The following is a 65,668-nucleotide window of genomic DNA, read 5'->3' as shown; positions in this document are numbered from 1 at the left end:
TTATTGGACATGTTGGAGGTTGAGTTTCAATTGCCTAAGAATGTCATCACATTTTTGAAGATGTTCAACCATTTCCTCCACTTTAGTTTTGCTCAAAAGGTACTTTTGCAAGGTAGGAGGCGACCTGACATAAACCACCTCAAAAGGAGTTATACCACCAGCATTGTGAAAACTAGTGTTGTAAGAATATTCAGCCTAACTAATCCACTCATAACATGACCTTGGTTGTTCTGAAGAAAAACACTAGAGGTAGGCTTCAATGCTCTAATTCAAGACTTCTATTTGCCCATCCATTTGTGGGTGATAGGCAGAGCTAAACCTCAATTTAGTGCCTTGTAACTTAAAATTCTCATTCCATAAATTACTAAAGAAGAGTGGATCACAGTCACTAACCATGGTCTAAGGACCTTGTGATGCCGAATAATTTTCTTTACAGAAACTTCTACCACTTTTTTACCAGTAAATGGTCTTAAGGGCAGAAAATGGGCGTACTTTGAGATTTTATCAATAACGATAAGGATACAGTCCATACCTTAAGATTGCAGCAACCTAAAAATTAAGTCTAAATCAATATCTTCTCATATCATGCTTAAAATTGAAAGGGGTTGAAATAAACTAGCTGGGCTTTGTGCTTCAAACTTGTGTTGTTAGTAAATTAAGCATTCCGCAATAAACTTTTGAATCATTCCCATCATTCTTATTCAGTAAAAATTTATCTTAATTCAATAATAGGTGCGATAAGCACATGAGTGTCCACTAGAAGGTGTGGAATGAAACTCCAAAATGGTCTTGTGAATCCATTTAGAAGATGAGGGCAACACTAAGTGACCCTTGAAGTAAAGTCGATCATGAACTAGAGAATAGTGGACAGGATGCTTGGATTTCTGCAAATTTGAAATTATACCTTAAATGAAGGTGTCTACTTGAATTTCCTTATATATCTCATCCCAATATGCCTATTGAGGCTGGGATAGAGTTTGGAGTAAGAGGTTTTCATCCCGCCTCGCCTATTTAAAGCATCATTAGCCTTGTTTACTATACCTGATTTGTACTTGATCATAAAATCATACCCCATAAGCTTGGATATCCAGTATTATTGAACTAGAGTTGAAACTTATTAATGTAATAAGTGGCAGAGGCCTCATTGACCTATCCACATCATAGAATTTTCGACCAATCAAATCAGGCACTCAATGCCTAATGGCAAGAACTAGAGCCATCATCTCACTATCATAAGCTCAATGGTGAGAAGAACTTCTTGAAGTGGCTTACTATAGAAAGCAGTTAGCCTTCAATGTTGCATAAGGATAACCCTTACACAAGTTCAAGAAGCATCCGACTAAACGAAAAATTGTTTATTAAATTTTCGAATTGCTAGCATCAGAGAGGAAATGACAGCTTATTTAAGAGCTTCAAAAGATGCTTAGGTAGAAGTGTTCCAAGTAAATTATAAATGAGCTTCTTTGCAAAAAAGGGCTGTTAAAGGTTAAGCAATTTGTCCATAGTTGCGAATGAATTTTCAGTAATACCTTGTGAGATCCAAGACCCTCTCACTGATTTTACTAATTTTAGTGGTGGCCAACAAAGAATACTAAATTATTAGATGGATCCATGGCAACCTCGATATTGGAAATCACGTGCCTTAGTACTTAATAGATTACCGCCCGAAAGAACACTTCTTTTTGCTAAGATAAAGCTCATGTTGGCGGAGCAATTGCAGGATGATAAAAAGATGTTAGATGTGTGATTCCCAATCTTTATTGTAAATCTTCGTTGAAGAACATTAATGCAAAGTGCCTCAAGTACGATAAAAATAACATTCATAATCACTTGGAAGGTTGCTAGAGCATTAGTAAGTCCAAAAAGCATAACTAGAAATTCATAATGGCTAGAGTTGGTGCAAATAGTTGGTCTTATGGATATCCGAAACGGCCACCCGAATCTTATAAAAACTCGACTTCAGGTCTAATTTAGTGAAGAAATATGCTCCATATAATTCATCTAAAAGCTGTTGGATTACTAATATAAGATACTTATTAGGAATTGTAGCCTTGTTGAGTTTATGATAAATGACACAAAAATGCCAACTGCTGAATTTGTTATGAACTAATAACATTAGACGAGAAAAGGGCTAATGTTGGGACAAATTATATATGCCTGCAGATAGCATTTCAACAACCAACCTTTCAATTTTGTCTTTCTGCACATGACCATATCGGTAAGGCTTAAGATAAATTAGCACTTGATCGGGCTTGAGGTTTCACACCCCAAAGGCCGCCAGGCACCTCGTAGAACCCACAACTGAACTAATCTAATTCAACACATTACTTATATTGGTTAATTACTTAGGTGGGCTATAGTCAACTTATTTACTTTCATTTAATTCTCAGGATTGTGAATATAATCGTTCACACACTTTGTATAATCACATATCACACTCTCATAATACTGTTTACATTATAACTTACATACCTACAATACTAATATCATTCACAAAGGTACAAAGGAGCAAGTGGAGTTCATATAACTTATCAGCAACTCATAATATCTAACAACTATTTACATTATTCATAGGCTTTTTGTTGGAAGAAGGAAATCAAGAAGCTGACAGACTTAGATCACCTCTACCTGAAACCACAGACGCTTAGGTGAGTTGTCAATTCAGTGAGATTATAGTGTCAAATAGGTAGCATATACATTGGAAAGTATCTCAAGGTTCAATAATCATAATAACAGAATGTGGTTGTACCATTTTAGCTCGTCAACAAGATAAGTCCATATAAAAGTGTTCATAGTAATTGGATCAATATCACAAAGGCAATATTAATAATATGATAGATAATCAAGTAGATAGCACTGAAGAAAACATATCCAGTGCTATCACACATCACACACTTTAGAGTAGTAACTTCTCCCTTTCATTACAAATCTCTATGTGCACATAGCCTGATGGTATAGCCCCCATCAAGTTGAGATTCTATCATATTAGATAAACAAAGGGCTTCGAACAATCAAATAGGCTTAGAGGCCAAATAGGTTTCACAATTCTCAATCTCAATATCACAATTAACAAATGATTTCAAATATCAATAATGATATGCATTTGATCAAAAGTTTCAATGTAATAAGGAAGTGTTAGACATTATACCTCACCTTGAATACAAGAATTTGATTTCTCTCGGTCACTTATAATTTCGAAACGGTTTCGTGGTAATCCTCGACCTATATTCACATTTACACACATATAGCACACTTAGTTTTGTTTTTAGCTCACTATGGACTACAAGGTTCTTTAATATTCTTGTTCATTAAATTTGCATTTGAAATTTTAGGGTCAGAAAGTACACATATTTAAGTTAATTTTCATCCATTTTATACTTATGTTCATGGCTAAATCATTGATATTTAAGTTTGCTGAACTTTGTGCAAGTTAAGGAAATCCAGAATTTTCAGCATGTGAGCTACTTGTATTCTTTTGATTATATCTTTATTTATAAATGCCATTTTTCTCTGAAATTTTTATACAATATTCCCAACATCTCATGACACTTTCATATTAAATTTTATGAATTTTAGAGTTTATTTACCTATGCAAATAATTTAATTACAAAACCAGAATTTTCAGCTTTCTCATACTGAGTAGTCTACTTGCTTTTGTTAATATTTCCATTTCTCCTCTTCATTTTGACTTGCCTCTTTAACAAAACCTTTATAACACCATAGAAACCCAAGGTTTCTCCAATAGAAATCTCTGCTAAATAACAAAATTTCAGAAGATGCTTTTCTCAAATGTTGCCCCCCACTTATCTGGTGCCAAGGCTACCACAATCGTTTCGGACAGGTTTTTCCTTTTCAGTGGCTAGAATTCTCTGCATAGCTCCAATATAGTAATTCCCATATTGAAGTGTGTCCTCTCCTTATGCCTTCTAGAATATACCTCTGAGGCTTTGGATTGAGCCTATCATTTTTTAACTTAAACATAGCGACTAAAGCCTCTTTTTCCTTAAACATGGTGACTATGTATAGCCATTTTTCTCAAACATGATGACTAGAGCCATATTTTCTCAAACATGGTGACTAAAGCTTCTTTTTCAATCAAACTTCACGACTAAAGCTAAAAATATTAATTTTCCTTCATAATGGCAACTGAAACTACATTTTCTCAAAATTGACGACTAAAGCAACATTTTTTTAAACATGGCGACTAAAACCACTTTTCCTCAAAATTGGCAACTAAGGTTGAAATGACACTATTCCTTTCAAAATAATAGCTAAAGCAAAAATTGGACAAAAAAAAAAACACTTTTTTCAATAAATAATCAATCAATTCTCTCCTATTTCGTAGTGAGAAGAACTACCTTGTACTAATTCTTATTTATTGGGATAAGCAAGCAGATTCGATTTTAAAACTCGAGCTACAAACCAAATCTGCCAACCCCTTTTCCTCTCCTTGTTTCATTCTTTGTTTTGATTTGCTTGTTTTATGTGATTGGATGGGAGATATGTGATTATGGTAGAATCCCCATAAAGGACTAGAGCTAATAGTCCTTCTTTTGATGTTTGATTGCTTGTTATTTGCTTTTTTTTTTTTTCATGCTTTCTTCACTTGCATCCTTTACTTACTTTCTTTGCTTTTGATTGGGAAAAACATAGCCATCTAGAAATTCCCAAAAGGGCTAAAGATGACACTTCCTTTGTTAATTCATTGGTTGCTTTATTTAACGCTCTCTATTCTTGTTTTCCTTGCTTTTGATTGGAAGATGTGTGGCCATTCTAAAATCCTCGATACGGGACGAGAAATGACACTCCCTTTTATTGATTTATTCTTTTATTACTTGCTTTCCTTTTATGCTTTCCTTAATACTTTCCTTTACTTGATTTATACAATTGTCATACCGTTCTTCATCTTAAATTTGTTTTCATTTGACAAAGCATTAAATTTTAAACCAATTATTTGATCATTTTAAATTGAATACCCAGTTCCCAAGTCCTCTTTGGTTTCAATGTTTAGTACATTTTATCTACTTTGGACTAATGTCCAGCGTCAAAATTAGAATTTTCCTTAGATTTCCCTTTAAACAAAAAATGTATGTTACTCCTTTCAAAAAGAAGCAATCAGATTAAATAGACTTTCACACCGTCAACTCAACTCAAAATTAGTGTTCTGATCCCAAATTTAACGGACTAGACTTAGCACTTGGGTTGAAGCCTCACAATATAACAATCTATTTTTTTTAAAAAAATAAAGGTAAAGTACTTTTTTTTTTTTAAATTAGGGGTATGGTTATAATTTTTCCTTTCCAGAAGTTTGATCTTTTATGTAGTGCTAATTTAACCTTCCTGTTAGAAATTGTTTGTCGATATTTTAGAGGTTCATAATCCTTGAGGGGGAAAATATTTTGGTTTACCTTCTCTTATTGGTATTAAGAAGAAACATATTTTTGGCTTTTTAAAAGACAAATTATGGCACCATATTAATTGTGGAGAAATAAATTTCTTTCTCATGCTGGGAAGAAGTTTTTACTTAAATTATTGCTAAGACTTTGCCTTCATACTGCATGAGTATTTTTTTATTGTCTTTATTTGTTTGCACTGCTTTACATGAGATCATAAATAAATTTTTATGGGGTTTGAAGAGAGGAGGGATAGAAGTATTTATTGGTTGTCTCGGGATCATATGTGTTTTAATAAAAGATACAAAGGTACGAGTTTTCAGAATTGACACAACTTTAATGTAGCTATACTAGGAAAACAAGGTTGAAGGTTAATCGCTACTAATTATTCTCTTTTAATAGAATTATCAAAGCTAAATATTTTCCAATAGGGAGGCTACTGTGACATCTCAACCCGGCAAAGCGATCCTAGGATGGCAGGCTAGCTAGGGTAGTGGAATGCGGGACACAGGAATGAATCGAATCATATATCGAAAAGGGGGAAACTAATCATTAGAGGCGCCTTTTGGTGGAATGGCTGGAGAGTTGGACGAACTCTAGGGTTAAGCGTGCTCGCTTAACAGAAATCCTAGGATGGGTGACCTCTTGGGAAGTTTCCCATTTCACCTGCGGGACAAAACCGTGAGGGCGGGTGTATGTGTTGGCCAGATTAGGCCGGGGCACAACCCCGTGGCCAAAGCGGACAATTCATCTGGTGATTAGAGTCGGGGCGTGACAGATGATTAGAGTCGGGGCGTGACAGTTGGTATCAGAGCCGGACCCCCTCCAGTAGATGTATAGTTCGAGGACGAACCATGCGGAAGCTGGTGGGCCTGTGACATCCTAACCCGGCAAAGCGATCCTAGGATGGCAAGCTAGTTAGGGTAGTGGAATACGGGACACAGGAATGAATCGAATCATATATCGAAAAGGGGGAAACTAATCATTAGAGGCGCCTTTTGGTGGAATGGCTGGAGAGTTGGAAGAACTCCAGGGTTAAGCATGCTCGCTTAACAGAAATTCTAGGATGGGTGACCTCCTAGGAAGTTTCCCATTTCACTTGCGGGACAAAACCGTGAGGCCGGGTGTATGTGTTGGCCGGATTAGGCCAGGGCACAACCCCGTGGCCAAAGCGGACAATTCCTCTAGTGATTAGAGTCGGGACGTGACAGCTACTCTAGGAAGTAACCCAAGTTTTACATGGAGTGTGTTGTTTTATAGGAGTTGTTAGAAGTTGGTATTGGTGCTAAGATAGCAATGGTGAGAATATTGTTGTTTGTCGTGATCTATGGATTCCCAAATATGGTTCATTTTTGAGTGAATGATGGGTTTGAGTTAGGGATTTAATGGGAGTAGATGGCAACGAATGGGATGTTAGTGAACTCATAGAACATTTTGCTATGGGATATATTAGAGTAATCCTTAACACTCCTCTTAGTTTACATCAAAGAGAGGGTAAATCAATATGGCACTATAATAAAAAGGGTGTATATACTATTAAAAGTGTTTATTATCTGTCTTTAAAGATATCTAATAGACTAAGGAAAAGGGAGGAAGGAGACTATTACATAGCTTATGGTATTTGGATATTCCCCTTAAGGATAAGGAATTTTTATGAAGAGCTTTAAGAAGAAATTTATTAACAGAATCTAATTTTGTTAATAGAGGTATGGAGATAGATATTGCTTATATCTTTTGTGCGGATGTGGAAGATGTGGACCATTTCCTTGTTAGATGTGATAAGGTGATGTAGGTTTGGAGGGATTTAGAGTTTTTTTTTTTAACTAATGCTACATTTAAAGATTACTTTTTGCAGGTTAAGGTTAGTCTATCTCAGGAGCATGTTGAGAAATTTATTGTGTATGATTGGAAGATTTGGTCATCTTGGAATCTATTTATATGGCAAGGCATTTCGCATTCTTATTTGGAAGTGCAACATCTGTACTGCATGGTCTTTATGAATGGAGGTCTTTGTCCTCGTTACCTTATCGTACAATGCAACGCCATGCATTCCCACCCATGTTTCATCCTTTTGTCCAAGCAAGTTGGCATGGATTTGTTGATGGAGCATTATTTTCACAATTAGATTTTGTTGAATTTGTTGATGTAATAGAAGATTTGGAGGGTAGTTTTCTCATTGCCATTTCAAGTCATTACATAGGCTCCAGTGACATTGCTTTAAATAAAAACATGGCTCTTTGTTCTTGCTTACAATGGATAGAAACACATTTATTTGACCTAGGTTGTGTGTTTATCGAACTCTTAAATTCTTGTTTATGTTTTGAGCTCAAGTGTTGTGATAACTTAAAGTTTGGTTGTGTTCTTATAGATTATAAAACCATTTTAAATTTTAAGGTTAATATCTTTATTAGAAAGATTAAGAGACAATTTAATACGATAATTCATTCATTAGCAAGGGTTTCGTATAGATGTGATCACTCTCTAGATTTTAAATGTAGTATCAAACTTTATTTCTCCTTCGTATGGCTTTGTATGGTATGGAATGCAGCATTTTCATTTTTTCTAAAGAAAAAAGAAAGAAAAGAAAAGAAAATCAATTAAATAGTTTTTATTAGTTAAAACATTAAAATTAAATAGTTTTGTATCATTTGTAAATATTTAAAAATATTTTTAGTCTATTTGAGAAATAATTGAGGTAAATTGATCCATCCAGTGAAGCTTGAGTGTTAAATCGATGAAAAACGTCTTTTAATGAAAGTAAATATCTCAGATAAGTTGAGGGGAAAGTAACTCTATGGACACGTACAATCCCAAAATCGTACTCCATCCAAACAGTCCCAAAATCAAAGTGCCAAAAACCTATCACGGCTCAGTTGCATCGCTTCCAACGAGCCAACTGTAATAACAATGCAGAGACTATGCACGAAGTTCCGCTCTTTGGCCGGGCGGTCGATCAAAACAGTGCCCGCCCTCTCCTTTTCTAGTCGCCTCATTCATTCTTGTCCACAACTTCAGCGACCTCTTCTTTTCGCATCTGCTTCGCATAAGTGGAACCTTAGCATTCCACTATTTAACGTATCTTCACAGAGTTCGTTTCAGTCCCCTTCGCAGGCTTTTCAATCGCCACAACGTTCTTCTGCAATCCTTCCGTCAGTAAGTTTCTGGGTTTCTTCTGTTTTTTCTTTTAAACGGTAGATTGCATTCTTGTTTGTTCATTGTCTGTATGGTGTATGTGGAAATGTCACAAAGAAATTTATTTCAAATTTCATTTTTTTTTGGGTTAAATCTTGTGTTCATCACATTGAAACTGATTCTTGATCAAGTTAAATTGACATTATATATTACCATTTGGCATACCCTAGTTGACATTATCAAACTTCTATTCTTTACATGTTAATTTTTCCTTCTTTCTTATTCTGCTTATGCTTCAAAGTAAAGAACTGAAAATTTATTTGAATTTTAATGTAAAGCTATCTGTAAAACTAGGAATTAGACCTGGGGAATTTTTAAAGGCTTTCTCAAGGGCACCTGTTTGTTTATTAGGTTGCTATGAATGAGAGAGATATCTTGAAATTTTGAGCTCAATAAAAATCCAATAGCAAGATTTCTTTACCCTTCTATGCATCTGATTTTCATTTAACATTGAATTGAGGCGAAATAAATAAATTCGTCCCTTCACTTCACAAAAATCCTTGTGGCACCCTCTATTTTTACTTTGATACATTGAACACTTCAACTTATAAAATTACACCTATTAAATACTTCAACTAGTAAAATTTGACCGATTAAACACTTAGAAAAATGTGAAAATTATTGTTCCAAAAGTTATATTAACCACATACCAAATCAATATTTTGCATAAAAAAGCTAAAAACTTTAAAAATTGTTGTTGCTAGTATGGAGAAGTGTGCAATATTATCAAAATGCTTAACTTTAGGGGCATATGATTGATCAATGCAAAAGTTTGGGTGTTACAAGGTTTTTTATGAAAAGTACATAAATGAATTTAATATATTTGACCTTGAATTTGAAGTACCTTCCTTTCTGGCATATATCAATTTTTTTTTTGTTCATAAGATGATTGAATTACTTGATGTGAACTTAGTTGGTGCATGTCCGTCATGTTTCGTCAAGGGAGCGACGGAAGAGGAGGAAGCCAATGACACCAGTAACCTCCAAAGTCAAGAAAATCAAAATGAAGTCTTATTCGTAGGTTTCATTAGTATAGTTGTTCTCTTTTTTTCTCTGTAATTTTTTTTTTATATTTGCTGGATTATTTGTTTCTAAATTGCACTGTCAGGTCCTACAAGTCCAGATTTCGGACATTGAGCGACGGGAGCATTCGTCGTTGGAGAGAGGGCAAGAATCATAATGCGCACTTGAAGGTATGCCTTTTCTTTATTCAATGGATAGTGTGAAATAAGTTGAGCTTTTGCTACATATATCACATGAATAAATAAAAGGGAATTTCCCGGTTTCTTTGTTTTTGAAGTGTGAGCTAATTCTTCTTTGCATGCCATAAAGTTGCTGTGATGTTTCAGATAGGATGGAAACAGCTGCTCAACTACCCTTCCTATATTAATCAAAATTTACATTGACATGACATGATGTCTTCCATTATGTTGATAACGAGAGTAAGGTTTCATTTGGTAAAAATTAGATGCTAACAAATTTAAGAACTGACTAATTAATATGAATAAATCAAGTAGCTGAATGGTAATTGAATTTGTAAGTGCTGAAATTCAAAACAAGGGTAAAAAAAGTTAAATTAATTGATTATATTTGCAGTAACGATGATAATTGTGGTAGTAATTGCTAGAAATAGAGGTATAGACATTAACTTAGGTGGTAGCTATAGCATGTGATGGTAGTGATTGGTTGATAGTCGTGGTAATATGTACTAAATAATACCCATGGTATTCATGATGGTGGTGTTGGGCTGGTGTGGTTTGAGCAATTGTAGCGGTAACAAATGCTTGTTGTTGTGGTAGGTGCAATCTGGTGTTAATATTAGTGGTAATGGGTAGTGGTGGTAATGTTGACAATTATGGTCAAGAGTGATGGTTGTGGTGGTAGTGTAGTGGTAATGAACAAAAAACATGGAGGTAGATGTAGGGATGATCAAATGATCCAATTTGGTGGATGTCCGATCCACACTGTATGGAGCGTATAAAATCTGATCCATTTAGTGGTGGATCGAATGTGGATTTTGAAATAAATCCAATGCGGATATGAATATAGCATAATCCAATCCGAATCCGATCTGTGAAAAATAATTTTGCCTTTTTCTTATATTTCTAAATTATTGACTGTAATTTTAAATATGCAATTGCCTTTATTGTTCTCTTCCTTCTCTATTTTCCATTAATATTTTAAATCATTATTATACTCTTTCACCCTTTTTGTACTTTTTTAATTGCTACATCAAACAAAAGAATATAGTTGAATATTATAGCCAATAGCCTAGATCTTTTTCAGCTTAACAATTATTAGAGTCTTTTCTAGTTGTCATAGCGTATAATATTTCCAATTATTGTTAAGAATATTTGTGTTTTCAAACATAATAAATAATATGAAGTTTTAGTAAATTATTACTTTTTTTTCAAACATAATAAAAAAATGGATAATATCCAATTTGATCCGACATCCGATCCGATTCAAATTCGAGCGGAGCGGATATGGATATAGATATGTGCAAATCTTCGCGGATCCGAGATGAATTTTACATAATTTAATCCAAATCGAATCCATGATCGTCCCTAGGCTGATTTGCTGATGATAATGGAAATTGTGGTGGCAACCAAGTGGTGATAGATGTGAAAGAACTCTCAAATGCTATTGTATTTTTTCTGTGTTTCATATACAGCAGAAGCAGAGAATTTATACAAGAATTTCAACTGAAATTCCTACGTACTAGGTTGCACCTTAAATTGAAAGATTACAAAATCAAAGACTAAGTTCAAATACAAAGAATATTTGAAATATAATTCTGTTAATATATCACCTAATCCTTTTGGCCAGTAAATATCCTGTTACTTTGCTAATACCCCCCCAGGAGCTGATGGTGCAGAGGAACGAAGCCGAAGCTTGTCACGATGTTGCTCAAACAAAGAACGTGATAATGGTTTTGTAAAGAGATCTACAATTTGATCAGCAGAGCTAATAAATCGAATTGTTACCGCTTTTCTTGCAACTTGCTCCCTGACAAAATGGTAATCAAGCTCGATATGCTTGGTGCGAGCATGGAACACGGGATTTGCACTGAGATAAATTGCACCAACATTGTCACACCATGAAACAGCTGGTGATGTGAGAGGTAAACCAAGTTCAGTTAATAAACTATTGAGCCATAAAATTTCAGCCACGGTATTCGCAATAGCTTTATACTCACTTTCTGTAGAAGACCGAGCAATTGTTGGTTGTTTCTTGGCCATCCACGAAATTAGATTTCGACCCATGAAAATTGCAAAATCACCTGTGGATCGTCGATCATCGGGATCACCACCCCAATCACTATCAGAATAACATTGCAATTGTAAATTAGAGTCCTTAGTAAGAAACAAACCATCCGAAGAGGTATACTGCAAGTATCGAAGAAGTCGTTTCATGGCTTTCCAGTGATCCTCTGTAGGACAATGCATAAATTGACAAAGTTTGTTCATAGAGAATGTAATATCGGGTCATGTCAATGTCAAATATTGGAGACTACCAGCAATCTGTCTGTACAATTTGGGATTATCAAAAGCAAGACCATTCGACTTTGCCAATGGAGGACTAGTGGCCATAGGAGTGAAGCAAGGCTTACAAGTATCCATGTTAGCAATCTTTAAAACGTCAAGAATATACTTGTGCTGAAACAACAATATTCCAGTGGCTAAAGTCTTAACTTCAATGCCAAGAAAATAATGAAGGGGGCCTAAATCACGAACAGGAAATACCTTCTGTATATGACCAAGAAACCATTGTAATTGAGAGTCATGAGATGCAATAACCAATATGTCATCAACGTACACCAGTATGTAAATTGTTTGAGAACCATTACAAAGAACAAATAATGATGTATCTGCCTTTGAAGATTGAAAACCAAGTTCAAGAAGAAAAGTAGCCAATCGATGAAACCATGCCCTTGGAGCTTGCTTTAAACCATATAAGGATCTCTGCAATCTACAAACATAATCTGGGTGAGTACTATCCACAGATCCTTGTGGTTGAGACATATATATTTCATGCTCCAAAAAACCATGAAGAAATGCATTTGAAACATCAAGTTGTCTAGTAGGCCAATTACGTATTACAGACAACGATAAAACAGTACGAATGGTAGTCATCTTGACTACTGGACTGAATGTTTCTGTAAAATCAATGCCATCTTGTTGTGTGAATCCCTTAGCTACTAAACGGGCTTTATATCGATCTATTGTGTTCAGAATGTCTTTTGATACGAAAAATTCACTTGTTGCCAATAATATTTGTACCTGCAGGTTTGGGAACTAAAGTCCATGTATTGTTTTCAAGGAGTGCATTGAACTCTTTGGTCATAGCATCACGCCATTGAGAAAAAGGTTGGACTTGAATAAAGGTATTAGGTTCAGTTTGAAGAAAATCAATTTTTCGAACAACAGAATTAGCTTGTCTCTTATGCATAGTGGAAGGACGAAGGGTCATGGGATGAGTTCGAGGACAAGGTTGTGAAGAAGTATTTTGATTGGATTGACCGGCGGTGGAAGCATAATTTGATGAATCAACGTGAAGAGGGATTGGTGGAATGTTAGTAAAAGAGGAAGGATTCAAAACATAAGTAACAATATCAAGATTTTGTGGTGGAGAAGATATGATAGGTGGCATTGGTTGATTAGTATTAGTGGGACTATGTAAAGTAGAGTTGGACACGTTTGGATTAGATAGAATTGAACTAGGAGTGAGTGGTAGAAGATTGGAATTTAAATTTGCTGGAAAAGCATTAGTAATATTACCATTATTTTCAAAAGAAAACGTACCTGGTGCTACTTGAAGACCACCGGAAACAGTGTGTGTTCCAAGTAAAGTAAGTAATGGTGTGGAACCATTTTCCTTTGGTGAATTGTACACGAGAAATATGATGGAACAAAAAATGCTTATCATGAAATTTGGCATGACGAGCTAAATAAAATTTACCCGAATTAGGATCAAGACAATGATAAGCAGCATGATTAGGACTCTGACCAAGATAAACACATGATTAAGTACGAAAATTAAATTTATTTTTGTTATATGGCCGAAGTAGAGGAAAAATGGTACAGCCAAAAGTTTTTAATTCTAAGTAGTTTGGATGTTTTTGAAATAATATGGAATATGGGGATGTTTGATTGGTGACAGGAGAAGGCATAAGATTAATTAATTGAACACTTGTCTCAAAAGCATAGTGCCAATATTTAAAAGGAATTGAGGCATGAGATAAAAGAGTGAGTCCAATGTCAACTACATGTCGAATTTTTCTTTCTGCTGTGTCATTTTGTTTGTGTGTATAAGGACATGCAATACGATGTTGTATGCCATAAGTTTGGAAATATTTGTGAAGCTTTTGAAACTCACCACCCCAATCTGAATGAAAGGACTTAATTTTGGAATTGAATTGACGCTCAACAATTTTCTCAAAATTAAGAAATAATTAAAAGACATCACTTTTATTTTTCATGAAAAATATCCAACAAAAACGAGTGAAATCATCAACAAGAAGAAACATGTAACGATGTCATAAACAAGATAGCATTGGAGCTGGACCCCAAACATTAGCATACATAAGATCAAAAGGAGATTTGCTTTTATGTGGAACTGGAGCTAATGGAGTTTTACATAGTTTGCCTAACAAACATGAAGAACATGGTGACATTGAAGAAGATGAAACTGGAAGTTGAAAATTATTGACAATCTTAGAAACAGTCCTAGTGTGGGGGTGACCTAGACGTGAATGCCATTCATCCATGGTTAACCGATCCACAACACAGGCTTGCTTTATTGGACTCGAAAATTTGCACACACCATTTTCACTGGGTCCCTGAAGTAGAACCTTCTTGGTAACCTGATCCTTAACAACAAAAAAAAGAAGGCCAGAATTCAAAAAAATAGGAATTGTTATTTGTGAATTTTTGGACAGATAATAAATTTTTAATAACAGATGAAACACGAAGAATATTTTTGAGCTTTAAAGAATCTAAAGGAGATGGAATAGATGCTATACCAGTATGTGTTATTGGCAAACCTTTACCATTACCCACATGAAGTTGATCAGTTCTTTTATATTCATCCGCAGTACTTGGAGCAGAAAGATCGGGAGTGACATGATAATTTGCTGCAGTGTCAGGGAACCATGAAACAGGCGGATTATTAGGCATAAAGGGATTCATATTAGCTGGTGGTTGCCCATAAGAGTGATAATTAGCTTGTGGATAGATATTAGGATGAGACTGGGAATTATTGGAGTTATATTTGTGACGACAACGGTCAGCAGTATGATTTGTAAGACCACAAATTTGGCATGATACTCTGGGTCTAACTCCATTGGATTGACGCCGGTAATTGTAAAAGATGTAAAAGATAGGTGGGCGATTTGGAGTAGGAAGAATAGATGCAATATTATTTGGTTTCATGACAATGTTGGCTTTAGGTGGCTCTTGTGAACTCTTGATTAAAATTTCATGTGCAACCAATTGCCCATACAATTCATAGAAAGAAACAGGTTTAGGTTTGAGATTCATGGAGCTAATGATTGAATGATACTCGGAACCAATATTGCAATAAATAATCGCATTCAATTCTGCAGAAGAAATGGGGCAACCAGCTGCTTGTAACTCATCAGCCAAAGTTTTTGCTTTATGGAGATAATCAGATACGGATAGATCATTCTTTTTCAATTCTTGCAATTCAATGTGTATTTGAAGTTGCTGATTTTGAGAAACGGAACCAAAGGCATGAGATAATGCCTTCCATACATCAAAAGATGAAGTTAAACTAGAAATATATGAAAAAATTTCTTCAGTTAAAGATAAGAGAATCCAAGATAGAAGCATTTGATCCTTTTCGAGCCAGAAATCATATTCAGGATTGGGAACAGAAATAGTGGACCCAACATTGGTGATAGTTTTTAGTGGTGCTAGTTTAGAACCATCAGTGTAGCCATGAAGTTTCTGGTAATTAAGCAAAGGAGTGAATTGCATTTTCCATGCAAGATAGTTTTTGGTGTTTAATTTGATAGAGAATGAATGTGAAGAGGTATGAGAAGAGGACATAGAATTGAAAGGGATGTTAATGGTAGATGTAGTGTTAGAGGAAGACATAATTGATAACTAATGAATGGTTTAAGCTCTGGTACCATGAAAGAACTCTCAAATGCTATTGTATTTTTTCTGTGTTTCATATACAGCAGAAGCAGAGAATTTATACAAGAATTACAACTGAAATTCCTAGGTACTAGGCTGCACCTTAAACTGAAAGATTACAAAATCAAAGATTAAGTTCAAATACAAAGAATATTTGGAATATAATTCTGTTAGTATATGGCCTAATCCTTTTGGCCAGTAAATATCCTGTTACTTGACTAATAAGATGTCCTTAATGACCCTAAATAAAATTGCAACAAGATAAAAGAGTATACCTTCCAATCAAGTTGGATAAAATTCAAAGAAATCCCTCTAGAAGCTCTGGAAGCATAATGCTTACCTGTTGTCAATTTTGATTATTGTTATTGATTTAAAATAATTATTAACATAGATTTCAAGTTTTGGTCTTCAACAAAAATAAAATAGTTCAACATGAATTCTAGGAGTCGCTCCAAATTTAGCTTAATGCAACAAAAGATTTTATGGTTTTGAATCTTGTGAACAAAGCATGGTTAGGTGAGTCAATAACTGGGAGCTGTTGAACCTTTTTTTTTCTTAAAGGAGAGCATTATTACTCAAACCTACAACTTTTACTGAAATTCCCCATCCTCAAAACCATCTAAGCTAGGTCCAGTTGGCAGGCAGATAAATCTTAGTGTGGCCATGCAGTTTGAAGAGGAATTTAGAGTACATTCTCTCTTTTTAGTTGGTTGGAATAATATGTTGTCTTAAGGGCTACCACTATTTGCTTTTAACTAAATAATAAAAAAACTGATGGAATTCTTAAGAGCATGTTTGTTCAATTCAATTTGGTTAATGTTTGATAATTGAATTATTTGGTTATTAATCAGAATAACAAGGGCTGATTTTTATTTTTTTAATTGATGACGGACAAAAAAACTGGTGAATTACAATCCAAACTATTTATTAGTGTGCCTTGCTTGAGTAAGGCCAAGGGAGAAATTATATTCAAGTGTACTTTCAAATGTTTTACCACCATTCACTCTTCTATGAATAGTAGGGATTCTTATTATTTACACCTCCTGTTCATAGATTAAAAACCATTTTGAGAAGTTGAAAACCATTACATTTGCAAGTACCTCATGAGCTGGTTTGTATATTGAACTTATAATTGAATAAGGTGATTAATTTGTTGTTTTATTAGCAAGCTTTAGGAAGAAGACAACCTTAATTTTGTTTCCATGCAAATCTTGTTGTATCACCAAATGGCCTTTTGGCAAGATGATGGTTCTACAAAAACTTATAAGATCGTTAATAAGTAATAAATATTGAGTAGAATATTGTTCTCTTGAGGATTGGTTTTGAGTATTGAACTATTGTGATTCCCCTACTGTTTTGATTCTCACACACACACACACACACACACACACACACACATATAATTTTAGAAGGCTAATTAGGGTTGCATTCTTATTGGAGCTTTTGTTGGGTTTTTCCCATTTATATGGAAAAAAACCAAGAATTTTGTAAAGGTGGATTGTTATCCCAATCACCAGCCAAAAAAAATAAAAAAAGAAGAAAAAACAGCTTCATTCAAAAATAATTTTGAATGTCAATAACTTAATATTGCATTTCAAATATTGCTATTGCCTAATTTATTTGCTGATAACTTTATATATGAAATATGACTGGGAAATTACTGTTTCTTTTGTATTAATGATTAGTTTAGATGTTTGATGTATAGATATGCTGTATTCTAGCTAAGCTATTGACTCGTGTCATTTTGTTGATTATTTTCAATAAATTCATGATAACTTCAGCTAACTTTTGCAATTGTGACTGCAATACGACTTAAAAGTTATTATGTGATAGCACTTTTGGGCAAAGTTGCGGAAATGACATTGTTCATTTGATGAGCAACGCGAGAAAGGATGCATCATCCAATTCTTTTTCTGAAAGACCTATGATGTTTATAAAGATGATTTGATATCTTTTTTCTATATATGTTAATTTTCAGTCGATTAATAAAGGATTTTGATGTTCACTGCAGTCAAAGAAATCAAGGCGCAGACTTAGAAAACCTTCTACTGTGCCTGTAGCTTATGCCAAAGTTATGAAGAAACTTAATTTCTGTGGTTAAATCTGTGACATGCATTCTGCCAGTCATCTTAAGGAGATAGGGAATACGTTTTCAGAGCAGAGTTTTGTGGCTAACAAAATTTTGCTGCAGATGTTCAGAGCAGTATTTTTGAACATTTTTGCCTTTCAATCTCGGTCAATCTTACCTCCAGACGGCGGCTTATGTTAGTCTTTTAGCACATCTGTTTGCTTATGGAATAACAAGAAATTGTACTTTGTAATAATTTTACAATTCAGTTATCAAATTACCATAGTTTTGGATTTTACCCTTGGTTTTGAGATTAATATTAATTAAATTTTAAAATTTTGAAATTTTAGAATTTATACATGATTAATGAAATTACTTAATTCATTAGTATTTTTGATTTACAAAATTATTGTGAAGTCACCATATGAGTATTGGGACTGGGAGTCCAATAACTTTATTGGCCATTTAAAGGAGTAATAAATTTTGCCTCCCTAAATTTGGGAGCAATGTTTGAAAATAAATTTTTTATATACCCTTTGAATTTGCACCATAGTCAATCTTTTACAAAATAAAAGTAAAAGATTTGTTTTAAATCAAATATAATTAAAAAATAATTAAGTATTAAATTTAAATTAAATATACTAAAAATGGTTAAAAAAATAATAAATATTTTTCAGACTAAATATTCAATATAATGAAATATTTTTCTAATTCTATAATTTTATTAAAAAAGTATTTCATTTAATTATTTTTTAAATCAAAGACGAAACTGCAATTTTTTTATAATTATTTTTACCTTTTTAAATAATTTGTTGTTTCATAATTTTAAACTTATCAAAAGAATTTTATTAGTTAAAAATATAAAAAATATATTTTTTTTATAAAAAATTGGGCTTTTTGTTGTTCTACTGCAAATTTAGAGGGTAAATTATACAAAAAGTTAATTCTTTGAGTAAATTTTATACAAAATGTTTGAATATTTAAAAAGTTGGAATCTTAAAAGTTAATTCTTACCTATTGCAGCATTTACATCATCGAAACTTATCTCGGTCACTTTCATTAGGACTAGTCAATCAATTTGAATCAAAATCTCTTCACCCATTTTCAGCGAAAAGGTAAAGATTTTGTGACAGTGACATTCTTTCTAAAGAAATTCTTGTTACGTTGCCATGGATGATTGATAAGGAGGAATTTTCTATGATTATCAAACCAAGTTTGCTTCCCTCCTCTCGGAAGTGTGATAGCATCAGTACTTTCCATGCAATAAGGACATGCAAGTCTTCCTATCATACTTCAATCAGAAATCATTGCATGTACTGGGAAATCACTTACTGTCCATAATAAAGCTACTCGCATAATAAAATTTTGTTTCATTGATACATCGTAAGTCCCAACTCCCATGTCCCACAACTGCTTCAATTCAGCAATAAGAGGTTGTAGAAAAACATCAATCTTGAACTTTGGATTGATAGGACTCAAACTGAAGGGGAGACAATACCTCCTATTGAAGATGCAGAGTTATTTCTGCAGGCTGTAGGAGGTTGTAAAGCCGCAGGTGTATGGGATTGGCAACGAGGCTAGCTAGTTCTATATGCAGACTGGATTTAACTCACAGAGTGCTAAATCCACTACAGGGACATTTTCAGTGATTCTTGAGACATTAGCCAAGCGACATGCAGCGCTAGAGCGACTCATCTTGCAACAATCACAAATGATTGACAAGATGAATCAGATGCTAGGCAATCAACACCAACCAAGGCTACCACATCTTCTGCGCAAGTACAAACCCTTCTAACCGGCAATCATATCATATTTCTCCCTCACATGTTGCAAGTCATGTTTCCGAAGCTGGGCATGCTGTCGAAGGCGTTCGAACCGTATGGAATGGAATGACTCTCATTTAGATTCCGTTCCATAAAATTTTGATATTTGAAATTACATTCCATTCCAAGTACTTTTTGGAATTTAAAGTTTTATTCCATACCATTCTATTAAAAGTTGGTAGTTCTAAATTTCTTAACCATAAATACAAATCTAACATATTATGACATTTTTTAAAATGTAAATTTGTTAATTTAATAAGGAATAATCACCATATTTTTATATAAGCATACTAAAAGATGTAATTAAATTTTTAAAAATAATAAATTAATATCACATATAACTAAACATTTTAATCTTACAGATTTACAGATAGAAAATATACTTTACCTTTAATATTTAATAATTCAGTTCATATAATTAACAGTTTAATAATTAATAATAATATTATAAAATCAACAAAAGATAATATCATTCATATTAGGTATATCAATATATGTAGTCACCATCTCCATTAAAAAGCGTTAAATCCACAAAAAAATATATATCATGAGTTTAAGCATACTAAAATATTTCAAACTATATAATCTAATAAAAAGTAAGATATGATAACTAAAATCATAATTTTTAAACCAAGAAAGTATATATGAGGATTTAAGCATATAGTATGTATTAATTACAAATTAGGGTTAGCACTATTAAATTTCAAATTAAATAGAAGTTTTCTTAAAAATATAAAAAATTAAAGATATTTTATTCTAATCTTTAATTTAATATTTTATTTTAAAATATAAAATTACAAACTAAAGAATAATAAAATAAAAATTCGATGTATGGATTGGAATATAAAATTTTATTTTTTATTTCTACTTCATGCTCCATATACCAATATTTTAAAAGTTATATTCTATTTTAAATTCTGTATTCCAAAATTCCATTCCAAATTAACTTTTGGTTTGGAATTTCGATTTGGGTTAGAATATTCCGATCTAAGTAACACTCCTAGGCTTGAGGACCACTGAGACAGACTGATGATGTTTAGACACATTAGTTGGTCTTCACTTTCTTTTCTTTTTCTTTGTTTTGTGTTAGGATTTCCATTATATGGTTCATTAAGTTTTTATGTTTTGTGCATTTTAATTTGAAAAATGGTATAAATTGCTTGCTAGTGTGATATATATGCATTGTTGATTGTGGAGCATTTAATTGTCATGAATTTGCAAATATAGATTTCTTATTTAATACTGCTTTTTAACATAATTTTTGAAATAAATCAGATTTTACAAATTATTTTTTTAAATTAATAATATTTTACCAACGGATTACCATCCATTTATTGACAAAATTTTATTTTTTTAAAAAATAATATTTAAATTTCCCGATGGATTGCCGACCGGTTCTAAATTGTATCGACAACAAAATATAGAATTTATGAAAATGAAATAAATAATTACTACGATTCCCCAATAGATTACTGACAATCTAACAACGGTTCTACAACAAGATACCGACGGAATACCAACTACATCAACCACCATTTTTCAATCAAATTTACTAATGAAATTTACTATTTTACTGATGGATTTGTAATATCCCTTTCCGGTCCACCCGTTAACCCGAATGAACCGAATCGAGATGCTATAATCTGGTTGAACCTTGTCCTATCAGGCTGATATCCTTATGTATGTTGCATCATATATCATGCTGTTACTTACTACATTAGTAAAATATAGATATGTACTTACGATTTACAAGACATTATACTAGTTTTCAAAATGAAATGAGCCCAGCTGTGTGCTCTGTACATGCCATGATAAGAATAGACAGAACCAAAATATCAAAATGAGTAGCTACCCTGAAGACTTTGTCTTCCAAAGATGAACTACAGCAATTGTAAGCTGACTCTCTATGGTCCAGTCCCAAAACCTACGAGTTAAACAAATAACTCGCTGAGCAATGAAAACTCAGTGGATATCTCAACGTATAAAGAAACATGTAAGCACACATATATGTATAAATAAACATGTAAGCACTGTAACGTCCCATTTTTCTATTGAATCGAGTCGTTGCTTAGAGTCGAGTCGGGCTGATCCAAAACCCAGTTCGAGCCATTAGAGTCTAGAGTGGGCTAGAATGAAATAAGGAGAAGAAGTGGACTTACTTGAAGGAAACAAAAAGATCAAAGTATAAGGATTAGGACTTGCTTGCACTAAAATATAAAGTTGAGGTAGGAAGTTGTACCATTTTGACACTTGAGGTACCATTTGGTAATTTTCACATAAAAATCCATGATATTCTAGAGACTACCTGTGAGTTCCATTTCATTTTCATTTCTTCATCCTTATCTTCATCTTCTTCCTCTACTTTCCTCTTCCACTTTCCTTTCTCCATCACTTTTAATGGTAGTGAAGATGTTAATGGGATTCAAACATTAATTCAACTTCTATTCTATCCAAGTAAGTAAACCTTCTTGAATTTCATACTTGAATCAATTGGTGATATTTTTAGATGATTCATAAGAATTCTCATGTATAGGAGAGGTGAGCTCAAAGGTAGAAGAAAAACGAAGCTAAGAAGAAGATTCCAAGCTTGTTAAGTGAAGGTGTGATATCTCTTTTCATTTACCATTTTCTTTGCATGAGAAATTGTGTGGTGTGTTGCTAATGAGACAATATTGCTTCATGTTGAGTGGGAGGACTGGTACTGGTGAGAAAACAGGGGAGGTATTGAATAAGTGAAGTAAATAGTGAGTTTATGCTGAAACAGGGGAGTTACTGGTACTGGAAATTTTACCAGTAACTTCATCTTGATTTTGACCCCATTTAATGATGGAATTAGGAAGTGTCATAGAAGAGTTCTTTGTTCCTCTATGTGTTAGCTTTACATGGGTTTTTGAATCATTCAAATCGGAGTTGTATATTGAGAGATATGATCAAAAGAGTACAGACAGTGCAGGCTGGAAAACGCGACGCGCGCGCGCGCGAATTGCATGAAGAGCTCGCGACTTGTGCCTGAAGCTCACTGACTCTCATTTTGCACTGTACGCGCTCGCGACTTTCATTTGCGTGCTCGCGACTTTCACCTGAAACTCTCTGCCTCTCATTTGGCACTTCTCGCGCTCGCGACTTTCAAGTGCGCGCTCGAGACTTGGCCCTTGGCCTGTAAGCACTCGCGACCTTCATCGCGCGCTCGCAAATTTGGCCTGGGAACTCACTGTCTCTCATTTTGCACTCTACGCGCTCGCGACTTTCAAGTGCGCGCTCGCGACTTGTGCCCGATAACTCACTGTCTCTCATTTGGTGCTTTACGCGCTCGTGACCTTGCAAGGCGCGCTCGCGACTTGTGTTTTCATGCACTTTTGGACTTCTTTTTCTATGCAATTGGATTCCTTTGCTCACTTTGTATGCCTCCAATCATTTTACAACAAAAATACAACATTAAATCATGTATCAAAACAACATGCAAGCATGCAAATGATGTGAAATGAGGTAAACACAACTTGTAATTGTATTCTATGCAATTGTGAAATGATGTGAAATGGTGTATGAAGTTATGAATTCCATGCAATTGTATTCCTTTCTCAACTTGTATGTCTTCAACCATTTTAAAACAAAAAGACAACATGAACACATGTATAAACACAAAATGCAAGCATGCAAATGGTGTGAAAATAACATGACACAAGCATGCAAATTATGACACAGTTACTTTGCTTTTGTTTTATCTATTGTCATTCCATTAATATGCTCCATTGAGGTTAGGTAGAAACCACGTAGATAAGGCTATGTCACGACATAGAATAGCAGATCTGCGCCCCATACAGTTTGGTACTCCGGCTACAGGCCGTTGAGTGGATATGATTATACAGGCCATAGCAGCCAAGCATACAGTTTCATCCAGTTTCATACAGTTTTTCTTATCACTTCGGTTTCACTATAACCTTATGGAGCTATACAGTTATATTGACTACAAATTGCATAATCATACAGTATACTAAACAGCAAGAAAGATCATTAAGGGAAAATGAAAGTATCATGATATGTGTGCTTACATTCCATATGTGAGTAAATGTTTATTTCTACATATGTATGTGCTTATATGTTTCTTCATTCATTGTGATATTCACTGAGTTTAATCAAAGTTGCAGAGTTCATACAGCATAAAGAACATCAGGTAAGATTATGAAAGTATCATGTTATATATGCTTACAAGTTTATTTATTTAATTCTTAAGGAGCCATACAGTCATGAGATGTTATTAATCATAACTTATATGATGTGACTAAAAGTGCATAAGTCATACAGCATAATGAATAGCAAGTAAGACAATGAACATATACTGTTATGTAATCTTACATGTTTATTGATTTCATTCATACAGCACAATGAACAGCAGGTAAGATCATGATAGTATCATAAGGTGTGATTTAAGGTTCATGTAAAGGAGTTATGAGATAATTAGAACTAAATTATTGATGTTTATGAATTAGAAGTTTATTCGTTGCTATAAAGAGACATTTATGTTGAAATTTACTGATTCTATGAGTATCAATGCTTTATGAAATTTGTATTTTAAGTTAGTTGCCATCGCACTTTGTTTAGTATGTGAATTATGAGCACCACTGAGTTTTATAATCAGCGCGTCGATTTTTATCACGCGTAGGTTGAAGATCGTGGTTGGTACTTGAAGACTTGAGGAGTACGTTCAAAGCAGAAGTGACTAACTTGGTCATAGTAGATTGAGAGTTGTAATATTAAGAATTATGGCATGTATTAAGATTTATGGCATGTATAATTATTACATTTGTTAGAGCTTATGTGATTGGAAATATAATTGAAGCATGTAATTATTGTGGTGTAAGTATTTGGAGGAAATGATTGAAATATTTTACTATAGTTGGTATGATTAGGTCATGAAGACTTGATATAGATCATGAATGCAATTAATTGCTGGATTTTCAATGCTATTGAGGATTTATACAGTTATGACTATATATATAAAGTGTTGTTGTGTTATGATGATTAGTTGGAGATATTGAAAGTTTGAAGTTTAATTGGGAGTGTTTTATATTCATATTTAGCATACAGGATGATATCAGCATGACAGGATATAAGTTCAACCAGATTGTAGCGTCTCGGCTCGGTTCATTCGGGTTAACGGGTGGACCGAGAAGGGATGTTACAAGCACACATATCATGAGACTTCCATAATCGTACTTACTGTTCATTATACTGTATGACTTATGCAATTTGTAGTCAATAAAATTGTATGGCTCCATAAGGTTATAGTGAAACCAAAGTGATAAGAGGAACTGTATGAAACTTGATGAATACTGTATGACTGGGCTGCTATGGCCCATATATAATCATATCCACTCAATGGCCTGTAGTCGGAGTACCAAACTGTATGGGGCGCAGATCTGCTATCCTATGTCGCGACATAGCCTTATCTACGTGGTTTCTACCTAACCTCAATGGAGCATATTATCTGTATGACAATAATACAAAACAAAAGCATATTAACTGCTTCATAAATTCATAAACCATATTGTTTACCTGTATGCTGATAGCCGCGCAAAGCGGGCAACTTGTGTCATGTTAGTTTCACATCATTTGCATGATTACATTTTGTTTTTATACATTTTCTTGTGTTGTCTTTTTGTTTTAAAATGATTTTAGGAATACAATTTGAGCAAAGGAATACAATTTCATAGAAAAAGAGGTCCAAGAGGCATCAAAACACAAGTCGCGAGCGCGACGTTAAAATTCGCGAGCGCGAGAAGCACACAAGAGAGTCAGAGAGTTTACAGGCACAAATTGCGAGCATGACATGAAATTTGCGAGCGCGAGAAGCACACAAGAGAGTTAGAGAGTTTACAGGCACAAATCGCGAGCGCGACATGAAATTCACGAGCCCGAGTCGTGTTTTCAGCCTGCACAGGTTGTACTATTTTGGTCATATCTCTCAATTTATAACTCCGATTTAGGTGATTCAAAAACCCATGGATAGCTAACACATAGAGGAACAAATAACGCTTCTATACCACTTCCTAATTCCATCATTAATAGGTTCAAAATCAAGGTGAAGTTTCTGGTCAATTTCCAACAAACCTCTTTCAGCATGAAATCAATATCTACTTCATTTATTCATTTCATCCCATGCTTTCTCACCATTTACAGTCCTCTTACTCAATATTCAACAACATCTCTTCTCATTATCAACACACTACATAAGTTCTCATGCAAGAAAATTTAGTAAACTAAAAGAGATATCAAACATTCACTTCAAAAGCTTAAAATCTTCTTCTTAGCTTCCTTTTTCTTCTACCTTTGAGCTCACCTCTCCTATACATAAGAATTCTTATGAATAATCTAAAATATCACTAAATGACTAAATTATAAATTCAAGAACTTCTACTTACTTGGAGAGAATAGAGGTTGAATTTAATGCTTGAGTACCATTAAAATTGATGGAGATAAAGATGAAGAAGATGGAGAAAAGAAGTGAGTAAAAGAGATGAAGGAGATGAAGATAATGATGAAAATGGGAAAGTGAAATGGAAGTCTCGGGAAAGCTCCACTATGGCAATGATTTTATGTGAAAAATTACCAAATAGTACCTATATTTGCAATTGATTACAATTTAATACCTAAACTTTATATTTTAGTTCAAGTAAGTCCTAATCTTATACTTTGATCTTTTTTTTTCATTCAAGTAAGTCCACTTCTTTTCATTATGATTGTCAATCCCATACTACCTCACTCTGGACTCTAATGGCTCGAACCGGGCTTTGGTTCAGCCCGACTCAACTCGACTCTATGCAATGACTCGATTCAGTAGGATGTCACAGTTCTCCCCTCCTAAATAAAAAACTTCGTCCGGAAGTTTACCTATTGTGAACAATTGCGGATACTGTTGGCGCATGGTTTCTTCAGATTCCCAAGTTGCTTCTTCTGTCTTATGATTCCTCTAAAGAACTTTTACCAATGCTATTTTCTTGTTCAGCAATTCTTTAATTGCTCTGGCTAGGATCTGAACTGGTTCTTCTTCATAAGTGAGATCTGGCTAAATTTCAATCTCTTCTGCTGATAACACGTGTGATGGGTCTGATTTGTGTTTCCTTAACATTGATACATGAAAGACATTATGAATTCGATCTAAGGTTAAAGGTGACGCTAGGCGATAGGCTAATGGTCCTACACGTTCAACAATCTCATATGGACCGATGAACCTAGGACTAAGCTTACCCTTTCGTCCAAACCTTAGGATCTTTTTCCATGGTGAAACTTTTAAAAATACTTTATCCCCGACTGTATACTCAATGTCCTTTCTCTTTAAATCAGCATAGGACTTTTGTCGATCACTTGCTTCTTTCAGCCATTTTCTGATGATTTCCACTTTCTCTTCTGTTTCTCTAACCAAATCTGGACCCAAAATCTTCTTCTCACTAAGTTCAGTCCAACACAGAAGTGTCCTGCATTGTCTACCATACAACACTTCATATGGTGTCATCTTAATGCTCGATTGATAGCTATTGTTGTAGGCACATTCCATGAGATGTATATATTTGTCCCAACTGCCTTCAAACTCTATAACACATGATCTCATCATGTCTTCCAGGATTTGAATTACTCTCTCTGATTGGCCATCTGTCTGAGGATGAAATGCAATTTTGTTCTTAATGCTTCCTGCAGTTTACCCTAGAACTTCGATGTAAACCTTGGATCACGATTAGATATAATGGATGATGGAACTCCATATAGTCGAACTATTTCTCTAACATAAATTTCTGCTAACTTGTCCAGAGAATAGTCCATCCTAACTGGTAGAAAGTGCACGGACTTAGTTAATCTGTCTACAATTACCCATACTGCATCATGCTTCCGCTGCGTCTGAGGTAATCTAGTAACAAAATCCATCGTGATCTGATCCCATTTCCATGTTGGCACTGTTATTGGATGAAGCAACCCAGCTGGCAATTGATGTTCTGCTTTTACTTGTTGACATGTCAGATATTTTATTACAAACTTCCCAATGTCTTTCTTCATTCCTGGCCACCAATAGCCTTTCTTTAAATCCTGAGACATCTTCGTACTGCCTGGATGCATAGTATATGGACTGTTATGAGCTTCATGTAGAATGTTCTGTCTATGGTACAACAACTCTGTCTTCATAAAACAATACTCCACTGTTATCCAATCTGAATTTCCCACCATGGTCTTCTTGTACTTGTTTAACCCATAGTGCTATTTGCGTATCTTTCTTCTGTGCTTCTGCAACTTCCTGAACCCAAGATGGCTATACTTGCATCTGTGCTAGAATAACTCGCTGCTGTTGCAACTCTATGCTGATTCTCATTGATCTCAATGATTTCCGGCTAAGGGCATCAGCTACCACATTAGCTTTGCCCGGATGGTAATTAATGACATATCGTAATTAGCCAGAATCTGCATCCACTTCTGTTGTCTTGAATTCAAGTCTTTTTGTGTCGGTAAATACTTTAAACTCTGATGATCTGTGTAAATGTAACACTTTTCACTATACAGATAATGCCGCCATACTTTGAACGCTAGAACAATGGCTGCCAGTTCTAGATCATGGGTTGGATAATTCAATTCATGTGGCTTCAACTGTCTAGAAACATAAGCTACCACTTTCCTATCTTGCATGAGTACACAGCCTAACCCAGTATGAGAGGCATCATTGTAAATCTCAATGTCTTGACCTGACACTGGCTAGGTCAACACTGGTGCTTCAATTAACTTTTTCTTCAAAGTTGCAAAACTCTGCTGACACCTATCATCCCATTGGAATACAACCGCTTTCTTCAATAATCTTGTTAAAGGTGATGCAATGATGGAGAATCCCTTTACGAACCTTCTGTAATAGCCGGCTAAACCCAGAAAACTTCGAACTTCTGTGACATTCCTGGGTGGTCTCCAATCAACAATAGCTTCAATCTTCTTAGGATCCACTCTGATACCCTCCGATGACACCACATGTCCTAAGAAAGAAACTTCTTCTAGCCAAAACTCACACTTACTGAGCTTGGCATACAGCTGTTTATCCCTCAGTGTCTGAAGTACAATCCACAAATGTTTATCATGTTCAACCATGTCTCTAGAGTAGACCAAAATGTCATCTATAAACACCACCACGAATTGATCCAGATATGAATGAAACACGCAGTTCATGAGATCCATGAAAACCGCCGGTGCATTGATGAGACCGAATGGCATTACTAAGAATTCATAGTGACCATATCGGGTCCTAAAGGCAATCTTGATGATATCTTCTTCCTTTATCCGCAGCTGATGGTATCCCGACCTGAGCTCGATCTTAGAAAACATGCCTGCACCCTTTAACTGATCAAACAAATCATCGACTCGAGGCAATGGATACTTATTCTTGATTGTCAGTTTGTTCAGCTGTCTGTAGTCAATGCACAGTCTGAGTGATCCATCTTTCTTCTTTACGAATAACACCGGTGCTCCCTAAGGTGATACACTGGGTCTGATAAAGCCTTTGTCCAATAACTCCTGCAGCTGAATCTTTAACTCTTTTAGCTCTGTTGGTGCCATTCTGTAAGGTGCAATTGATACTGGTGCTGCTCCAGGATAGACATCTATGGTAAACTCCACTTTCCTCCTTGGTAGTAACCCTGGTAACTCGTCTGGAAATACGTTTGGATAAGCTCACACTGTTGGTATGTCTTGCACTTTTGACCTTTCTTTCTCTACTTGTAATGCACATACCAAGTATGCTTCACAACCCTTCTGAATTAATCTCTTTGCTGCCATGGCTGATATCACATTACCCAGAAAATCTTGCCACTTCCCGACTACTGTAATCTCTTCCCTTGCTGTTGTATATAGTGTCGCCCTTTTTTTTGCACAATCAACTATAGCCTGATGTTTGGATAGCCAATCCATACCCAGAATAACATCAAATTCTCTAAATGGCAACTCTATAAGATCTCTTGGAAACTCCTTTCCATGAATAACAACTGGACATCCTTTGACCACTGTATGGGTTTTTACTACATCTCCTAATGGATTAATAACCAACATACCCTGACTCACATGTGCAACTGTTAACCCTTTAACCCAAGGTTTAGGTACGCTGATGTATGAATGTGATGATCTAGGATCAATTAAAGCATAAACTGAATGATCAAATAAAGAAACCTCACCAACTATTACATCTGGAGCTTCCTCATCTTCCCTGGCTCGCATAGCATAGACCCTGGTTGGACCTCTAGTATCGGGTCTGTCCACAGTCGCTGATTGCTGTCTCTACCCTCCGGAGCTCTCACCACTACCTCTACCTACTATGAACTGTGTAGGAACTTTTGCCCTCTTAGGACAGTCCTTCTTCTGATGGTCTGATGCTCTGCATATCCAACATCTACCAGTCACCATCCAACAATCTCCACCATGCCGTCTGCCATAATGCTCGTAAGGTGGAAAAGTATAACCGGTTGACTCTACACCTACCGGTGCCTCTACTAACTCCTCTGCCTGAACCTCGACTACCACCGGCAGAACTAGCCACGACGGATACCGCTGGTGCGTTAGCACCCCTAGCTGTGCCTTGGCTAAAGGGAGGCCTAGAACTAGCTGAAATAATAGCACCTCTGAATCTCTTGCTCTCCAATTGATATGTACTGGGTTCACTCAGAGTCTGGTCTCTCTTCTGCTATGACCGCTGACGTCTAGTACGCTGACTGGCCTGAATTCGCTCTATCTCCTAAACTGCCTCTACCAAACCTGAAAACTCTTTGAATCTGGAAGCTACCACTCCCATCTGAATTTCATCGTTCAGGCCTTCCTAGAACTTTTTACACTTCTCTGCCTCTGTAGCCACTATTCGGTCACCATACCTGCTAAGTCTGGTGAATTCTCTTTCATATTCTGCAATTGACATTCTGTTCTGCCTAAGGTATAAGAATTCCTTACTTCTAGCATCAAGGTAAGCCTCTGTGATGAACTTTTTCTTGAATTAATCCAAGAAGAATTGCCAGGTACGCTGCTCTGTTGATACTCTCTGCTGAACAGTATGCCACCATGTGTATGCCTCATCTATCAGTAATGACGTAGCACAAATCAACTTGTCTTCTGGTGTACACTGTAACTGCTCCAAGACTCTCAAAGTACCATCTAACCAATACTCAGCTATTTTTGGACTATCATCCTTGCTAGCTCTGAATTCTTTCGCACCGTATTTTCTAATCTTTTCTAGTGGGGGTTTTCTTTCTCTGTCTACTACCAATGGTGCCTGAGGTACCACCCCTGCAATCTGTCTAAAAGTATCAGCAAGTTGTTTTAACAACACCTCTTAACCTGGTGCTACTAGAGCCTCACCCTCCACTGCTCTGGAGGCGTGTGACTCGCTCTCACCTTCCTGTGACATCCTCCTAAAAGAAGAACAATTGCTTGGTTCATCAGGGTAGTCATGGCATGTACACTGACATATGCATTCAAGCCCGGGGAACTAAGCTAGTGCTTTGATACCAAAATTTGTAATATTCCTTTCTGGTCCACCCATTAACCTGAATGAATCGAATCGAGACGCTACAATCTGGTTGAACCTATGTCCTATCAGGCTGATATCCTTATGTATGATGCATCATATATCATGCTGTTACTTACTACATTAGTAAAATATAGATATGTACTTATGATTTATAAGACATTATACTAGTTTCCGAAATGAAATGGGCCCAACTGTGTGCCCTGTAGATGCCATGATAAGAATAGACAGAACCAAAATATCAAAATGAGTAGCTACCCTGAAGACTTGGTCTTCCAAAGATGAACTGCAGCAGTTGTAAGCTGACTCTCTATGGTCCAGTCCCAAAACCTACGAGTTAAACAAATAACTCGCTGAGCAATGAAAACTCAGTAGATATCTCAATGTATAAAGAAACATGTAAGCACACACATATGTATAAATAAACATGTAAGCACACATAACATGAGACTTCCATAATCATACTTGCTGTTCATTATGCTGTATGACTTATGCAATTTGTAGTCAATAAAACTGTATGGCTCCATAAGGTTATAGTGAAACCAAAGTGATAAGAGGAACTGTATGAAACTGGATGAATACTGTATGACTGGGCTGCTATGGCCCATATATAATCATATCCACTCAACGGCCTGTAGCCGGAGTACCAAACTATATGGGGCTCAGATCTACTATCCTATGTCGCAACATAGCCTTATCTACGTGGTTTCTACCTAACCTCAATGGAGCATATTATCGGTATGACAATAATATAAAACAAAAGCATATTAACTGCTTCATAAATTCATAAACCATATTGTTTACCTGTATGCTGATAGCCGCACAAAGCGGGCAACTTGTGTCATGTTAGTTTCACATCATTTGCATGATTGCATTTTGTTTTTATACATTTGCTCGTGTTGTCTTTTTGTTTTAAAATGATTGTAGGAATACAATTTGAGCAAAGGAATACAATTTCATAGAAAAAGAGGTCCAAGAGGCATCAAAACACAAGTCGCGAGCGCGACATTAAAATTCGCGAGCGCGAGAAGCACACAAGAGAGTCAGAGAGTTTACAGGCACAAATTGCGAGCATGACATGAAATTTGCGAGCGCGAGAAGCACACAAGAGAGTCAGAGAGTTTACAGGCACAAATCGCGAGCGCGACATGAAATTCACGAGCCCGAGTCGTGTTTTCAGCCTGCACAGGTTGTACTATTTTGGTCATATCTCTCAATTTATAACTCCGATTTAGGTGATTCAAAAACCCATGGATAGCTAACACATAGAGGAACAAATAACTCTTCTATACCACTTCCTAATTCCATCATTAATAGGTTCAAAATCAAGGTGAAGTTTCTGGTCAATTTCCAACAAACCTCTTTCAGCATGAAATCAATATCTACTTCATTTATTCATTTCATCCCATGCTTTCTCACCATTTACAGTCCTCTTACTCAATATTCAACAACATCTCTTCTCATTATCAACACACTACATAAGTTCTCATGCAAGAAAATTTAGTAAACTAAAAGAGATATTAAACCTTCACTTCAAAAGCTTAAAATCTTCTTCTTAGCTTCCTTTTTCTTCTACCTTTGAGCTCACCTCTCCTATACATAAAAATTCTTATGAATAATCTAAAATATCACTAAATGACTAAATTATGAAATTCAAGAACTTCTACTTACTTGGAGAGAATAGAGGTTGAATTTAATGCTTAAGTACCATTAAAATTGATGGAGATAAAGATGAAGAAGATGGAGAAAAGAAGTGAGTAAAAGAGATGAAGGAGATGAAGATAATGATGAAAATGGGAAAGTGAAATGGAAGTCTCGGGAAAGCTCCACTATGGCAATGATTTTATGTGAAAAATTATCAAATAGTACCTATATTTGCAATAGATTACAATTTAATACCTAAACTTTTTATTTTAGTGCAAGTAAGTCCTAATCTTATACTTTGATCTTTTTGTTTTATTCAAGTAAGTCCACTTCTTTTCATTATGATTGTCAATCCCATAATACCCCACTCTAGACTCTAATGGCTCGAACCGAGCTTTGGTTCAGCCCGACTCAACTCGACTCTATGCAACGACTCGATTCAGTAGGATGTCACAGGATTTGTCGTTACTAATTTATTGACAAAATAGGCTTTGATTGGTAAATATTTACTTATAATTGTTTTGCCTACAGATGGTTGGTTGTCGGTAAGTAGTTTGTAAATCAGTTTACCAACGGACTTATTCATATTTATTGAAGGAAATTTCCGTCGGCAATCTCCTTTTTTTTAGTGATAAAAACAATTAAATATTTGATTTAGAACAAATATAATTAAGATCAAATATTTGATTTAGATCAAATATAATTAAACAAAAAAATTAATGAATATTTTTCAAACCAAATAATCAAATATTTTTTTTAAATCAAATCTCTTGTTTAATTATTTTTTAAATCAAAGATAAGACACTATAATTTTTTTATAATTATTATTATATTTTTAATTAATTTTTAATTTTCTAATTTTAAACCTTTTAAATAATTTTTATTAGTTAAAATATTTAAAATTATTTTTTTTATGAAAAATTGACTTTTTATTCTTTTGGTGCAAGTTTAAGAGATAAAATTGTAAAACAAGTTAATTTTTAGACAAAATTAAAAATCCAAGTTCATAAGGCAAATTAAACTTTATTCCTAACTAAAAAACTAATTATCTAAATCCAACTATGTTACTAGGTTTGCTTTGATTTGGTGAGTTCAAAATATGAATTCAAATTTCTGTCCAAGCCAGAAAATCAAATCTAATAAATATTTTTGGTTTGTTCGATTTGGACTTTCAACTAAATCAATTCATGCATAAAGGCGAAAATTATGGTTTCTGTATTTTGGTTCAATTTTATTTTTCTTACTAATAAAATTGAATTATTTTCAAATATCTATTTGGTTTCTGCAATTTTGAAATTCAACATATTCAGTTAGGGATGGTTGATTTTAGTTGAACAAAATGCTCACTGCCATTGTTATTAAAGACACGTCTTACTTAAGGCTCAAGGGCTTGCGTCTCAACGGCCCTCAGGCGCGCAACTTCACTCAGGCTATTGCAGGCATACATCCTTTTAACCCTAAGGCTCAAAGAAAGGCTCACCTTTTATTTTTTAATTTTTTTGAGGAAAAATAATAATTTTGGTATTTGAACTTTGTGTTTTTTCTATTTTGGTGTCTTGTCAGAAAAATTTTCAATTGAATGTCTATATTTCTAAAAATTTGCAATTGAGTATCTCCAATCACATTAAATTGTCGGAATGCTGAGTCAGCAAAGTGCCCATTCTATATTGGGTGGCAACTAACATGGATGCCACTTTTTATTAGGTTTTACACCTTCCCAATTTCATGCCATTTCGACATTTTATCAAACACCTTCCTCGCATTACCTAAATCACCAGACTTGCCATAAAAGAAGACCAAAGCTGACTTCACATGCATATCCAAGCCAAATCCATTCACAAATACATGTCCATGAATGATTTTACCAACTTTTAAGAATGATAAATCAACACAAGATTTTACAATATATGTGAAAGTATAATTTGATGTTGAGATGAGCATGCAACCTCAGAAAATAAAATAGAAGGAGATGTTGTGAAATTGGGATGTGAATTTGATTAAGGAATTGAATAGAAAGATATCGAGCTTCATCAAAAAGTGAAAGATTTGGCGAGTATGCAGAGCAAGCTAGATTGTGAAGCTTGATGAAAAGGGACCGGCTATGACTAAAGCCCAAGACAAGCATGCGGGCATGGACTTATTGAAGAGAGATTTGAGACAAGGACCCATTTTGAGAAAAAAGTCGAAGGTTGGGGAGTGAGGGAGTGCACATAATTGTTTTCTTTCCATTAAAGTTTACCATGAAAGCGTGAGAAATTAAGGGAAAATTTGAGCAGTCAAGGTTCTGCTTCAAAATAAGATAAATAAATGTTAACATGTAACTTAAAAATCAATACCCAAACAATAATATTGGTAATGAAATATTCTCTCTCAAGTTTATAGACAAATATATATATGATATTAAATTCAAAAATTTTAAATTCCTATATATTTATTTAAAAAAAATTAAAATTTCAAAGATCTAATTATCTTTATATCTATTTAATTTTTTTAAAAAAATACATCCAATTAAATCATAGAAAAAAGAGAGCTCTTGAATTTCATAAATTTCAAAAATAAAAAATTGAATAAAAAGAGAAATCTTGAATTTCGTCATCATTTCATCTTTAATATAGAAAAACTAAAAATGAAAATGATAGCAAATATGCTCAAATATCCATTTTTTCATTAATTCAAACTTTTATAACGTATTTTTTAAAATTAGATTTCATTTGAAAAGGGAAAAACTTTTTATATGATATTAGTCAAATATAATAATTTATAAATAGTCCAAATAAATGTACACCATTATTTTCAAAAAAAAAATCAAAGAGGAATATATTTAAAAATTTTTATTTTAATTTCATTGTATTTAATTAATAGAGTCTAATAATAAAGTGCTTACCTAAATTTTAAAAAATTCAGAACATAAATAATTAAAGAATTTAAATCTCATTTTCAATACCTGAATTAAGATTTTCGATTTACATTATAGAAAGTAATATCACATGAGAATCTATAATTAAAAATACCAAAATCTATTAACTATAAAAATTATTGGACAATAAATATGCAAGATCAAATAGAGAAAAACATACATACATACATACATATATATATATATATATATATATATATATATATATATATATATATAGAATTACTAACAAATATGATATATTCCATTCATATTGACCAAATTTAAATTTACTAAATTTACTAACAAATATGATAATAAAAATTTTTTGTTATCACCTCAAAGCCAAAACCTTTTATTATATATCATAAAATGAAGACTTTTTATGTATCTCTAACACGTAGCACTAAATCTATGGCTCTAATACCAACAAAAAGACCTATTAATAAATGAGCAACAAAAAGACGCGTGTTCTATGACTAAAGACCTATGACTATAGACTATAGATTTTAATTAATGAGCAAAAAACTTTAGACTTATAAAAGACTTTAAAATTAAAAGACTAAAGACTTTGAAAATAAAATGATAAAGACTTGAAGACTTTAAAAACAAAGACTTACTTATGCTTTTTATTGTTTATCGTATATAGACTTATGTTTTATAACAAAAACTTAAAGTTGATAAAGACTTATGCTTTTTAATTTGTATAAAGACTTTAAAACTTGATTTTAAATAAAGTCATATATATGTAGAGCGCTAAGATTATTACTAGGATTTAAATAAATACAGATACAAACATTTAAAGATAAATCATAACTGTGAACTAAAATACTATGATTAATTGGGTTTATATGAATACTTATATAATTCATTAAGTATAATTTTACTTCAGAATCAACATACAATTTACACAATATTTCTGATGTGAAAGATCAGACTAAGCTGCATCCACAGAGCATACTTATAACAAATTTAATCAACAATTTAACATAAAGGTTTAGGGTTCCTGCAACCTTAACCTGGGATCCCCAGAATTAAGTCAGAGTGTGGAGGGAGAAGAGAAAGGTGCCGTAAACACGGACTTATATTCGTAGCAGTTTAATATAAAATACAAACTTTATTTATTTATAAAATATAAATACAAGATTTAAATGATAAGCTCAAACTAGGGTTTAACTTACAATGAACTTCGAACCTTGAATCCTTACAATAACAGTGGATGGAAGGAGGGATCGTATCAGTGTAAGGGTTTTATTTCTAATCTAAGCTTATGCCTTCACAAAGAGGAGAGACTCTCTTTAAATAACAAGATATGGAATCTTTTACTATTGGTGTACAGTACTGTATCTGCCATCATGCTTTTACTGTGGATGAACAGTGGGTTGTCGAGATGTCGACCACTGTACCTTGGCTTTTTACTGTTGAAGATGCTCTTTACAAAGTATCCGAGGAAGAGGATGAAGAAGAGGACGATGAGCTGTCCTGCTTTTTCTTTTTCACTTTCTCTTTACTTGTTTTTTCTTCTTTTCCTTCTGCTTTAACTTTGCTTTAGCTTTAGCTTTTTGACTTGCTTTGCTTTTAATTTTAATGGCGGATTGAATACTTTCTCCATCATCATCATTCTCCGTGGATGAGTTGGAATCTGACGAGGATGAGACTGACGCCCAATTTATCTTTTGTTTACCTTTACCACTGGTTTTGGAAGATTTACTGGAAGAAGATGCACCAAGTGCTTTACTGGAGGATGGTTTTACCATGGGATTCGAATCAGTTGATAGCTGTTCGAACATTTCTTGACAAATAAGTTTATGCTCTTCAGGAGTTTTAGCTGCTGCTAACCGGGCTTGGCATTGGGCCTTTTGGATCCCAAATTGTGGGTTTTCTGGAATAGCCAAAGTGCTAGCATAGGTTAAAGCAGGTTTAATGGGATTGGATAATTTATTACGAATCCATTGACCAATTTTAAGTTCAGTGGTGGTGTTCTTGAAAGCTCCCCACCATTTAATTTTATGGCGTTTTATCAACATAGGAATATTGGTTCCTGGTACAAATTGGGAATCAAAATACCATTGGTAAACCCAAGGTGTAAAGAAGGTCATACAAAAATACATCAGGGATGGTATATGAACTTCTTCAGGCGAAGGTTTATAATGGGTTTTAAAGAATTGAAATAGATAATAGATTTCATGAGGAATGATATCCTCAGAAATTCCTTTAAATTGCCACCAACGTTTGAACCAATTAGGAATTTTACCAATCTTAGCAAAAGTAGTTTGGTCAAAATAAATTAACCAAGAGTGTGTATAAGTGGGATTTTGAATACTAAAAACCTTTTCCCACGCTTCTTTATAATCAAAATAATTATAAGTAGTACAATGGTTATACAAATGTTTAAATTTTACTGGGGTATAAAGAGAAGATACGGGCCATTCCTTAGGATGGATGACGCGTTTTATTTGTATAGAGGAATAAGAAATTAAATGTTTAATATTCTTATCAAAAGTATGTTTAATTTTGACTGATCCTGTGTCAATCAAAATGTTACTATAGTACTCCTGAGTTTTGGAGAAATCAGTTGGCATAAAATACCAATTCTCAGGATAAAAAGATTTTATTATTTGCCAAGGGTTGATATTATTATATCCTTCCTCGATCTCTATTTCAAAATCAAACATAGGTTTTGAAAACCATTTATGTATACTATTAGTATATTTAGATTGGATTTTTGGCAAATCCACAGCCATCAACGGATTTGATAATTCTTTACCATCTACCGTTTGAGATGGAATAGCCGTATCATGAGCGGATATGATCGCTTTAGATTTAGAAGACATACCTGTATCCTCCGCTGAAGATGAAGCCATAGACTGTAAAGCTTTAAGAACTTCTGGAGATTGAGAGAGTTCCTCAATCCATTTTTTAAGGTCTTTACTGGGGGTAGGTTTAGTGTTTAAGGTTTTACTAAGGTCTTCAGAGTGCTCAGAAAGAGCTTTACTAGGTGAGGTAGATTCCTCTTTAGGTTCTTTCCTTTTCTCTTTATCTTTCCTTCGACCCATTGTGCTGTAAGAATTCGCGGGTTAGAAAGTCCGGAATATTATTTTTAGTACCAGGAATAAATTCAATATCAAAATCAAAAACACTTAATAATGCTTGCCATCTTGCAAAAATTTGTTTAGAGGCAAGATTTTTAACATCTTTTTGTAAAACATCTTTAGCAGATTTACAATCAATACGTAATAAAAATTTTTGATTTAAAAGATCAGACTGAAATTTATTTATACATATTACTATACTCAAAATTTCTTTTTTAATAGTGGAGTAGTTAAGTTGAGCTGGGTTCCAATGGCCTGAAGTGTATTGGATTATACGTTCTTTACCATCAAGTTGTTGCTTTAAAATACCACCATATCCTATATCCGAAGCATCAGTTTCAACAATTTTAAATGCTATAGGATTAGGAATATATAAATAAGGAATTTCTTTGACTAAAGATTTTATTTGTTTAACTAGTTGGGTATGCTTATCTGTCCAAGGACTAGCATTTTTTCTTAATCTATCATGCAGAGGTTTTATCATACAATTTAAGTTTGGATAAAAATCTATTACATAATTTAAACATCCAAGAAATCTTTGTAATTAGAGTTTATTAGAAATTTCATCTGGAAATTTTTCTCCAAATACCAGGGTTCTTTCTATGGGTTGAATTTTACCTTGCTCAATATAATGACCTAAAAATCTGATTTTAGTTTTAAACAAATCCATTTTAGTTTTACTTAAGGCCAAACCATTTTGTCGAATTATCATACAAAATGTTTTTAAGTGTGTGAAATGTTCATGAAGAGTTGTACTAAAAATAAGTACATCATCAATATATACAATACAAAATTTAGAATAAGGATTAAAAATATCATTCATAATCCTCTGAAATTCAGAAGGAGCATTTTTTAGTCCAAAAGGCATTACATTCCATTCATATTGACCAAATGGAACTGTAAATGCAGTTTTATATCTATCCTTAGGATCAATTTGAATCTGCCAATATCCAGATTTCATATCAAATTTACTAAAAATATTTGCATTATATAATTTCTTTAAAAGATTTTTTTTATTGGGGATTGGATATCTTATCCATTTTAAAGCTGTATTTAATGGTTTATAATTTATTACTAATCTGGGAACACCTCGTTCTATTTCAGCATTTTTATTTACATAAAAGCTGCACAAGACCATGGGCTTCTAGATTTAGATATTAATTTTTTATTGAGTAAATCCTGAATTTCATTTTTACAATGCTCTATCAATTCAGGATTCATCTGAATTGGTCTAGCTTTAGTTTTAATAGTTTTTTCATCAAAATCTTTTTCATATGGTAAATCTACTATGTGTTGTTTACGATCCCAAAAAGCATGTGGATGATCAGCACATAGTTCCTTTTCCATAAATTCTTTTAATGTTGTGATTTTATCTTGTATTTCTTTAGTCTCTAATTGTTGTTTAATTGTGTTTAAACACATATTATTTCGTGCATCTTTTAAATCTTCTTCTCTAGATTTAATTAAAGAATTAATCTCTAATATTTTAATTGAATGAGCTTTTAAGAGATTTAATTGCTTCTTCTTTGGTTTTTCAGTGAATTCTAACTTAACTGTACTATTTCTTATTTTAAATTTAATACAATCCTCTTTAACTGAATATGGTGTTATTAAATTGATAAAAGGGGTTCCTAATATAATCATATAATTTATTTGAGGTGATAATAAAAATACTGTGTTTATTTCTAAACCTTGGTTTACTATTTGTGCATCTGTTTTACCTATAATTTCTAATTTAGATTTATTTGCAGTACTTAGTTTTTCATTAGTTTTTGACCAATATCTTTTAGGGATTAAATCTGATTTTATACAGTTTAAGTCTGCACCTGTATCAAACAGTGCAATTGCATCTATCACAAAATCATTTACCTGAATATTTATTTTTACCAAATATTTTCTTGAAGTTATTTCTTGTAATAAGTTTAGAAAATTACTATCTACATCTTCATCTAATTGATTTATTTCATCTTTATCTGGTTCTGCTTCATCAGAAGAAGAACTAGAAATAAGTTAAGATTCTAATACCTTTATTAGTCTATCATGAAGTTGAAATTGTCGTTTTAATTCACTAGCTTCCTTCTTTAGATTTCTAACTTCATTTTTTAAATTACTAGTGGAACTTTCTGCTTCTACTTTTTTATGCTTATTTTTATTTAATTTAGTTGTGAGATCATAAGTATTATGTTGAATTTTAGGAGTTATATCCTCTTTTACTATCTGGGTTTCATCAAAACTTTTAATGAGTTTTTGAAGGAGTTTAGCTTTAGTGTCTTGGTCATCTATAGAATTTACTACTTCTAAAAGCGTACTTTGATCTTTAGTTAGCATATTTATAGAATAATCAGCTGAACTAGTTGTTGTACCTAATTCATCAATTTGATGTTCACTTTCTATAACCTCAGATGCCGAAGATTCAGAATCCAGATATAATTCGTTCGTGGATTTTATTTAACACTTCTTCATCTAAATGTAATTCATTTAACTTTTTATTAAATTTACAAAATTTTGAAGTATGTCCCTTTTTACCACAATTATAACAAGTTAAATCTTTATAAGAGGTTTTATTGGAATTTTTAGCTTGTTGCTTTTCTTTAGACTTCCTATGGGGTTTATATTTTTCTTTAGAATAAAATTTATCTTGACTAGGTGTAGACCTGTATCGTCTTTTATAATATTTATTTTTATACTGTTTTTTAGATTGATGTGTTCGCGAGCATTGCCCATCACATTTCTGTGGAGATTTTAAAGTATAATCAAATTATTTACAAAATGATCCTAATTCTTTTTTAGTTTTCTGCATTTCATATTTTATTGTTCTTTGAAGTTTTAAGTCATGACAAATTTGCAAACCTTCTTTTTGAATTATACTAATTAATTGACCATAAGTTAATTTATTGTATGGTATAGGTTGACCATTGTAACACCCTCCGCCCAGTCCCGAGAGACCCGACGGCGGATGCTACATTCGGTGCCGGAGACACTGTCTTAACTTAACATATAAATCATAAAACTAAAATTATGAATTAGAAGTAATTGAGTATTCACAAGTTTCGCGAGTAATTTTTTTCTTTGTAATAGAAATTTCATTTTATTTTCCTTGCATTTTTTTTTTTTACCACATTGGGAAAGATCTTACATAAATACTGTAAGAATATCCCTTTAAAAACTGAGCCCGCCAAACATGTGAATACAAAATACTTCCAATTAAACTCTAAACTTTCAACATCTCCAAATAATCATTATAACATAACAACACTTTTATATTTTCATAACTGAATAATCCTCAATAGTATTTTAGATCCATCAATTAATTGCATTCATTATATCTATCAAGTCTTAATGAACTAATCATATCGACTGACTTAAAATAATAAATCTTATTCTTATCTCCAAATAGATACACCAAAATAATTTATAATTACATACTTCAATTATATTTCAAATAACATAATATCTGAAAATGTAATAATTATACATGCCATAATTCTTAATTATATAAATCTCAATCGACTACTACCAAATTAGTCACTTCTGCTTTGATATTACTTTTCAAATCTTCAAATAGCGACCGCAATCTTCAACCTACGCGTGATAAAAATCGACGCGCTGAGTATAAAACTCAGTGGTGCTCATAATTCACATACTTACCAAAGTTGCGATGGCAACTTACTTAAAAACAAATTTCATAAAATCATTTACAATCATAAATGCATTAAAATTCAACATACATTTCCATTTATAGCAAAACAAATAGCACATAAACTATTAATTAATAACATAAAGAATTTAATTCTTGATACCATAAATCCTTTACTTAAGACATTTTATCATCATAAATACTTTGGTTCTTTCAAATAAACTTAGAACTAAGAACATAAATAATTTAATTCTTTCAAATCATAAATTCATTACTTGAACATTATACCAATACATATACTCTTTATTTTTCATACCATGTACTGAAATATCATGCTTTGAAAATTCATTTGATAACATAATCAATAATTTCCAAAGTAAGGTTTACTAAAATAATATGATCTCATTCGTTTCATTGTATTACAGATATTTTCCATAGGGCTCGCATACACTTAGGAGAAAGAGAAGCAGATAAGTTTTCATAACTTATTCATAATGGCCTTAGGTCGCCAACCTTTTCATAACATATAGAGCGTGTCCGCCCTAACAGAACAGAAGACACCCACGTGTCTAGCATATGATCATAGCTTCTTATCAGAATGGCATCAAATGCCGAGCATGCTCATCAGACAGAATAAAAATCAAATCACGCATCAAATTCACACTAAGTATATTAGAGCCCAAAATCCTTGTTTTAATTCTTACTTCATATCACTTATCAGAAAACTTGTCTTATTCTTTAGTCTTCTTAAATTCATAATGTAAGCTTACTTTAGAATCATACTTAAACATAATTACTGAACATAGACATTTTATTATCATATGAAATCATATTTTCCTTATTAAAAATTCAAAGCACATACACCTTAAATACCCATTTCTTTGTTAAAACTCTAAACATATATAAGTTATCAAATGATCATACTTATGTCATATATATAAAATAATTAAGTAAGCTTTAAGGTGGTACCAAAGGGAGGAATTTCATTCTCCAATCAAGCATGCTAACATAACTCTTATGCACAAAAGTATCCATTTCAACCCTTATCATGCATTATCTAAATCAATTCCACACCTTTCCAATTTATATCCATTTAAACATATCCACAACAACACTTTTCAAACTTATGTCTTATTTTTGTCAAATAAATCTTAAAGGATACAAAGAATGAAGAGAACTTCATCACACATAATTCATACCTTCATTTATCCAAATAAACCTATGATTCATGACATAGAAAATTTCCAGCATTAATATAACCTTGACCTTTGCTGGGTTTTTAAGACATAACTTGAGTTCTAGATCTCCAAATTAAGTGAAGTTTGATTCATTAGAAAGATAAGACAAAATTATACAAATGTTATCAAGGGACAACAGCCCAGATCAATCTGTAAAATGGTGAAAAACGGCTAGGAACACAGACCAATAGTCCAGACCTGATTCAGCAGAACTAAGTCCAATGTTTATCAAATTCCTACTTATCCAGACACTCAAATCAATCCAGTCCAAAACCAGAGAAGTCTCAAGACACAGGGAATCAACTCTCATGAAGAACTCAGAACATAATATTACCATTATAGTGGTCAAAATGGGCACTCAATTCAGTGATACATGTGGCCCGTCATAACAGAGTCAGTTTAGGTGTTTTAGCCATAAGTTGAGCTATACATATCCAAATTGGACACAAGAGGATGGGTTGGAAAGATAAGAAGTAGAGCTACAACTTTCATGAAGGACTCAGACACCAATGGAAAATGAAAAGGATCGAAAAACAGTCCTTAATCACACCCAATAACACTTTTTCCTAATTTCAGCTTACTTAAATCATATACAAGGTAGAGATTTCTACAACATACTAATTACTCATCAAATATCATCTTAAGATCATAAATCCACAAATAATAACAAGAAAACTTAAGGCCTTATTCATCAATAGGTTCTGCCACTCTTGGAGGATGAAGAAGAAATTGTTTTCCTTATCAATTCAACATATAAGCATGCCTAGAAATCTCCCAAGAACACATTTATACCACCAAAATTTAATAATAAAATTATTTCATATAAAATTCCCAATTTTCACAAAATAGTATAAACTTCACAAAATCAAAAATTGAAACAAGGTAAGAGTGTTTATGAACACTAACCTTAAACATAAGCTCTAACAAGCTTAAATAAGACTCTTGATTCCTTAGTTTTCCCTTGTCTTTGGTAGGAAGTTCTCCACCCTTTGTCCTCCAAATTACTTGAAATTATTCACCAAATATCATTTCTCAAGCTTTAATCTCAAAGATTAAGTACTTAATCAAAGTTCAATGGAGTGTATTTGATGTGTTTAGGAAGTAAGAATTGAAGACCTAAAGGAGGAGAAGAAGAAGAAGAAGGAGGAGGAGAAGAAAGGTCACGTTAGATGGAGAGGAAAAGGAAGAAAACATGTTGCTCAAATAATGGAGTTGACTAAAGGGTAATTTGGTCTTTTCACCAAAATTGGATGGCTAGGATTGAGCAATGTAATCTAATCTAATGGCTACAAATATTCTCCAAATTAAATTCCTTCAAAATATTATTTATCTCCATAAAAATTCTCAAATTTAATCCTTAAAAATAATTCCTCTAATTTCCTTAATTAATATAACACCATCTCAAATTTACTCCATAAAAATAATTTCTCTAATTTCTTTAATTAATATAACAACATAATTCACTATTCACTAATTCTCTAAATTCTCCAAAAATATTTATTACTTACTTTCTACCCATAAAAATCATGTATACATACTCCAAAAATATTAAAGAAAATATTAAACATACATAATAATTTTTTTCGGACCAAAATAATATCGACTTCCGGAACGACGGTACTATTCACAGACCGGTAACTTACTATTTCAGACACAGAAAAATGGGGCGTTACAACCATATTGTTGTTTAATATTGTTCCTAACTTTTTCTCCTAAGAAATAAGGTAGTCCAGCCAAAAACTTTTCTTTCCAAAAGCTTTGATTAGAATCTTCCCTTAACATTAACCTACTTAGAAAAGTAGTTTTATATTCTTGAAAATTACCTAAGTGTTTACATTTTAAATTACTAAGTAATTCTGCATTTTTATCTTTTAAGTGAGATGGATCTCCAATAAAATGAAGTGAAATAGTGAGAATTAAAGATGACACAGCATCCTGAATTCACCATTTTCATCATATATAGGTTCACCTTCATCATTGACTTGAATTGAATTTAAAATTTCTAAATGTTGTTGTTCAGTGAGATGATAGTCCCACCAACCTTTAAGTTGTCCAGTAAATCCAGCAATGAGGATTTCTGCAATAGCTTTATCAGAAATAATTGACTGCGTTTTATAAGCATTTGCAGCCATGGTCATTTGTTGCAAAATACTTAATATATTATATTCACTTAAACCATCTATGTTCCATTCATAGATTGTTGAAGCATTATATTTAAATTGAGATATAGTGTTAGGTTTATCAATAATGCCTAAGTCTGGTGCCCTATTTACTATTTCTCGATGATGATTTATAGGATTTAACTCAAATTGTTTATCATTTTCTGAGTCAGGTTCGCTGTCATCAGAGTTGGTGTTTTCTTCTATAATGTTTATATTTCGTGATGCTTGAGGAGTATTGGGGGCTACTTCTTGAGTAGTTTCAGAACGAACCTCAATTTTACTTAATTGGTCCTTTAATTTATTCACAAATTCTTTTTGACTTGATTGAGAAATTTGATAAGGTTTAAACATGTGAGTTTTTACAGTTTCTTTGCCTTTTATGGTTTCTGACACTAAAGGTTTATCTTCTAACATATGTTCTATTCGTTTTAATTGTGAGTTTAAACAAATTAAACTTGCATTACTAAAATTATTTTGTTCGATTATCTTTTTATTTACATCATTATCTTGAGCAATTTTATAAGGTGCACACATAATTTCATTGTCTTGATATTTTAATTTACTAATTGTTTTAGGAGGAAAATCACTTTTTAATGTTTGATCATTTACTATCCATTCTGGTCGTTTCTCTCTTATAGTAATTGGATTTAGACTTTTATGAGATTTATTTTCTTTAATTAATTTATACCATTCAAAGAAATTAATTTTAGTTTGATTATTGATTTTATATTCTAAATATTCATATTTTAATTCTTTAAAAGGATAAAGTTTTAATATCTTTTTCATTTTAAGTAAATTTTTAGTTTTAGATATTTCTTTTATTAAACTTTTCTCAATATCTATTTTACTAAGAACATTTAATTCTCTGTTTACATCATTAACATTTTCAGTGATAGCTGAAGCTGTTGGTGATTCAGGTGAATTAACTAAGGTTGACTGTTGAGTTACATAATTATCTACACGGTTATAAACTGCCTGTGGTATAGAATTACTATAATCAACACCTTTCATTTTTAAATTTGGAATATCAGAAGTAGAAAATCTTGGTTTTACTAATGTTTGAATTATTGGTTTAGGCTCAGTCTCTTTATATTTAGCATAAATAACAGAAGGTATGGATGAAGTAGGTTTATCATTTTCATCTGTAGTTACAGAGGAAGATGACCCTACCAACCTCATACTTTGACTTCTATTAAATTTTAAAGTTACTTTACCATCTTCAAATTGTTCAATTTTTTGCAAATTGACGTTTGGTTTTACTTTATCAATAATTGGATGAAGTAGATTTATAACACTTCCAGATGAATGGATTTTAGAGGGGGTTGTACCTCCTCCAGTTATTGATAAAGTAAAACCAAACGTCAATTTGCAAAAAATTGAACAATTTGAAGATGGTAAAGTAACTTTAAAATTTAATCGCAGTCAAAGTATGAGGTATACAGGGTCATCTTCCTCTGTTACAACAGATGAAAATGATAAACCTAGTTCCTCCATACCTTCTGTGATTTATGCTAAATACAAAGATAATGAATCTAAACCAATTATTCAAACCATAGTAAAACCAAGATATTCAACTTCTGATATTCCAAGTAAAATGAAGGGTGTTGATTATAGTAATTCTATACCACAGGCAGTTTATAACCCTGTAGATAATTATGTAAATCAACAGTCAACCTTAGTTAATTCACCTGAATCACCAACAGCTTCAGCTATCACTGAAAATGTTAGTGATATAAACAGAGAATTGAATGTTCTTAGTAAAATAGATATTGAGAAAAGTTTAATAAAAGAAATATCTAAAACTAAAAATTTAATTAAAATGAAACAGATATTAAAAACTTACTCTTTTGAAGAATTAAAATATGAATATTTAGAATATAAAATCAATAATCAAACTAAAATTAATTTCTTTGATTGGTATAATTTAATTAAGGAAAATAATTTTGATAGAAGTATAAACCCAATAACTATTAGAGATAAAAGACCAGAATGGATAGTAAATGATCAAACAATAAAAAATGATTTTCCTCCTAAAATAATTAGTAAATTAAAATATCAAGACAATGAAATTATTTGTGCACCTTATAAAATTGCTCAAGATAATGATGTAAATAAAAAGATAATTGAACAAAATAATTTTAGTAATGCAAGTTTAATTTGTTTAAACTCACAATTAAAACGAATAGAACATATGTTAGAAGATAAGCCTTTAGTGTCAGAAACCATAAAAGGCAAAGAAACTGTAAAAACTCACATGTTTAAACCTTATCAAATTTCTCAATCAAGTCAAAAAGAATTTGTGAATAAATTAAAGGACCAATTAAGTAAAATTGAGGTTCGTTCTGAAACTACTCAAGAAGTAGCCCCCAATACTCCTCAAGCATCACGAAATATAAACATTATAGAAGAAAACACCAACTCTGATGACAGCGAACCTGACTCAGAAAATGATAAACAATTTGAGTTAAATCCTATAAATCATCATCGAGAAATAGTAAATAGGGCACCAGACTTAGGCATTATTGATAAACCTAACACTATATCTCAATTTAAATATAATGCTTCAACAATCTATGAATGGAACATAGATGGTTTAAGTGAATATAATATATTAAGTATTTTGCAACAAATGACCATGGCTGCAAATGCTTATAAAACGCAGTCAATTATTTCTGATAAAGCTATTGCAGAAATCCTCATTGATGGATTTACTGGACAACTTAAAGGTTGGTGGGACTATCATCTCACTGAACAACAACATTTAGAAATTTTAAATTCAATTCAAGTCAATGATGAAGGTGAACCTATATATGATGAAAATGGTGAATTCAGGATGCTGTGTCATCTTTAATTCTCACTATTTCACTTCATTTTATTGGAGATCCATCTCACTTAAAAGATAAAAATGCAGAATTACTTAGTAATTTAAAATGTAAACACTTAGGTAATTTTCAAGAATATAAAACTACTTTTCTAACTAGGTTAATCTTAAGGGAAGATTCTAATCAAAGCTTTCGGAAAGAAAAGTTTTTGGCTGGACTACCTTATTTCTTAGGAGAAAAAGTTAGGGACAATATTAAACAACAATATGGTCAACCTATACCATACAATAAATTAACTTATGGTCAATTAATTAGTATAATTCAAAAAGAAGGTTTGCAAATTTGTCATGACTTAAAACTTCAAAGAACAATAAAATATGAAATGCAGAAAACTAAAAAAGAATTAGGATCATTTTGTAAACAATTTGATTATACTTTAAAATCTCCACAGAAATGTGATGGGCAATGCTCGCGAACACATCAATATAAAAAACAGTATAAAAATAAATATTATAAAAGACGATACAGGTCTACACCTAGTCAAGATAAATTTTATTCTAAAGAAAAATATAAACCCCATAGGAAGTCTAAAAAAAAAGCAACAAGCTAAAAATTCCAATAAAACCTCTTATAAAGATTTAACTTGTTATAATTGTGGTAAAAAGGGACATACTTCAAAATTTTGTAAATTTAATAAAAAGTTAAATGAATTACATTTAGATGAAGAAGTGTTAAATAAAATCCACGAATTATATCTGGATTCTGAATCTTCGGCATCTGAGGTTATAGAAAGTGAACATCAAATTGATGAATTAGGTACAACAACTAGTTCAGCTGATTATTCTATAAATATGCTAACTAAAGATCAAAGTACGCTTTTAGAAGTAGTAAATTCTATAGATGACCAAGACACTAAAGCTAAACTCCTTCAAAAACTCATTAAAAGTTTTGATGAAACCCAGATAGTAAAAGAGGATATAACTCCTAAAATTCAACATAATACTTATAATCTCACAACTATATTAAATAAAAATAAGCATAAAAAAGTAGAAGCAGAAAGTTCCACTAGTAATTTAAAAAATGAAGTTAGAAATCTAAAGAAGGAAGCTAGTGAATTAAAACGACAATTTCAACTTCATGATAGACTAATAAAGGTATTAGAATCTCAACTTATTTCTAGTTCTTCTTCTGATGAAGCAGAACCAGATAAAGATGAAATAAATCAATTAGATGAAGATGTAGATAGTAATTTTCTAAACTTATTACAAGAAATAACTTCAAGAAAATATTTGGTAAAAATAAATATTCAGGTAAATGATTTTGTGATAGATGCAATTGCACTGTTTGATACAGGTGCAGACTTAAACTGTATAAAATCAGATTTAATCCCTAAAAGATATTGGTCAAAAACTAATGAAAAACTAAGTACTGCAAATAAATCTAAATTAGAAATTATAGGTAAAACAGATGCACAAATAGTAAACCAAGGTTTAGAAATAAACACAGTATTTTTATTATCACCTCAAATAAATTATATGATTATATTAGGAACCCCTTTTATCAATTTAATAACACCATATTCAGTTAAAGAGGATTGTATTAAATTTAAAATAAGAAATAGTACAGTTAAGTTAGAATTCACTGAAAAACCAAAGAAGAAGCAATTAAATCTCTTAAAAGCTCATTCAATTAAAATATTAGAGATTAATTCTTTAATTAAATCTAGAGAAGAAGATTTAAAAGATGCACGAAATAATATGTGTTTAAACACAATTAAACAACAATTAGAGACTAAAGAAATACAAGATAAAATCACAACATTAAAAGAATTTATGGAAAAGGAACTATGTGCTGATCATCCACATGCTTTTTGGGATCGTAAACAACACATAGTAGATTTACCATATGAAAATGATTTGATGAAAAAACTATTAAAACTAAAGCTAGACCAATTCAGATGAATCCTGAATTGATAGAGCATTGTAAAAATGAAATTCAGGATTTACTCAATAAAAAATTAATATCTAAATCTAGAAGCCCATGGTCTTGTGCAGCTTTTTATGTAAATAAAAATGCTGAAATAGAACGAGGTGTTCCCAGATTAGTAATAAATTATAAACCATTAAATACAGCTTTAAAATGGATAAGATATCCAATCCCCAATAAAAAATATCTTTTAAAGAAATTATATAATGCAAATATTTTTAGTAAATTTGATATGAAATCTGGATATTGGCAGATTCAAATTGATCCTAAGGATAGATATAAAACTGCATTTACAGTTCCATTTGGTCAATACGAATGGAATGTAATGCCTTTTGGACTAAAAAATGCTCCTTCTGAATTTCAGAGGATTATGAATGATATTTTTAATCCTTATTCTAAATTTTGTATTGTATATATTGATCTTCATGAACATTTCACACACTTAAAAACATTTTGTATGATAATTCGACAAAATGGTTTGGCCTTAAGTAAAACTAAAATGGATTTGTTTAAAACTAAAATCAGATTTTTAGGTCATTATATTGAGCAAGGTAAAATTCAACCCATAGAAAGAACCCTGGTATTTGGAGAAAAATTTCCAGATGAAATTTCTAATAAACTCCAATTACAAAGATTTCTTGGATGTTTAAATTATGTAATAGATTTTTATCCAAACTTAAATTGTATGATAAAACCTCTGCATGATAGATTAAGAAAAAATGCTAGTCCTTGGACAGATAAGCATACCCAACTAGTTAAACAAATAAAATCTTTAGTCAAAGAAATTCCTTATTTATATATTCCTAATCCTATAGCATTTAAAATTGTTGAAACTGATGCTTCGGATATAGGATATGGTGGTATTTTAAAGCAACAACTTGATGGTAAAGAACGTATAATCCAATACACTTCAGGCCATTGGAACCCAGCTCAACTTAACTACTCCACTATTAAAAAAGAAATTTTGAGTATAGTAATATGTATAAATAAATTTCAGTCTGATCTTTTAAATCAAAAATTTTTATTACGTATTGATTGTAAATCTGCTAAAGATGTTTTACAAAAAGATGTTAAAAATCTTGCCTCTAAACAAATTTTTGCAAGATGGCAAGCATTATTAAGTGTTTTTGATTTTGATATTGAATTTATTCCTGGTACTAAAAATAATATTCCGGACTTTCTAACCCGTGAATTCTTACAGCACAATGGGTCGAAGGAAAGATAAAGAGAAAAGGAAATAACCTAAAGAGGAATCTACCTCACCTAGTAAAGCTCTTTCTAAGCACTCTGAAGACCTTAGTAAAACCTTAAACACTAAACCTACCCCCAGTAAAGACCTTAAAAAATGGATTAAGGAACTCTCTCAATCTCCAGAAGTTCTTAAAGCTTTACAGTCTATGGCTTCATCTTCAGCGGAGGATACAAGTATGTCTTCTAAATCTAAAGCGATCGTATCCGCTCATGATACGGCTATTCCATCTCAAACGGTAGATGGTAAAGAATTATCAAATCCGTTGATGGCTGTGGATTTGCCAAAAATCCAATCTAAATATACTAATAGTATACATAAATGGTTTTCAAAACCTATGTTTGATTTTGAAATAGAGATCGAGGAAGGATATAATAATATCAACCCTTGGCAAATAATAAAATCTTTTTATCCTGAGAATTGGTATTTTATGCCAACTGATTTCTCCAAAACTCAGGAGTACTATAGTGACATTTTGATTGACACAGGATCAGTCAAAATTAAACATACTTTTGATAAGAATATTAAACATTTAATTTCTTATTCCTCTATACAAATAAAACGCGTCATCCATCCTAAGGAATGACCCATATCTTCTCTTTATACCCCAGTAAAATTTAAACATTTGTATAACCATTGTACTACTTATAATTATTTTGATTATAAAGAAGCGTGGGAAAAGGTTTTTAGTATTCAAAATCCCACTTATACACACTCTTGGTTAATTTATTTTGACCAAACTACTTTTGCTAAGATTGGTAAAATTCCTAATTGGTTCAAACGTTGGTGGCAATTTAAAGGAATTTCTGAGGATATCATTCCTCATGAAATCCATTATCTATTTCAATTCTTTAAAACCCATTATAAACCTTCGCCTGAAGAAGTTCATATACCATCCCTGATGTATTTTTGTATGACCTTCTTTACACCTTGGGTTTACCAATGGTATTTTGATTCCCAATTTGTACCAGGAACCAATATTCCTATGTTGATAAAACGCCATAAAATTAAATGGTGGGGAGCTTTCAAGAACACCACCACTGAACTTAAAATTGGTCAATGGATTCATAATAAATTATCCAATCCCATTAAACCTGCTTTAACCTATGCTAGCACTTTGGCTATTCCAGAAAACCCACAATTTGGGATCCAAAAGGCCCAATGCCAAGCCCGGTTAGCAGCAGCTAAAACTCCTGAAGAGTATAAACTTATTTGTCAAGAAATGTTCGAACAGCTATCAACTGATTCGAATCCCATGGTAAAACCATCCTCCAGTAAAGCACTTGGTGCATCTTCTTCCAGTAAATCTTCCAAAACCAGTGGTAAAGGTAAACAAAAGATAAATTGGGTGTCAGTCTCTTCCTCGTCAGATTCTAACTCATCCACGGAGAATGATGATGATGGAGAAAGTATTCAATCCGCCATTAAAATTAAAAGCAAAGCAAGTCAAAAAGCTAAAGCTAAAGCAAAGTTAAAGCAGAAGGAAAAGAAGAAAAAACAAGTAAAAGAAGAAAAAACAAGTAAAAGAGAAAGTGAAAAAGAAAAAGCAGGACAGCTCATCGTCCTCTTCTTCATCCTCTTCCTCGGATACTTTGTAAAGAGCATCTTCAACAGTAAAAAGCCAAGGTACAGTGGTCGACATCTCGACAACCCACTGTTCATCCACAGTAAAAGCATGATGGCAGATACAGTACTGTACATCAATAGTAAAAGATTCCATATCTTGTTATTTAAAGAGAGCCTCTCCTCTTTGTGAAGGCATAAGCTTAGATTAGAAATAAAACCCTTACACTGATACGATCCCTCCTTCCATCCACTGTTATTGTAAGGATTCAAGGTTCGAAGTTCATTGTAAGTTAAACCCTAGTTTGAGCTTATCATTTAAATCTTGTATTTATATTTTATAAATAAATAAAGTTTGTATTTTATATTAAACTGCTACGAATATAAGTCCGTGTTTACGGCACTTTTCTCTTCTCCCTCCACACTCTGACTTAATTCTGGGGATCCCAGGTTAAGGTTGCAGGAACCCTAAACCTTTGTGTTAAATTGTTGATTAAATTTGTCATAAGTATGCTCTGTGGATGCAGCTTAGTCTGATCTTCCACATCAGAAATATTGTGTAAACTGTATGTTGATTCTGAAGTAAAATTATACTTAATGAATTATATAAGTATTCATATAAACCCAATTAATCATAGTATTTTAGTTCACAGTTATGATTTATCTTTAAATGTTTGTATCTGTATTTATTTAAATCCTAGTAATAATCTTAGCGCTCTACATATATATGACTTTATTTAAAATCAAGTTTTAAAGTCTTTATACAAATTAAAAAGCATAAGTATTTATCAACTTTAAGTTTTTGTTATAAAACATAAGTCTATATACGATAAACAATAAAAAGCATAAGTAAGTCTTTGTTTTTAAAGTCTTCAAGTCTTTATCATTTTATTTTCAAAGTCTTTAGTCTTTTATTTTTAAAGTCTTTTATAAGTCTAAAGTTTTTTGCTCATTAATTAAAATCTATAGTCTATAGTCATAGGTCTTTAGTCATAAAACACGCTTTTGTTGCTTTTGTTGGTATCAAAGCCTGTTAGACAAGATGGCTATGAGATTCAGAATTTTGAGTAGGGGTTCTCACAGTATGACCTGTGACGAAATACTGGCTCTTACCCTACCAAGACCCCGGGCGGCTAGCCACCGCGGGGGGTTGGCCTTGTCGTGAGGCAAGATATGGTGACTGTCTGTGCATTTGGCCGGGTCCCATGCCGTAAAACATGTTCTGAGGTACCCAATGCTTTTTACTATTTCTCGATGATTTATTCATCATCGAGAAATAGTAAATAGGGCACCAGACTTAGGCATTATTGATAAACCTAACACTATATCTCAATTTAAATATAATGCTTCAACAATTTATGAATGGAACATAGATGGTTTAAGTGAATATAATATATTAAGTATTTTGCAACAAATGACTATGGCTGCAAATGCTTATAAAACGCAGTCAATTATTTCTGATAAAGCTATTGCAGAAATCCTCATTGATGGATTTACTGGACAACTTAAAGGTTGGTGGGACTATCATCTCACTGAACAACAACATTTAGAAACTTTATATATTTGTTCTTTATCAACTTTAGGAATTTCCCATTCATCAATTGCTTTACTAAAATCTTGCAAAATTAATTCATTTCTATTTATGACTCTTTTAATTTCTGAGTTATCGGAGTCTTCAGATCTATTACTACTAGCCGATCTACATAAGAAAGGATCCATTTTATAATATACGATAAAATTTTTTGACTACCTGGTTATACCCGTTAGATGCCACTCACATGGGACTTACTCATGGGTTCAGTAGGCAAAGCCAAAACCTTTTATTATATATCATAAAATGAAGACTTTTTATGTATCTCTACCGCGTAGCACTAAATCTATGGCTCTGATACCAACAAAATGCCTCCCAGCGGTCTCCCATAAAACCGTGGATATTTCAGCATTTTTATTGACATAAAAAGCTGCACAAGACCATGGGCTTCTAGATTTAGATATTAATTTTTTATTGAGTAAATCCTGAATTTCATTTTTACAATGCTCTATCAATTCAGGATTCATCTGAATTGGTCTAGCTTTAGTTCTAATAGTTTTTTCATCAAAATCTTTTTCATATGGTAAATCTACTATGTGTTGTTTACAATCCCAAAAAGCATGTGGATGATCAGCACATAGTTCCTTTTCCATAAATTCTTTTAATGTTGTGATTTTATCTTGTATTTCTTTAGTCTCTAATTGTTGTTTAATTTTGTTTAAACACATATTATTTCTTGCATCTTTTAAATCTTCTTCTCTAGATTTAATTAAAGAATTGATCTCTAATATTTTAATTGAATGAGCTTTTAAGAGATTTAATTGCTTCTTCTTAGGTTTTTCAGTGAATTCTAACTTAACTGTACTATTTCTTATTTTAAATTTAATACAATCCTCTTTAACTGAATATGGTATTATTAGGTTTATAAAAGGGGTTCCTAAAATAACCATATAATTTATTTGAGGTGATAACAAAAATACTGTGTTTATTTCTAAACCTTGGTTTACTATTTGTGCATCTGTTTTGCCTATAATTTCTAATTTAGATTTATTTGCAGTACTTAGTTTTTCATTAGTTTTTGACCAATATCTTTTAGGGATTAAATCTGATTTTATACAATTTAAATCTGCACCTGTATCAAACAGTGCAATTGCATCTATCACAAAATCATTTACCTGAATATTTATTTTTACCAAATATTTTCTTGAAGTTATTTCTTGTAATAAGTTTAGAAAATTACTATCTACATCTTCATCTAATTGATTTATTTCATCTTTATCTGGTTCTGCTTCATCAGAAGAAGAACTAGAAATAAGTTGAGATTCTAATACCTTTATTAGTTTATCATGAAGTTGAAATTGTCGTTTTAATTCACTAACTTCCTTCTTTAGATTTCTAACTTCATTTTTTAATAGTGGAGTAGTTAAGTTGAGCTGGGTTCCAATGGCCTGAAGTGTATTGAATTATACGTTCTTTACCATCAAGTTGTTGCTTTAAAATACCACCATATCCTATATCCGAAGCATCAGTTTCAACAATTTTAAATGCTATAGGATTAGGAATATATAAATAAGGAATTTCTTTGACTAAAGATTTTATTTGTTTAACTAGTTGGGTATGCTTATCTGTCCAAGGACTAACATTTTTTCTTAATCTATCATGCAGAGGTTTTATCATACAATTTAAGTTTGGATAAAAATCTATTACATAATTTAAACATCCAAGAAATCTTTGTAATTGGAGTTTATTAGAAATTTCATCTGAAAATTTTTCTCCAAATACCAGGGTTCTTTCTATGGGTTGAATTTTACTTTGCTCAATATAATGACCTAAAAATCTGATTTTAGTTTTAAACAAATCCATTTTAGTTTTACTTAAGGCCAAACCATTTTGTCGAATTATCATACAAAATGTTTTTAAGTGTGTGAAATGTTCATGAAGAGTTGTACTAAAAATAAGTACATCATCAATATATACAATACAAAATTTAGAATAAGGATTAAAAATATCATTCATAATCCTCTGAAATTCAGAAGGAGCATTTTTTAGTCCAAAAGGCATTACATTCCATTCATATTGACCAAATGGAACTGTAAATGCAGTTTTATATCTATCCTTAGGATCAATTTGAATCTGCCAATATCCAGTTTTTATATCAAATTTACTAAAAATATTTGCATTATATAATTTCTTTAAAAGATCTTTTTTATTGGGGATTGGATATCTTATCCATTTTAAAGCTGTATTTAATGGTTTATAATTTATTACTAATCTGGGAACACCTCGTTCTATTTCAGCATTTTTATTTACATAAAAAGCTGCACAAGACCATGGGCTTCTAGATTTATATATTAATTTTTTATTGAGTAAATCCTGAATTTCATTTTTACAATGCTCTATCAATTCAGGATTCATCTGAATTGGTCTAGCTTTAGTTTTAATAGTTTTTTCATCAAAATCTTTTTCATATGGTAAATCTACTATGTGTTGTTTACGATCCCAAAAAGCATGTGGATGATCAGCACATAGTTCCTTTTCCATAAATTCTTTTAATGTTGTGATTTTATCTTGTATTTCTTTAGTCTCTAATTGTTGTTTAATTGTGTTTAAACACATATTATTTCGTGCATCTTTTAAATCTTCTTCTCTAGATTTAATTAAAGAATTAATCTCTAATATTTTAATTGAATGAGCTTTTAAGAGATTTAATTGCTTCTTATTTGGTTTTTCAGTGAATTCTAACTTAACTGTACTATTTCTTATTTTAAATTTAATACAATCCTCTTTAACTGAATATGGTGTTATTAAATTGATAAAAGGGGTTCCTAATATAATCATATAATTTATTTGAGGTGATAATAAAAATACTGTGTTTATTTCTAAACCTTGGTTTACTATTTGTGCATCTGTTTTACCTATAATTTCTAATTTAGATTTATTTGCAGTACTTAGTTTTTCATTAGTTTTTGACCAATATCTTTTAGGGATTAAATCTGATTTTATACAGTTTAAGTCTGCACCTGTATCAAACAGTGCAATTGCATCTATCACAAAATCATTTACCTGAATATTTATTTTTACCAAATATTTTCTTGAAGTTATTTCTTGCAATAAGTTTAGAAAATTACTATCTACATCTTCATCTAATTGATTTATTTCATCTTTATCTGGTTCTGCTTCATCAGAAGAAGAACTAGAAATAAGTTGAGATTCTAATACCTTTATTAGTCTATCATGAAGTTGAAATTGTCGTTTTAATTCACTAGCTTCCTTCTTTAGATTTCTAACTTCATTTTTTAAATTACTAGTGGAACTTTCTGCTTCTACTTTTTTATGCTTATTTTTATTTAATATAGTTGTGAGATCATAAGTATTAGGTTGAATTTTAGGATTTATATCCTCTTTTACTATCTGGGTTTCTTCAAAACTTTTAATGAGTTTTTGAAGGAGTTTAGCTTTAGTGTCTTGGTCATCTATAGAATTTACTACTTCTAAAAGCGTACTTTGATCTTTAGTTAACATATTTATAGAATAATCAGATGAACTAGTTATTGTACCTAATTCATCAATTTGATTTCCACTTTCTATAGCCTCGGATTCTGAAGAATCAGAATCAAGATATAATTCGTGGATTTTATTTAACACTTCTTCTTCTAAATGTAATTCATTTAACTTTTTATTAAATTTACAAAATTTTGAAGTATGTCCCTTTTTACCACAATTATAACAAGTTAAATCTTTATAAGAGGTTTTATTGGAATTTTTAGCTTGTTGCTTTCTTTTAGACTTCCTATGGGGTTTATATTTTTCTTTAGAATAAAATTTATCTTGACTAGGTGTAGACATGTATTGTCTTTTATAATATCTATTTTTATACTGTTTTTTAGATTTATGTATTCGCGAGCAATGCCCATCACATTTCTGTGGAGATTTTAAAGTATAATCAAATTGTTTACAAAATGATCCTAATTCTTTTTTAGTTTTCTGCATTTCATATTTTATTGTTCTTTGAAGTTTTAAGTCATGACAAATTTGCAAACCTTCTTTTTGAATTATACTAATTAATTGACCATAAGTTAATTTATTGTATGATATAGGTTGACCATATTGTTGTTTAATATTGTTTCTAACTTTTTCTCCTAAGAAATAAGGTAGTCCAGCCAAAAACTTTTCTTTCCAAAAGCTTTGATTAGAGTCTTCCCTTAACATTAACCTAGTTAGAAAAGTAGTTTTATATTCTTGAAAATTACCTAAGTGTTTACATTTTAAATTACTAAGTAATTCTGCATTTTTATCTTTTAAGTGAGATGGATCTCCAATAAAATGAAGTGAAATAGTGAGAATTAAAGATGACACAGCATCCTGAATTACTTCACCATTTTCATCATATATAGGTTCACCTTCATCATTGACTTGAATTGAATTTAAAATTTCTAAATGTTGTTGTTCAGTGAGATGATAGTCCCACCAACCTTTAAGTTGTCCAGTAAATCCAGCAATGAGGATTTCTGCAATAGCTTTATCAGAAATAATTGACTGCGTTTTATAAGCATTTGCAGCCATGGTCATTTGTTGCAAAATACTTAATATATTATATTCACTTAAACCATCTATGTTCCATTCATAGATTGTTGAAGCATTATATTTAAATTGAGATATAGTGTTAGGTTTATCAATAATGCCTAAGTCTGGTGCCCTATTTACTATTTCTCGATGATGATTTATAGGATTTAACTCAAATTGTTTATCATTTTCTGAGTCAGGTTCGCTGTCATCAGAGTTGGTGTTTTCTTCTATAATGTTTATATTTCGTGATGCTTGAGGAGTATTGGGGGCTACTTCTTGAGTAGTTTCAGAACGAACCTCAATTTTACTTAATTGGTCCTTTAATTTATTCACAAATTCTTTTTGACTTGATTGAGAAATTTGATAAGGTTTAAACATGTGAGTTTTTACAGTTTCTTTGCCTTTTATGGTTTCTGACACTAAAGGTTTATCTTCTAACATATGTTCTATTCGTTTTAATTGTGAGTTTAAACAAATTAAACTTGCATTACTAAAATTATTTTGTTCGATTATCTTTTTATTTACATCATTATCTTGAGCAATTTTATAAGGTGCACACATAATTTCATTGTCTTGATATTTTAATTTACTAATTGTTTTAGGAGGAAAATCACTTTTTAATGTTTGATCATTTACTATCCATTCTGGTCGTTTCTCTCTTATAGTAATTGGATTTAGACTTTTATGAGATTTATTTTCTTTAATTAATTTATACCATTCAAAGAAATTAATTTTAGTTTGATTATTGATTTTATATTCTAAATATTCATATTTTAATTCTTTAAAAGGATAAAGTTTTAATATCTTTTTCATTTTAAGTAAATTTTTAGTTTTAGATATTTCTTTTATTAAACTTTTCTCAATATCTATTTTACTAAGAACATTTAATTCTCTGTTTACATCATTAACATTTTCAGTGATAGCTGAAGCTGTTGGTGATTCAGGTGAATTAACTAAGGTTGACTGTTGAGTTACATAATTATCTACACGGTTATAAACTGCCTGTGGTATAGAATTACTATAATCAACACCTTTCATTTTTAAATTTGGAATATCAGAAGTAGAAAATCTTGGTTTTTCTAATGTTTGAATTATTGGTTTAGGCTCAATCTCTTTATATTTAGCATAAATAACAGAAGGTATGGATGAAGTAGGTTTATCATTTTCATCTGTAGTTACAGAGGAAGATGACCCTACCAACCTCATACTTTGACTTCTATTAAATTTTAAAGTTACTTTACCATCTTCAAATTGTTCAATTTTTTGCAAATTGACGTTTGGTTTTACTTTATCAATAACTGGATGAGGTACAACCCCCTCTACAATCCATTCGTCTGGAAGTGTTATATCCTTCCATTGGATGGTTTTAGGAATTACTGTGTTTGTTTTAGTCAAGTCTGTTTGAAGAAATCTTGTTTCACCAATTTTAGATTGTAATTTATATTTAGTACCAAAAGCTGAATTCATTGCCTTATAATGAATTTTATAAATTAAAGCTATAGGAATTGATCCTTGCTTCATTTTATAATTATGAGTTTTAATTTCCAAAACTATACTTTCCAAAATATTTAAATCATTTAACGAGACAGTCATATCGGGATAAACCTCAAAAGAGATCGGTCCTTCACTTAAGCTAGTCTCAACGGATCCTAATAAAGAATCTTGAAAATTTAAAAATCTAGCATCTCTTACTACTGCCAGAATACTAGTATTTAATCCTTCTCTGGTTAAAGGTTTTATTCCTACTTGAATTAATCCTATATGAATATATTTATATTTTTTACTTTTATGATGTTGCAAAGTTTTAGAAGATAAAAGAGTTATTCTTTCAAAGGGTTTACTTAATTGAAAATCTCTTTCTTCGGTTTTAATTACATAATCTGTTTTAAATAAATTAAATTTAGAAACTTTATATATTTGTTCTTTATCAACTTTAGGAATTTCCCATTCATCAATTGCTTTACTAAAATCTTGCAAAATTAATTCATTTCTATTTATGACTCTTTTAATTTCTTAGGCAAGATTTTTAACATCTTTTTGTAAAACATCTTTATCAGATTTACAATCAATACGTAATAAAAATTTTTGATTTAAAATATCAGACTGAAATTTATTTATACATATTACTATACTCAAAATTTCTTTTTTAATAGTGGAGTAGTTAAGTTGAGCTGGGTTCCAATGGCCTGAAGTGTATTGGATTATACGTTCTTTACCATCAAGTTGTTGCTTTAAAATACCACCATATCCTATATCCGAAGCATCAGTTTCAACAATTTTAAATGCTATAGGATTAGGAATATATAAATAAGGAATTTCTTTGACTAAAGATTTTATTTGTTTAACTAGTTGGGTATGCTTATCTGTCCAAGGACTAGCATTTTTTCTTAATCTATCATGCAGAGGTTTTACATACAATTTAAGTTTGGATAAAAATCTATTACATAATTTAAACATCCAAGAAATCTTTGTAATTGGAGTTTATTAGAAATTTCATCTGGAAATTTTTCTCCAAATACCAGGGTTCTTTCTATGGGTTGAATTTTACCTTGCTCAATATAATGACCTAAAAATCTGATTTTAGTTTTAAACAAATCCATTTTAGTTTTACTTAAGGCCAAACCATTTTGTCGAATTATCATACAAAATGTTTTTAAGTGTGTGAAATGGTCATGAAGAGTTGTACTAAAAATAAGTACATCATCAATATATACAATACAAAATTTAGAATAAGGATTAAAAATATCATTCATAATCCTCTGAAATTCAGAAGGAGCATTTTTTAGTCCAAAAGGCATTACATTCCATTCATATTGACCAAATGGAACTGTAAATGCAGTTTTATATCTATCCTTAGGATCAATTTGAATCTGCCAATATCCAGTTTTTATATCAAATTTACTAAAAATATTTGCATTATATAATTTCTTTAAAAGATCTTTTTTATTGGGGATTGGATATCTTATCCATTTTAAAGCTGTATTTAATGGTTTATAATTTATTACTAATCTGGGAACACCTCGTTCTATTTCAGCATTTTTATTTACATAAAAAGCTGCACAAGACCATGGGCTTCTAGATTTATATATTAATTTTTTATTGAGTAAATCCTGAATTTCATTTTTACAATGCTCTATCAATTCAGGATTCATCTGAATTGGTCTAGCTTTAGTTTTAATAGTTTTTTCATCAAAATCTTTTTCATATGGTAAATCTACTATGTGTTGTTTACGATCCCAAAAAGCATGTGGATGATCAGCACATAGTTCCTTTTCCATAAATTCTTTTAATGTTGTGATTTTATCTTGTATTTCTTTAGTCTCTAATTGTTGTTTAATTGTGTTTAAACACATATTATTTCGTGCATCTTTTAAATCTTCTTCTCTAGATTTAATTAAAGAATTAATCTCTAATATTTTAATTGAATGAGCTTTTAAGAGATTTAATTGCTTCTTCTTTGGTTTTTCAGTGAATTCTAACTTAACTGTACTATTTCTTATTTTAAATTTAATACAATCCTCTTTAACTGAATATGGTGTTATTAAATTGATAAAAGGGGTTCCTAATATAATCATATAATTTATTTGAGGTGATAATAAAAATACTGTGTTTATTTCTAAACCTTGGTTTACTATTTGTGCATCTGTTTTACCTATAATTTCTAATTTAGATTTATTTGCAGTACTTAGTTTTTCATTAGTTTTTGACCAATATCTTTTAGGGATTAAATCTGATTTTATACAGTTTAAGTCTGCACCTGTATCAAACAGTGCAATTGCATCTATCACAAAATCATTTACCTGAATATTTATTTTTACCAAATATTTTCTTGAAGTTATTTCTTGTAATAAGTTTAGAAAATTACTATCTACATCTTCATCTAATTGATTTATTTCATCTTTATCTGGTTCTGCTTCATCAGAAGAAGAACTAGAAATAAGTTGAGATTCTAATACCTTTATTAGTCTATCATGAAGTTGAAATTGTCGTTTTAATTCACTAGCTTCCTTCTTTAGATTTCTAACTTCATTTTTTAAATTACTAGTGGAACTTTCTGCTTCTACTTTTTTATGCTTATTTTTATTTAATATAGTTGTGAGATCATAAGTATTATGTTGAATTTTAGGAGTTATATCCTCTTTTACTATCTGGGTTTCATCAAAACTTTTAATGAGTTTTTGAAGGAGTTTAGCTTTAGTGTCTTGGTCATCTATAGAATTTACTACTTCTAAAAGCGTACTTTGATCTTTAGTTAGCATATTTATAGAATAATCAGCTGAACTAGTTATTTTTACCTAATTCATCAATTTGATGTTCACTTTCTATAACCTCAGATGCCGAAGATTTAGAATCCAGATATAATTCGTGGATTTTATTTAACACTTCTTCATCTAAATGTAATTCATTTAACTTTTTATTAAATTTACAAAATTTTGAAGTATGTCCCTTTTTACCACAATTATAACAAGTTAAATCTTTATAAGAGGTTTTATTGGAATTTTTAGCTTGTTGCTTTTCTTTAGACTTCCTATGGGGTTTATATTTTTCTTTAGAATAAAATTTATCTTGACTAGGTGTAGACCTGTATCGTCTTTTATAATATTTATTTTTATACTGTTTTTTAGATTGATGTGTTCGCGAGCATTGCCCGTCACATTTCTGTGGAGATTTTAAAGTATAATCAAATTGTTTACAAAATGATCCTAATTCTTTTTTAGTTTTTTGCATTTCATATTTTATTGTTCTTTGAAGTTTTAAGTCATGACAAATTTGCAAACCTTCTTTTTGAATTATACTAATTAATTGACCATAAGTTAATTTATTGTATGGTATAGGTTGACCATATTGTTGTTTAATATTGTTCCTAACTTTTTCTCCTAAGAAATAAGGTAGTCTAGCCAAAAACTTTTCTTTCCAAAAGCTTTGATTAGAGTCTTCCCTTAACATTAACCTAGTTAGAAAAGTAGTTTTATATTCTTGAAAATTACCTAAGTGTTTACATTTTAAATTACTAAGTAATTCTGCATTTTTATCTTTTAAGTGAGATGGATCCCCAATAAAATGAAGTGAAATAGTGAGAATTAAAGATGACACAGCATCCTGAATTACTTCACCATTTTCATCATATATAGGTTCACCTTCATCATTGACTTGAATTGAATTTAAAATTTCTAGTTGTTGTTGTTCAGTGAGATGATAGTCCCACCAACCTTTAAGTTGTCCAGTAAATCCAGCAATAAGGATTTCTGCAATAGCTTTATCAGAAATAATTGACTGCGTTTTATAAGCATTTGCAGCCATAGTCATTTGTTGCAAAATACTTAATATATTATATTCACTTAAACCATCTATGTTCCATTCATAAATTGTTGAAGCATTATATTTAAATTGAGATATAGTGTTAGGTTTATCAATAATGCCTAAGTCTGGTGCCCTATTTACTATTTCTCGATGATGATTTATAGGATTTAATTCAAATTGTTTAGCATCTTCTGAGTCAGGTTCACTGACATCAGAGTTGGTGTTTTCTTCTATAATGTTTATATTTCGTGATGCTTGAGGAGTATTGGGGGCTACTTCTTGAGTAGTTTCAGAACGAACCTCAATTTTACTTAATTGGTCTTATAATTTATTCACAAATTCTTTTTGACTTGATTGAGAAATTTGATAAGGTTTAAACATCTGAGTTTTTACAGTTTCTTTTCCTTTTATGGTTTCTGACACTAAAGGTTTATCTTCTAACATATGTTCTATTCGTTTTAATTGTGAGTTTAAACAAATTAAACTTGCATTACTAAAGTTATTTTGTTCAATTATCTTTTTATTTACATCATTATCTTGAGCAATTTTATAAGGTGCACAAATAATTTCATTGTCTTGATATTTTAATTTACTAATTGTTTTAGGAGGAAAATCATTTTTTATTGTTTGATCATTTACTATCCATTCTGGTCTTTTATCTCTAATAGTTATTGGGTTTATACTTCTATCAAAATTATTTTCCTTAATTAAATTATACCAATCAAAGAAATTAATCTTAGTTTGATTATTGATTTTATATTCTAAATATTCATATTTTAATTCTTCAAAAGAGTAAGTTTTTAATATCTGTT

The 65,668-nt window shown here is 31.8% G+C and overlaps 1 protein-coding gene and 1 long non-coding RNA gene across 2 annotated transcripts; one reads left to right on the top strand and one right to left on the bottom strand.

The window, feature by feature from the left end:
• Positions 1-8,176: 8,176 nt before the first annotated feature.
• LOC105641171 (Ribosomal protein L35) lies at positions 8,177-18,114 on the top strand. Its single transcript, XM_012225656.4, has 4 exons — positions 8,177-8,546; positions 9,499-9,602; positions 9,694-9,778; positions 17,760-18,114. Exons 1-4 carry the CDS (start codon positions 8,301-8,303, stop codon positions 17,847-17,849), a joined length of 525 nt encoding a protein of 174 aa, XP_012081046.1. The 5' UTR covers positions 8,177-8,300; the 3' UTR covers positions 17,850-18,114.
• A 24,095-nt stretch (positions 18,115-42,209) lies between these two features.
• On the bottom strand, positions 42,210-44,862 carry LOC149492779 (uncharacterized). The gene is made up of 2 exons (XR_016318954.1): positions 44,583-44,862; positions 42,210-42,383 (listed from the first exon to the last, which is right to left on the bottom strand). It is a non-coding gene; the product is annotated as an uncharacterized LOC149492779 (long non-coding RNA).
• Between the last annotated feature and the right edge of the window lie 20,806 nt (positions 44,863-65,668).

The sequence above is a fragment of the Jatropha curcas genome, chromosome 11 (genome assembly GCF_041381405.1).
Source record: "Jatropha curcas cultivar XTBG-Jc1 chromosome 11, XTBG_Jcur_1.0, whole genome shotgun sequence".
Taxonomy (NCBI): domain Eukaryota; kingdom Viridiplantae; phylum Streptophyta; class Magnoliopsida; order Malpighiales; family Euphorbiaceae; genus Jatropha; species Jatropha curcas.
Note: the sequence above shows the minus strand (reverse complement) of the source record. Positions and strands in the feature narration are given on the sequence as shown.

Coding starts and splice junctions, on each gene's coding strand:
- LOC105641171 (XM_012225656.4), top strand. CDS start 8,301: ATGCAGAGACTATGCACGAAGTTCCGCTCTTTGGCCGGGCGGTCGATC. Junction 9,603..9,693: donor ATCAAAATGAAGTCTTATTC/GTAGGTTTCATT, acceptor TTGCACTGTCAG/GTCCTACAAGTCCAGATTTC. Junction 9,779..17,759: donor ATCATAATGCGCACTTGAAG/GTATGCCTTTTC, acceptor TGTTCACTGCAG/TCAAAGAAATCAAGGCGCAG.